The sequence below is a fragment of the Lolium rigidum genome, chromosome 2 (genome assembly GCF_022539505.1).
Source record: "Lolium rigidum isolate FL_2022 chromosome 2, APGP_CSIRO_Lrig_0.1, whole genome shotgun sequence".
NCBI lineage: Eukaryota > Viridiplantae > Streptophyta > Magnoliopsida > Poales > Poaceae > Lolium > Lolium rigidum.
In genome coordinates, this window is record NC_061509.1 from 292,216,264 (window position 1) to 292,288,352 (window position 72,089).

Sequence of the window (72,089 nt, forward strand, 5' to 3'; positions counted from 1 at the left end):
GCTTGACTTGCCACCATTGAAGAATTGTTATTTGGATGTTAATCTTGCCGATAATGTTAAAAAGAAACCTTTGGGGAGGATTGATAATGTGCATATTACGGTTAACAATAACCTTTTCCCCGTTGATTTTGTTGTCTTGGATATCGAATGCAATGCATCTTGTCCTATTGTGTTGGGAAGACCTTTTCTTCGAACTGTTGGTGCTGTTATTGATATGAGGGAAGGTAATATTAAATATCAATTTCCTCTCAAGAAAGGTATGGAACACTTCCCTAGAAAGAGAATGAAGTTGCCTTTTGATTCTATTATTAGAACAAGTTATGATGTTGATGCTTCTACTCTCGATGTTACTTGATTTGCACTTTCTCGCGCCTAGCCGAAAGGCGTTAAAGAAAAGCGCTTATGGGAGACAACCCATGTTTTTACCTACAGCAATTTTTTGTTTTGTTGAGTCTTGGAAGTTGTTTACTACTGTAGCAACCTCTCCTTATCATGTTTTTGTGCCAAGTAAAGTTTCTATGTCAAAGTTGATGTTATATTTGGGATTGCTGCGCAGAAACAGCATTGCTGTCTGTCACGAATCTGGGCACAGTTCTCTGTAGAAAATTCTAAAAAATCTGCCAATTTACGAGCGTGATCCTCAGATATGTACGCAACTTTCATTAGTTTTGAGTTTTTCCATTTTAGCAAGTCTGGTGCCAGCTTTAAATTCGTCTTTACGTACTGTTCTGTTTTTGACAGAATCTGCCTTTTATTTCGCATTGCCTCTTTTGCTATGTTGGATTTATTTCTTTGATCCATTAATGTCCAGTAGCTTTATGCAATGTCCAGAAGTGTAAAGAATGATTGTGCCACCTCTGAACATGTGAATTATTAATTGTGCACTAACCCTCTAATGAGTTTGCTTGAAGTTTGGTGTGAAGGAAGTTTTCAAGGATCAAGAGAGGAGAATGATATACTATGATCAAGAGGAGTGAAAGCTCTAAGCTTGGGGATGCCCCCGTGGTTCACCCCTGCATATTTTAAGAAGACTCAAGCGTCTAAGTTTGGGGATGCCCAAGGCATCCCCTTCTTCATCGACAACATCATCAGGTTCCTCCCCAGAAACTATATTTTTATTCAGTCACATCTTGTGTTCTTTACTTGGAGCGTCGGTTTGTTTTTGTTTTTGTTTTTGTTTGAATAAAATGGATCCTAGCATTCACCTTGTGGGAGAGAGACACGCTCCGCTGTTGCATATGGACACATGTGTCCTTAGGCTTTACTCATAATGTTCAAGGCAAAGTTTCTTCTTCGTTAAATTGTTATATGGTTGGAATTGGAAAATGCTACATGTAGTAATTCTAAAATGTCTTGGATAATGTGATACTTGGAAATTGTTGTGCTCATGTTTAAGCTCTTGCATCATATGCTTTGCACCCATTAATGAAGAAATACATAGAGCTTGCTAAAATTTGATTTGCATATTTGGTCTCTCTAAGGTCTAGATAATATCTAGTATTGAGTTTTGAACAACAAGGAAGACGGTGTACAGTCTTATAATGTTTACAATGTGTCTTTTATGTGAGTTTTGCTGCACTTGTTCATCCTTGAGTTTGCTTCAAATAACCTTGCTAGCCTAAACCTTGTATCGAGAGGGAATACTTCTCATGCATCCAAAATCCTTGAGCCAACTACTATGCCATTTGTGTCCACCATACCTACCTACTACATGGTATTTCTCCGCCATTCCAAAGTAAATTGCTTGAGTGCTACCTTTAAAATTCCATCATTCACCTTTGCAATATATAGCTCATGGGACAAAATAGCCTTAAAAACTATCGTAGTATTGAATATGTACTTATGCACTTTATATTTTATTAAGTTGCTTGTTGTGCGATAACCATGCTTCTGGGGAACGCCATCAACTATTGTTGAATATCATGTGAGTTGCTATGCATGTCCGTCTTGTCCGAAGGATCTATCATTTTAGTGGTTGGAGCATGCAAAATTGTTAGAGAAGAACATTGGGCCGCTAACTAAAGCCATGAATCATGGTGGAAGTTTCAGTTTGGACATATATCCTCAATCTCATATGAGAATAATAATCATTGCTACATGCTTATGCATTTAAGAGGAGTCCATTATCTCGTTGTCCATGTTGTCCCGGTATGGATGTCTAAGTTGAGAATAATCAAAAGCGAGAAATCCAAAATGCGAGCATTCTCCTTAGACCTTTGTACAGAGCGGCATGGAGGTACCCCTTTGTGACACTTGGTTGAAACATGGCATGCAAAGATCCGGTAGTCCAAGCTAAGTAGGACGAGGTGCGGGCACTATTAGTATACTATGCATGAGGCTTGCAACTTGTAAGATATAATTTACATAACTCATATGCTTTATTACTACCGTTGACAAAATTGTTTCATGTTTTCAAAATAAAAGCTCTAGCACAAATACAGCAATCGATGCTTTCCTCTTTGAAGGACCGTTCTTTTACTTTTATTGTTGAGTCAGTTTACCTATCTCCTTTCACCTTAAGAAGCAAACACTTGTGTGAACTGTGCATTGATTCCTACATACTTGCATATTGCACTTGTTATACTACTTTATGTCGACAATATCCATGAGATATACATGTTATAAGTTGAAAGCAACCGCTGAAACTTAATCTTCCTATGTGTTGCTTCAACACCTTTACTTTGATTTATTGCTTTATGAGTTAACTCTTATGCAAGACTTATTGATGCTTGTCTTGAAGTACTATTCATGAAAAGTCTTTGCTATATGATTCACTTGTTTACTCATGTCACTACATTTGTTTTGATCGCTGCATTCATTACATATGTTTACAAATAGTATGATCAAGATTATGATGGCATGTCACTTCAGAAATTATCTTTGTTATCGTTTTACCTGCTCGGGACGAGCATAACTAAGCTTGGGGATGCTGATACGTCTCCAACGTATCGATAATTTCTTATGTTCCATGCTACTTTATTGATGATACCTACATGTTTTATGCACATTATATGTCATATTTATGCATTTTCTGGAACTAACCTATTAACAAGATGCCGAAGAGCCGCTTGTCGTTCTGCTGTTTTTGGTTTCGTAAATCCTAGTAAGGAAATATTCTCGGAATTGGACGAAACTTTCGCCTGTGGTCCTATTTTTGCACGAAGCTTCCGAAGACCGAAGAGATAACGAAGTGGGGCCACGAGGCAGCCGGGGACAGGGCGGCGCGGCCCGTGCCCCGGCCGCGCGGCCCTACCCCCGGGCACCTCGTGTGGCCCCCCGCGTTGCCCTTCCGCCTACTTAAAGTCTCCGTCGCGAAACCCCCAGCACCGAGAGCCACGATACGGAAAACCTTCCGGAGACGCCGCCGCCGCGAATCCCATCTCGGGGATTCAGGAGATCGCCTCCGGCACCCCGCCGGAGAGGGGATTCATCTCCCGGAGGACTCTACACCGCCATGGTCGCCTCCGGAGTGATGAGTGAGTAGTTCACCCCTGGACCATGGGTCCATAGCAGTAGCTAGATGGTCGTCTTCTCCTTGTTGTGCTTCATTGTTGGATCTTGTGAGCTGCCTAACATGATCAAGATCATCTATCCGTAATACTATATGTTGTGTTTGTCGGGATCCGATGGATAGAGAGTACTATGATTATGGTGATTATCAATCTATTGTTTATGTGTTGTTTATGATCTTGCATGCTCTCCGTTATTAGTAGAGGCTCTGGCCAAGTTTTTGCTCTTAACTCCAAGAGGGAGTATTTATGCTCGATAGTGGGTTCATGCCTTCATTGACACTCGGGATCGTGACGAGTAGGTTCTAAGGTTGTGATGTGCTCGTTGCCACTAGGGATAAAACATTGATGCTATGTCTAAGGATGTAGTTGTCGATTACATTACGCACCATACTTAATGCAATTGTCTGTTGCTTAGCAACTTAATACTGAATGGGGTTCGGATGATAACCTGAAGGTGGACTTTTTAGGCATAGATGCAGTTGGATGGCGGTCTATGTACTTTGTCGTAATGCCCAATTAAATATCACTATATTTATCATATCATGTATATGCATTGTTATGCCTTTCTCTATTTGTCAATTGCCCGACTGTAATTTGTTCACCCAACATGCTTTTATCTTATGGGAGAGACACCTCTAGTGAACTGTGGACCCCGGTCCTATTCTTTACATAGCATACAATCTACTGCAATTGTGTTTCACTGTTTTCTTTGCAAACATCTTCCACTCGATACGCTTAATCCTTTGTTACAGCAAGCTGGTGAGATTGACAACCTCACTGTTTCGTTGGGGCAAAGTACTTGGGTTGTGTTGTGCAGGTTCCACGTTGGTGCCGGAATCCCTGTTGTTGCGCCGCATCACATTTCGCCACCATCAACCTTCAACGTGCTTCTTGGCTCCTCCTGGTTCTATTCAACCTTGGTTTCTTTCTGAGAGAAAACTTGCCACTGTGCGCATCATACCTTCCTCTTGGGGTTCCCAACGGACGTGTACATCTACGCGCATCAATAATCACCATAACATAGTATTCTCTATCCATCGGATCCCGACAAACACAACATATAGTATTACAGATAGATGATCTTGATCATGTTAGGCAGCTCACAAGATCCAACAATGAAGCACAATTAGGAGAAGACGACCATCTAGCTACCGCTATGGACCCATAGTCCAGGGGTGAACTACTCACTCATCACTCCGGAGGCGACCATGGCGGTGTAGAGTCCTCCGGGAGATGAATCCCCTCTCCGGCGAGGTGCCGGAGGCGATCTCCCGAATCCCCCGAGATGGGATTCGCGGCGGCGGCGTCTCCGGAAGGTTTTCCGTATCGTGGCTCTCGGCATCGGGGTTTTCGCGATGGAGGCTTTAAGTAGGCGAAAGGGCAAGTCAAGAGGCGGCACGAGGGCCCGGATGACAGGGCCGCGCGGCCGTGGCCTCGGGCCGCGCCGCCCTGTCGTCCGGCCACCTCGTGGCCCCACTTCGACTCCTCTTCGGTCTTCCGGAAGCTTCGTGCAAAAATAGGACCCCGGGCGTTGATTTCGTCCAATTCCGAGAATATTTCCTTACTAGGATTTCTGAAACCAAAAACAGCAGAAAACAAGAATCGGCTCTTCGGCATCTTGTTAATAGGTTAGTTCCAGAAAATGCGTAAATACGACATATAATGTGCATAAAACATGTAGATATCATCAATAATGTAGCATGGAACATAAGAAATTATCGATACGTTGGAGACGTATCAGCGAAATGTAGTGCGGCGCAACACCAGGGATTCCGGCGCCAACGTGGAACCTGCACAACACAACCAAAGTACTTTGCCCCAACGAAATAGTGAGGTTGTCAATCTCACCGGCTTGCTGTAACAAAGGATTAACCGTATTGTGTGGAAGATGATTGTTTGCAAGAAAACAATAAAACAAGTATTGCAAGTAGATTGTATGCGATGTAAAGAATAGGACCGGGGTCCACAGTTCACTAGAGGTGTCTCTCCCATAAGATAAAAGCATGTTGGGTGAACAAATTACAGTCGGGCAATTGACAAAATAGAGAAGGGCATAACAATGCATATACATGATATGATAAATATAGTGAGATTTAATTGGGCATTACGACAAAGTACATAGACCGCCATCCAACTGCATCTATGCTTAAAAAGTCCACCTTCAGGTTATCATCCGAACCCCTTTCAGTATTAAGTTGCAAAGCAACACACAATTGCATTAAGTATGGTGCGTAATGTAATCGACAACTACATCCTTAGACATAGAATCAATGTTTTATCCCTAGTGGCAACAACACATCACAACCTTAGAACTTTCCGTCACTCGTCCCGGTGTCAATGAAGGCATGAACCCACTATCGAGCATAAATACTCCCTCTTGGAGTTAAGAGCAAAAACTTGGTCGAGCCTCTACTAATAACGGAGAGCATGCAAGATCATAAACAACACATAAGTAATAGATTGATAATCACCATAACATAGTATTCTCTATCCATCGGATCCCGACAAACACAACATATAGAATTACAGATAGATGATCTTGATCATGTTAGGCAGCTCACAAGATCCAACTATGAAGCACAATTAGGAGAAGACGACCATCTAGCTACTGCTATGGACCCATAGTCCAGGGGTGAACTACTCACTCATCACTCCGGAGGCGATCATGGCGATGAAGAGTCCTCCGGGAGATGAATCCCCTCTCCGGCAGGGTGCCGAGGCGATCTCCCGAATCCCCCGAGATGGGATTCGCGGCGGCGGCGTCTCCGGGAAGGTTTTCCGTATCGTGGCTCTCGGCATTGGGGGTTTCGCGACGGAGGCTTTAAGTAGGCGAAAGGGCAGCCTCGGAGGGGGTCTGGTGGGGCCAGACACTAGGGCGGCGCGGCCAGGGCCTGGGCCGCGCCGCCACCATGTGTGGGCCCCACGTGGCCCCTCTCTGACGGCTCTCGGGTGTTCTGGATGCTTCCGGGCAAAATAGGAACCTGGGCGTTGATTTCGTCCAATTCCGAGAATATTTCCTTACTAGGATTTCCGAAACCAAAAACAGCAGAAAACAAAGAATCGGCTCTTCGGCATCTTGTTAATAGGTTAGTTCCAGAAAATGCGTAAATACGACATATAATGTGCATAAAACATGTAGATATCATCAATAATGTAGCATGGAACATAAGAAATTATCGATACGTTGGAGACGTATCAATGGTCACACATTAAATATGTGGCAAGTTACATCAAATGCAAGAATAGACCTATTTATACAGCTTAAGGGTGTCAAAGTAATGGCTATAGGATTTTAGCATTTGCTTAAAGTAACCATTTACATTAGTAAACCAATATGTTAACATTTTGAATGTTCTAGCTAGTCATGTGTTTAATGGAAAAGAGCAAGTAATATAGAGCTAGTGGTCACATGGTCTAGCTAGCCAAGATGAAAGTTACCCATGAACGATACACGAATATAAAGCTTTTACCAAAATCCCACACATGAGGGACACATGGACGTAGGGTTTGAAATTAATTTTATGTTCAGAAACACAAATCTGAGAAGAGAAACCTTAAAGTCAAGTTTACTCAACTTCGCCCTTAACCGTGGGCAGGACTAACGAATAGTTTTACACCCTCCATATGTTGCACACTTTTCCCATATGGCATAAACCGAAGTTCACGCGGAGGTCTTTCCAAAATGGCTAACTACTTCTTTCTAGGCACGCCTGACGTGGGCATACCCTATTGGGTGAGATCCAACTGGAGGCCCACGTAATGATTACAAATCCCAGGAAGCATTGACGGTAACTAAGGAGCCGAAGCCTAGGAACCTAGCGTGCGGGGCAAGATCAAGCCCAAGACAGGAAACCCTAACTTGTATTCGACTCGATCATGTGGTACCTAGGACCCAACCTCCCATATCAAGGTTGGGAGGGGCCTCTGAGCGATCTATCTAAACCCTAGCCGCGCTACACCACAAACCGAACTACATCGACATGGCCATCAAGGCACCCCTGTAACTCATCGACCAATCAAGAACAAACAAGCAATTGTAGGGGTTTCCCTCCGAGGGCCTAAACCTGGGTAATTGTGTCCCTCTGTTGTTTATACGGCGACGAAACCACTAGTACGCTCTTTCCTTAAAATCTAAGTCCACCATCCATGGGCATTGCCGTGGTACCCCCACGTCAATTGGCGTTGTCCTTGGAAAACCTACGCGCTAGAGTCGTCTCTTATGTGGCTCCAACCTTTGCGATATACGGCTCGTTGATTCCAGAGGAATCGATTGCTTCGGATCTCTCACCTTCAGGACGCACTCGCCGACCCAACGCTCGGCCTTCAGCTCTTTCCACGAAGGAAATGATCTGACACTTGGATACATGTGTTTACACGTCAGCACGATGGGCGCTCTTCGCTTCCCAGATCCGATCTGTTCATCTCCAGGGGAATCGACATCATCATCAACCATCCTGGCACCTCCCGCGTCCTCTTCTGGTCGAGTGAGCATACTTGACATGTACCTAGTTTCCAAAGTTTTCCTCATCCGTGTTTCGGTTTGGTCGACGCCTCTCCGCCCATGCTATACCGAGGGGAGATAGAATAGGTCGGCTGCGCCCGACCACTCTCTCTCTCTCTCTCTCTCTCTCTCTCTCTCTCTCTCTCAAGTTCATTTTGATGCGGAACCCTATAGTCCCCATTCCCGTGACTGTGTGCACAACTGTTTGGTAGACCTCCGAAATCTCGTCCGTTGAGGTCATGCACAGGGAGACGACCGATAAGAATTTTAGGGAGTGTCTCAAAGCGACTGCTTGCGTCTCTTTGACTGCTTCATCGCCTACCGTGGGTATTCTTCCTCTGCGGATCGAGTGACCACAATAAAATCATGGCTGACAACGGCAAAAAAAAAATCGCAAAAAAATGACAATGGCAATGAAGCGGTGGCGACCTTCCCAAATGCGATGTATGCGCTTCTCCTCTCTTTGCTTGCAAGTACCTACTCCATATTCAGATATGCTAGATGTGCCACGCGTGTTATATGTGATTAAATATTTATGTGTTCATGTCATGTGAATTTAGATACATCTCACGATTTTTTTTGTTAATTTAGATACTGTAATTAAATTCACTCGAAAATTGCTTAATAACTTAGCCACTTCTTAGATGGCACAATAAAAAAAACTGAATTGACCTTCTGTGTGAGACTTGTTCTGTTTAATAATTTAAGTTATTGCCCGATACAGTAGTTCCTTTGGTATCGTGCGTAAACAAATGGGCCTAGATTCCCCGCCGTATAGTCAGAAAATTAAACAAGTCGCAAGCTTCCCAGGAGCTAGTGCGTACCGTCTATCCCCATTTCTTAATCTAGGTTGTCCCAATTCTCAGACTTCAGTGCCGTGTCAGTCTAGTGGAGTACTAGCGGTGTTTATTAATCCCTCCATCATTGCCTAATCCCTCCTGTCATCAGCAGCATTTCCTGATCGCGATGGCCCATGTCTGTAGTACATATCCTCACTTGCACCGTTTTGCTACTTAGTAGGAGTATTACTTTTGGGCAAACATATGATGATAGGCAAGCCGCAAGGCACCCATCCATGTTGTACTTTGGCAAATATGGCATTTCCCGACCACGGGAATCACAGGGGCTCGAGTAGCGATGAAGCTCTCTTTTCAGGTTCGAGATGTTGATGACTGTACGGGCTACACTTTAAAAAAAGTTTTTTTTTTGAGAGCAACCACATATTTCATTAATCGAACACCAAGTTACATGAAGCAACACATGTGGAAACTAAAAGACAAATCAGGATAAAATGATTATCCTGAATTTGCAGATAAAAACCTAAAAGATCGAGAAATACAAAACGATCTCTAGAGTTTCCTGCAACCACCGTAGCCAGCTCTGAAGACATAAAAGCCACAGTTTATGGTTTCCACGTTGTGGGTGGATGGCATTATTGGATATGGATGGGCTTAGGTTGCAAACCTGGTCTAATTCCATCCTATCCCTGCACTACACAAATAGGCCTTGCTGGGCCTGAATGTCCTTTCGGCTAGCTGTGGACTCTGCAATTCCTGCTACACGAATATGAATTGGTTTCGTCGATCAGTGTTCCAACTTCCAAGAGTCGGCAATGCAGCAAAGCTTTCAGAATTCAGGCACGGAACAGAAGACAAAGAACGTGTACCGTTCCAAAGAAGTTGAGCCTACAGTGCATAGTTTGTGTTGGAATCCACTGTTGGTCAGACAGGAGGTATAATAAGTAATCCATGTCGTTTGAGCAAAGCGGAATGCAGCATATCTATATTCCTATTTTAACATGCCATTTTTCGGTATTACCTCAAACTATGCACTGGCGATCGATACTGGTACTGACGTAAGTTACATGCACATATATTCTTACATTTGCGGGCTTGCAGCAAAGCACGGATCTGCGACGGTGACGGTGCAGTGCAGGGTGGGCCGGCCTGCATGCAGAGGAGAGGAGCAACGGCGGCAGCTCTCCTGATATAATTGGCAACAACAATGCCGTTGAGGTTACCATGCTTACACGAACGTAGCCGTTGCTGTTGCCATTTCCAGCTCCCCATCATGCACCCGTGCGTATATAAGCATGCGCCCACAAGATCTCACCCCGAAATCTTCCAAAGATCCACGAAATCCCAGAAACTCACACGAAGATCTAACGCTAGATCGTCATCGATCATGTCGACGATGACCGGCAACGACGTGGACATGCAGCCGGAGGAAGACCAGCTGGAAGGCGGTGGCAACAGTCCGAAGCGGTGCGCGGCGTGCAAGTACCTGCGGCGGCGGTGCGCCCACGACTGCGTGCTCGCCCCCTACTTCCCGGCGTCGCACCCCCACCGCTACGCTTGCGTGCACCGGGTCTTCGGCGCCAGCAACGTCGCCAGGCTGCTCCAGGTACGTGCTAATCCGCCATAATATTGACAAACCATCAGCAGCTAGTTTAGAGCTCGCGCGTGCCTGCATGGTCGAAGATTTACATCGGCGAGCTGTCATTTTGCAGAGCTTGCCAGTGGAGGAGAGAGGGCAGGCGGCGGAGTCGTTGGCCATGGAGGCGCAGTGGCGGGTGGGTGACCCGGTGTACGGATGCACCGGGATCATCAACCGGCTGCAGGAGGAGATCCTCGTCGCGCAGTGCGAGCTGGCCAGGACGCGGGCGCAGCTCGACATGGCCGCCGCGCGGCTACAGCTCCAGCAGCAGGCTCCCGTTCCTCCTCCCCCGCCGCCGCGTTGGCCGCAGCCAGCCGGCGACCACCACCACGTCGCCGTCGCGCAGAGGCAGGACGAGGCGCCGTTTCTTGACCCGGACGAGTTCCTCGATCTTGACGCATTTTGAACTTTGATCGATCGAGGAGTGCGTACGAACTACGAAGGCGCATGCATGCATGCTTGCTCTGATCGATGGTGGCATTGGGCGGTTTTTACCACAGAATTTAGTTAATGGCTGATGAACAAAATGAATAATGAAATGTTGCAATTTGTTTTCATATCTTTAATGTTGCTTAGTTTAGTCTCTTGTAGTTTTAGAATGTGGGGTGCGTACTGGTGCCTCAACATTTCATAGTACCATTTAACACGGATGTCATTTTTTAAATATACTTCCTCCATCTATTAAAAGATATCAAAGATTTATCTAAATTTTAATATATGCATGTATGAACTAAAGTGTGTCTTTAAAATTTAGACAAACTTACATTATCTTTTTATGAACATAGATAGTACTAAATCTCTCCATACCCAAACAAAAGTTCAGTTAAAGTTGTATTTCGAGATCAGGACCATGTCCGAGGTGTCGTCACTCCATACCAAAATTATCGTACCTAGCACTCCTTGTGGTATGAGATGTAGTAGGTATTTCCTTTTCTGAACATGGAAGATGTAGAGGTCTGGTATGTCAACTATACCCTCGCTTAAAAGTTATGGAAAAGTTTGAAAATTTGTATAGGCATATGTACAATACACAGTTATCGCGTAAAGAAAACTTTTAAATCTAAAATGATCAACGGCTTGAGAAATAGAGTAAGAATTCCTTAAAATAGAAAAAAATATTAAAATTATAATTAACTAGACCCTCTTTGTGCCTCCCACATACATTGGGACGCGTTGCACCTCAATACAAAACGCCGGGTGGGCTGTTCGTGAGGAACTCTTGGTCAATTTGATTTGTGCAACTTTTCTAGTGGTTCAAGTTCAAATCATCCGTGAGGAACTTTTATGGTCCATGCAACTTTTATGGCTGCAACCGCAACAAATCAGTTGGCCCAAAAGTTCAAGTTCAAAACCGCTCGAGAGGCTCTAAAATGCTAGGAAGGCTAGCACTCTTTATGGGCGAGATTTGAGTTTATCAGATTGGGGCTGCATACGCCTATATCGTTGCCATGCCAATATTTTCACAAAGTTGTATTTGGCATCGGTGTGAAATATGGTGAGAGATTTACATAGTTGACCGTTACAAATATCAGCATTTGCTATTTATAGTTGAACAAATAATATTATTCTATTCATTGCTAGAATTTAGCATCGAAGCAAGAGGATGCTCCGATTCCCCCTTTTTTTTCCTTTATTTGAAAATACCCTCACATATTTGTGGCTGGCTTTATACATCTCATTTGTAAGAAAGATGTCTGCTCAAGTTGCTGTATGGTCGACGCTTTCATTCTTTTTATGAATTTCAACAAAAATGCCATACTTTTTTTTGGATAGCCGCATACTTCCTCCATCCATGAAAGAGTGTACTTTCAATTTTTTTTAAAGAGTTAAACTATTTCGAACTTTGACGAAGCTGACACAAAAAATATAGTACTTCCTCCGTCCCATGAAAATTATCTGATTTTTTTTTAAATTTAGATGTATCTAGATGATATTTAGTGTCTAGATACATTCAATTTTTAACAAATCTAAGATAACATTGGTGGAACCGAGAGAGTAATATTATGATGCATATATGATGAACAAATATTTTTATCGTGAATTTGATGATACTAATTTGGTGGCATAGATGTTGATGCATTTTCGTAAAAGTTTAGCTTTGAAAAAACTTGGAAATACTCTTTGTTGGAAATACTCTTTCCTCGTAGAACACGGAGAAAAAACTGAAGCCGTCGCGTTTGGTCCGGGCGGGAGCTGGCACCTGGCAGCAAGAGGAAAACTTCAGAAGAAAGGCAACACAAACGAACGCGTGCGGAGAAGAAGCACCAAAGTCTGTGCAATTTACACGAAACCCCTCGGAACTCTTCACCCACCAAACATACCCCACAGTCAGGTCGTTCCCCTCTCCGTGCTCCTCCCCACTTCGATCCCCAATCTCGCGCGGCACGGCACGGCGAAACCCTAGCCCCGAGATCCGGCCGCCGGCGACGATGGAGGAGGTGAAGCTGTGGAACGACAAGCGGGAGCGGGAGCTGCTGGAGAGCCTGGCGGACCTGTACGCGATCATCCGGGCCACGGAGAAGCTGGAGCGCGCGTACGTGCGCGACCTCGTCTCCGCCGCCGACTACGAGGCCGACTGCCTCAAGCTCATCTCGCAGTTCAACTCCCTCTCCTCCTCCCTCGCCGGGGTCGTCACCATCCCGCGCTTCGTGCAGGCCTACCGCCTCGACTGCCCCGCCGCGCTCAACCGCCTCGTCCAGTCCGGCGTGCCCGCCACCGTCGAGCTCCGCGCCGCCACCGCCTCCTCCTCCGCGCCGGCCTCCACCGCGGCCTCCGCATCCGCCATCGCGCAGTGCGTCCAGAGCTTCATCACCGCCATGGACGCCGTCAAGCTCAACATGCTCGCCAACGACCAGGTCCGCCCCCTGCTCCACGACCTCTCCACCTCCATGGGGAAGCTCGGCACTGTCCTGCCGCCCGACTTCGAGGGGAAGGTCAAGGTCAACGAGTGGCTCGCGAAGCTGCACAAGATGGGGGCCGGGGACGAGCTCACCGAGCAGCAGGCCAGGCAGCTCAACTTCGACCTGGATTCCGCGTACAGCGCCTTCATGGCCTCGCTGCCCACTGCTGGCTTGTGAGCGAGGTGCGGCTTGGTTCTGATCTGGTCCTCTGTTTCTACTACTGTGTTGTGTTGTCTTTTGATCACTACTGTGAGTGCTATAGATGTGTAATTTGGATCGGGTTCTATTCTTTGTCAATAACAGAACCAGTTTTATGAAGAAAAAGAAATCCTGAATGGGTTCTGTTGCATAATCAGTATATATGGTGCCATGTTCCTCTGTGTTGTCCGTTAATTCTAGAGGCCTATGTTCTCTTCATTGGATATGTTTCTTTGCCAGTAACATAGCCAGTTTCATGAAAAATTACTGAATGCATTCTGTTGCACAATTGGTATATGTGGTGTAATGTTCCTTTGATGTTCATGGGAAGCTCGGTACTGTTCTTCCGCTGGACTTTGAGGTGAAGCCAATCTTCGGTATTTCATTTGCGTGCTAGGAAGAGACTAACTTATAACTTTCTTAGCAAATGATCACCGGATATGCTTTCACAATTCAAATAGCTGCTACACAATCTTACTCCCTCTGTCCCATAGTATAAGCCTCATACTTTTTGTTCTTACTTGTCACTTCAGATAAAAATTTATGAAACCTCGACTTGGTTTTGAGTTGTCCTCTGGGATGAGCTCACTGATCAGCAGGCTAGGCAGCTCAACCTGGATTCAGCGTACAGTGTGTTCTTGGCCTCCCTTCCCACAGCTGGTCTGTGAGCAAGGATTCGCTTGGTTCTGATTTGATCCGTTGTTTCTACTTTGTTATGGTGTTGTATTTCGATCACTGCCGCGGGTGCTATAAATGTATACTCTGGATTGGTTTCTATTCTTTGTCAATAATAACTGAGCCAATTTTACGAAATCTCCCCGGATGGATTATGTTCATAATCAGTATATACGGTGTAATCTTCCTATTTGACGTCCATTAATGGTAGAATGATTGCATATGTTCTGTTCGTTGGATATGTTTCTTGATTGTCAATAGTACAGAGTAATAAGCAGCTATTTATATTTCTATGTCTAATGATCTTTCAGTTTGGAAGGTTAATCCTGTTTTAATCAAGGGCAAGTGGAGCTGATTGCATTGATTTACTAGCTTTATGCACTAGCTTATCTTGGACTGGTGCATAAATACATGGAGGTTCAGTTATGAAAATTGAAGTCATGATATGTCTACCCTTAGTTGTTAACAACCAGGTCCGCCCCCTGCTCCATGACCTCTCCACCTCCATGGGGAAGCTCGGCACTATCCTGCCGCTGGACTTTGAGGGGAAGGTCAAGGTGAACGAGTGGCTAGCAAAGCTGCACAAGATGTGGGCCGGGGATGAACTCGCGGAGCAGCAGGCCAGGCAGCTCAACTTTGACCTCGATTTCGCTTACAGTGCCTTCATGGCCTCGCTTCCCGCTGCTGGCCTGTGAGCATTGCTCGCCTTTGTTCTGAGTTATTTCTACTTTGTTATGGTGTGGTATTTCGATCACTGCTGCGGGTGTTATAAATGTATACTATGGATTTGGTTCTATTCTTTGTCAATAACAGAGCTGATTTTACGAAAAATGCCCTAATGAATTCTGTTGCATAATTGGTATATAAGGTGCAGTGTTCCTCTGTGTTTTAATGGTAGAATGCTTGCTCATGTCTGTCAATCAGATATGTTTGTTTTGCTGTCGATATGTGAAGCAGTATGTGGCACTTTATATTTCCCTGTTCTGATGGATCCTATAATCTTTCAGTTTGCAAGAACAATCCTGTTCTAATCTAGGTCAGTTGGAACTGATTATGTTGATGTGTTAGCTCTGTGCACTATCTTGCATGGAGGTTCAGTTATGGAAATCCAAGTCGTGATATGTTGACACTAGGTGTTAATCAAATAGCACAATTGATTTGATAGTTTTGTAAGGATATTGTCTTTAAACAGGATAGGATCATACTCCCTCCATTTTAATGAATGAGGCGCCCTTGTTTTCCGTGTTTTTTCTTTGATCAAGAATTACTCCAATAAATATTGTTATTATAAAATTAGCATCATTAGAAAGTGTTCTTCAATATGAATCCAATGATGCTAATTACCTACAATATAATCAAGATATTGTTGCTCAATTTTCTGGTCAAATTTCGTCTTGGAATAGGTGTGATTCATCGAAAAGGAGGTAGTACTATATACCACCCTGCGAAATGTTGTATTTACTGATTCTGCGGAGAAAAAAAAGTCAGGTTTTGTATATAAATATTATTTATTTGAAAGCATCAGTTAATTATCCTGAAAATCTTTGGTATTTCATTTGCGTGCTGGGAAGAGACTAACTTATAGCTTACTAAGAAAATTATCACAGCATGCGTTTTCACCAGGCAAATAGAGTTTTTGTGGTGGTCTTATCTTTGAATCACTCAAAGAACTAATAATTGAAGTGTAATTTTGGGAAATCTGACTTCTATCAACGGATTCTTTTGCATATTGGGTATAAACAGTACGAATGTGCAGTTTCCTCAATGTGGAATGCTTGCATATGCCTGTTCATTTGGATAAGTATCTTCTCATCAGTAGATGTTTCGTCCTTCAATTTGCAAGAGTGATCCAATTGGACTGCTGGGCAGGTGGAACGGTTTCTACCAATTCTTCCTTACAAACCAAAAGAAAGGAAATGAGAAATAATAGAACATATGCCCAACAGTGCAGGTTATTTCTCTGAAATGGGTATTCTGTAAAGTAGCTTAGTAATGTGTTTTTTTTTTTAAATTAGCTTAGTAATGTGTTTGTTACTATTTTTGCCGAGTAAATACCTGCAGGCCACAAACACTAAGGACAGTTATGTCTTATGAATATAAATGCTATTTTCTGATCCTTAGTATCTTTTTTTTTGCATTGTTTCTGAAATTTGGTATATGTATGGTTTTTAGATTTTTGTAACATGCTAAATTTTGTTCTGATAAAAAAATAGTTAATTCAAGTTCAGTTTCCCGATATGAACATGAGATCATCTACTGAATTAGTATATATGTAATTTTCAAATATCGTTTGAATTTGATAGTACAAAAAATACTAATTGTAGCTTGGACATGATGCTTGGCAGGACATTGTTCTGACCAGGCCACGTCTCATCTTCCCTTTCTCCATGCCTTGCGTAGTCTATTCATTGTTCTTTGGTCATATTACATTCTTACTCTCCAAGATCAGTGCGATACATTATGTGCCACCAACTTTACCATGTACTATACTGGAGATCGTATGATCCCAGTTTGTTGCAAATCATTTTACCCGTTTGCAAATTATACTCTGTAATGGATTTCCTTTAGATCGAACACCAAGGAATCATTTTTTTTCTGCTCGTAGCTTTCAGAATCGAAATGATGGCATTTGGAAAGCATGAAAGGTCAGTGATGGTGATGGCGAATAAAATGAAAGAAGCAGGTAACCTAACCCACCAGTTCGTGGACTTTATTGCTTTTTATGCGCTAACACCAGGTCCATCTACATCAGAAAATAGTTCTTTGACTCTTACATTGTATGCAAACTAATGAGATTCCACTGGGGAAGCATCTGTCTATTTAGTGGCTGGTGAGTTGCGGAGCCCAATACTACTAACTGCCCAGAGCTATATTTGTCCCGGTTAAAGCCTTGGTTACGGCACTCCCTCATGTAAATAGGTGCTCTTTGCATAAAGTACTTAACTAGTAACATAGTTTCATATCATGAATTAACTGTCACTTGTTTTTATTTTGTCGGGTGTAACTCAGGCTACTTATATTTTATTGATAGTGAGCTATCCACAGTGGATACTGTTTAGTATTTCAGCGTGTCCAGCTCAGCTGAATTTAAGAAAAGGCAACTGGCTGGATGACAGAGGCCTCGCGTATCAATTGTTGCCTTCTTGACCTGCTCCTTGGAGAGTTCTGCATCTCATTTCTCTTGCAATACAACACTAGCTCCAATCTGCCTCTCTGGCAACCTTGCATCCGCCTTCGTCGCCGTGCTGCTCCAGTAACTCTGATCGTAAGGTCCATCATCTGTCTAAAGCTACCAGTCCTGTACTATTTTAACTTGCTAGGATCCCCCCTCAGTTTTTCTCTACAAATAGTTATGTTGCCACAAAGAAGAAAGAGAAACCTTCCCAGCTGTATTGCATTTCTCTTTTGCAGTTCACTAATTTATCTCCTTGTTTCCCTGACAGATTGTTCATCCATTGCTGGCTTCACCACTTGTCTTCCATTTCATCAGTTCATATACTCTCCTCTGGCACTTTTGGTGCTCTTCTTCCATTTCATCTCCTCTGGCAGTTCTGTTGCACTTGCTCGTCTTTCATTTCATCAGTTCGTGTCATCCCCTCCCCCACACAGCATGATAACAGAAAGCCAAAAGAAAGAGGGAAAACTGTAGGTTTTGCTCTTGTTTGCTGTAATTTACCAGTAGTAATAGCTCCTCCATTGACCCCTCAATGAACGCACACAAAAAAAGAAAAGCAAATTTCTGCCTTTGGAGTTCTTTTACTTGTTTTCCATCATTTGCCTGTTAAATTCTTTCGAAGTTCCCTCCATTTCTTGTCTTTACACTACACGTTAGTCCGTGATTCCCAAAATACGAAGAAAACACACACACACACACACACAAAAAAAAGCCGCAGTTCCATGGCAGAGGTGGTGTTAGCTGGCTTATGGTTGGCGGCATCGCCGATTCTGAAGAAGCTCCTTGCTGACGCTTCATACCTTGGGGTGGACATGGAGAGTGAGCTCCGGGAACTAAAGACCACCATCATGCCGCAGTTTGAGATGATGATTGAAGCAGCTGACAAGGGCAACCACAGGGTCAAGTTGGACAAATGGGTCCAGGAACTCAAAGAAGCCTTCTACAAAGCTGAAGACTTGCTTGACATGCGTGAGTACAACCTCCTCAAGCGCCAAGCAAAAAGCGGGATGGATCCTTCACCACCGCATACCTCCTCGACCAGCACTTCCAGTCCTGCGACCAACTGGTTTTCCAATGTGCGCTCCAAGAATAGGAAGCTACTTGGCCAGCTGAAGGAACTGAAGGCAGTTCTGGCAAAAGGCAAGGAGTTGCATCAACTTCTTTGCTTACCAGCTGGTAACAGTGCAGAGGGCTCCGTTCTACAGACAACCGTTGTTCCTCAGACCACATCATTACCACCTCCGGAAGTAATCGGTCGCGACAAGGATCGCGATCATATAATAAACCTTCTTACCAAGCCGGTTGCTGTTGAGGCTAATTCAGCTATACATTCGGGTTTGGCCATTGTTGGAGCAGGAGGCATGGGAAAATCCACCTTGGCGCAGTATGTTTACAGTGACAGGACGGTTCAACAATATTTTGATGTCCGGATGTGGGTGTGCATCTCACGCAGACTTGATGTCCATCGTCATACGCGGGAGCTAATTGAATCGGCAGCTAAGAAGGAGTGCCCGCGTTTTGATAATCTGGACACTCTCCAGTGCCGATTGAGGGACATACTGCAAAAATCAGAGAAATTCCTGCTTGTGTTGGATGATGTATGGTTTGATGATTCGAGTAGTCAGAGGGAATGGGACCAACTGTTAGCGCCTCTAGTTTCTCAGCACAAGGGAAGCAAAGTCTTGGTAACTTCTCGACGGGATACATTTCCTGCTGCTCTTTGCTGTAAAAAGGTGCTCCGTTTGGGAAGCATGGAAGATACTCAGTTCTTGGCACTCTTCAAATATTATGCCTTCACTGGAGCAGAAATCGGAGACCCTTCATTGCTTGGAAGGCTAGAAGAGATTGCAGAGAAGATAGCTAAAAAACTTGGACAATCTCCTTTGGCTGCAAAAGTTGTGGGTTCCCAGCTGAAAGGGGGAATGGATATCTCTGCCTGGAAACATGCTCTAACTTTAAAGATTGACAACTTAGATGAGCCCAGAACAGCCCTGTTGTGGAGTTATCAAAGGTTAGATCCACGTCTGCAGAGGTGCTTTCTATATTGCAGCTTGTTTCCAAAAGGGCACAAGTATAACATTGATGAGTTGGTTCACCTGCTGATAGCGGAGGGACTTGTTGATCCTGATCCGTGGAACCACAACAGGAGAATGGTAGATGTTGGAAAGGATTACCTCAATGAGATGGTTTCTGGATCTTTTTTGCAACCATTTTCTGAAAGATTTATGGACATACGCTACATTATGCATGATCTTCTTCATGATTTGGCTGAGTCGCTCTCTAAAGAAGACATCTTTAGATTAGAAGATGATAAGGTGACAGAAATACCATGTACCGTTCGACATCTATCTGTTCGTGTTGAAAGTATGAAACAGCATAAGGACATTATCTGCAAGCTACATAATTTGCGCACCGTTATCTGCATTGATCCACTTACAGATGATGTGAGTGATATTTTTCATCACGTTTTGGAAAATTTGAAGAAGCTGCGAGTACTTTATTTGTGCTTTTACAATAGTAGCAAGCTACCTGAATCTGTTGGTGAATTGAAGCACCTTCGGTACTTAAACCTCATCAGAACTTCCATTGCCGAATTGCCTGGATCATTATGTGATCTTTACCACTTACAGTTACTTCAGCTCAGTGATAAAGTTAAGAGTTTGCCTGCCAAACTCTGCAATTTAAGCAGGTTACAACATCTTGAGGGGTATCGTGAGTCATATAAGTTGTTTGAAGAACCTCTGCCTCAAATCCCTTATATAGGCAAAATAACTTTGCTCCAACATGTTAAACAATTTTGTGTGCAAAAGCAGAAGGGATGTGAGTTGCGTCAGCTCAGAGACATGAAAGAGCTTGGTGGCAATTTAAGCATCAGCAGTCTCGAGAATGTCACTGGAAAGGATGAAGCCTTAGAATCGAAGCTATATCAGAAAAGTCATCTTGGAAGCTTGTGCCTTGTTTGGAGTTGCAATGATGGCATGAATGCAGCGGATCTTTTACAGTTGGAGATTCTAGAAGGATTGAGGCCACCGCCTCAGCTGAAGGGCCTCAAAATCAAGGGTTACAAATCTTCCATGTATCCCAGTTGGTTACTTGAGGGTTCTTATTTTGAGAATTTGGAATCTTTTAAGCTTGTTAATTGCAGTGATGTAGAAAGCCTACCACTCAATACGGAGCTATTTAGGCATTGCTCTGAACTTGTGCTAAAGAATGTCCCAATTCTGAAAGAATTATCTTGCCTTCCAGCAACCCTTACACTCTTATCGATTCACAGTTGCCCAATGCTCATGTTTATTATGAATGATGAACTAGAACAGCATGATCAGAGGGAGAACATCATGAGAACAGACTACTTGGCATCACAACTTGCTTCAATATGGGAGGTGGATTCTGGAAAGGAAATTAGGCAAGTAATATCGTCAGAACACTCTTCTATGAAGCATTTGATTACATTGATGGGTGCTGATATTTCACATCTTCAAACCCTTGAAAGTGTTCTAGAAATAGATGAAGTATTTGTGAAAGAATATATCATCAATGCATGGATATGTTGCCACGAGAAGAGGACAAGACTCGTTTATGGAAGGAGCATCGGGCTGCCTCTAGTTCCACCTTCAGGCCTTTGTAAACTTCATCTTTCTTCCTGCAATATTACAGATGGGGCATTAGCTGTATGCCTTAGTGGTCTTACTTCACTGAGATATTTGTCCTTAGAGGAGATCATGACTTTAACTGCACTTCCGTCTCAAGATGTCATCCAACATTTGACAAAGCTTGACTTGTTTATCAAACATTGCTGGTGTCTTAGGTCATTAGGGGGCTTACGAGTTGCTACCTCTCTTTCAAAGCTTAGATTGATTTCCTGCCCTTCTTTAGACTTGGCACGTGGATCAGATTTAATTCCATTATCCCTTGAGGATCTCTGTATACATGGGTGCGTGGTTGCTGCTTATTTCTTCAGTAGTGACTTGCCGCACCTGACAAGTCTTTCCATGTATCACTGCAGAAGCTCTGTATCCTTGTCGATTGGTCATCTGACCTGCCTTGAATCATTATCTCTACAAGGTATCCCTGATATGTGCTTTCTTGAAGGCTTGTCTTCTCTGCAACTTCAGGACGTATATTTAATAGATCTTCCAAAGCTAACTGCAGAGTGCATCACACAGTTTCGAGTCCAGAAGTTACTCTATGTTAGCAGCCCTGTGATGCTCAATCACATGCTCTCGTCTGAAGGTTTTACAGTTCCACAATCTCTCTCTCTTGAAGGATTCAAGGAGCCATTTGTGTCATTTGAAGAATCTGCAAATTTCACATCTGTCAAGCGCCTGCAATTATTCAACTGCGAAATGAGGTCCCTGCCAGGAAATCTGAAGTGCTTCTCTAGTCTGACGGCACTCGAAATCCATGATTGCCCCAACATATCATCTTTACCAGATCTGCCATCCTCCCTCCAACATATATGTGTTTGGAATTGTGAGCGCTTGCAGGAGAGCTGCCGAGCACCTGATGGAGAAAGCTGGCCAAAGATTGCACATATCCGCTGGAAGGAATTCAGATGAACTGTGATTCACATTCACAGCTACAAAGAAATGGGAAGGTAAAGTTTCCACCAATGCCTTTGCAAAGAAACTTTTACAATATTCATTTCATTTCTTTGATTTTTCAAATACTTCATTATTTCAAAATTTTCATTCACTCCCAGGAGCATGCTCTTACAGCCCGGGACCTTGTCTCCACTGCCTGTCAAGAGTTGGGAGTGCCTCAAGCTCACTTTTACTTCAACTGTCTGCATGCATCGCTCTTCTACACTCAACCGCTCAACCAAATGTGTTGAGACGCGTGTGTCTAAATTTGAATCTTTTATATAGATGTTATTATTTTGTTATCATGTGTGGAATATATGCTTTGATTGGTGCCGGTTGTAATTGTTATCTGTTGTGTGCTGAAATAGTGAGATGTACTTTGAGATCCCATGTGCGGAGTACTCCTGAATGGCTAAGGTCCATAATTGCATATAATATGTACTAGCTGATCTTCTGCAGTTCATGTTTGGAGTTTCCTTGAGGTCCCATATGAAGCAATCTGAATCACCTGTAGAGGTTCAGCCGTTCACGATAGCCACCGATCACTTGCTCCGTTCAGGACGACATCAGATTGGATTGGCTCGGTTTGGATTGCCGTGCAGCTAGGATTAGAGCATTTCTCTTTGGTTTCGTCACCAACTCACCATATATGTATATCCTTGGCCCGATTTATTCCTTCCACATGTACCAGATAAAATACGAGTGCCTCGGATCAGTGATGTCATAGCACGTAGTTGTTGAATCCCATGGATCAACTAGCTCAAGATTATGGATCAACTAGCTCAAGATTTGAACCACATAAAAGAGATGAAATTAGTGGAAACTTATCTTAGCATGTGGAAACGTCATCTAGGGCTTCAAAGATGAAGCCCCTTGATTCTTCTTCTTCGGGACAGCTCTTAGAACATCTAAGAGCTGCTGGTGAGGCCTTCCCATGGTTTCTGTGCTGGCTGGATTGGGCAGCGTGGAGAGGCTCTAGATGTGTGTTCATCCTTCCTTATTCTTTTTAGATAGCCTCTCCACATATATATATATATATGAGCACAGCACCATGGGGGGACCCACCTGTCATTGGATAATATATGTGCCTCCAATCAAGGCACTGAAGCACCGCCCTACTGTAGCACCGGCTTACTATAGCAGTGTACTGTAGCGGCCGTAATTGTTGACCTAGATATTTAGCCTAGATCAAAATATCCAACATTCTCCCCCTTGATCGTAAGGCTAAACTTATAAGTCCATTTATCGACAAAATGGCATACGAGACAAAAGCATTGCTGCGGTCAGTTATACAGTACCGCAGAACTCAGTTGCTACAATATACCATCTTATCTCAAAATGGAACTTCTTTAACTTATGAGCTCAATAAACTTTATACTTAAGTGAAAAACTTATGAGCCCATCCCTTTGTTGAAGCTTATACAAAGACAATAAATTACAACGGTCAATTAAGTACCGTTGAATTGATTGACTACAGTACATCACTTCATCGAAGGAATGAACTCTCCTTAGGTAAATGGGGAGATGGTGTTGCAATGGTCCCAAGAGTGCAGTTTGTTCTCATATGTATGAATATACTCATGCTTATGCGCGCGCTTAATTAGAGAACACAAATATGCCTTATTTCCAGAGTCATAGTTTGTCCCTTTAACAATAGGCTGCCATATAATCTTAATGCCGGCAACTTTAGAAGGCAAGCCTCTTAAATATGGTGCTTAGTACTTAATACCTTAGTATAATGCTTATATACTAAGCATCCAAAAGTTACTTTATATGTGTTCAACCCTTATGTTATAATTTTAATACTTATTTGTTGAACACCAAAACTTAATTCATCAAGGCCTTGAATGTTTTGACTCTGGAATTATTCTTTCACAATGTCTTAGGTCTGGCAGGAACCTCTTGACATGCTACTTGAATTGACTGCACTCTTATATAATATGTCCCGGGATAAAAAATATCTTAAGAAAATTCCTTATTCTTGAATTAATATGGATCAGGGACGCAAATCCATATCTTAAAGTATGGGGATTAAAACATGCCACAATTTATTTGCATCTTAACGATGTCTTTAAGATTTTGGGTGAAGCCATTCCACAATATGGCTCCCCCTGCAAGAGTGAAACTTTTGTGGATAGAACTTAAGTGAATTTTTCACTTCTTGCATAAATACTTTAAAGACCCACAACATGGTGGTCATTATATTTTCTGAACATGAGCATGTAATCCCTTAGCGTGATATGTAACACGCATCATTACTTTAATGCTTATGCCATCAAGGCAAAAGCTTCTCTTAATACATTTTCCAGGGGTCCATACCTGGACTTATGTCTGCCACATATCCCGGTCACAAAATTCAAGGGCACATAATAATTCAATTATTAGTGGTAACATGAGGAAAAACTTAAAATTTATTGCCCTTGAGGGAGTAAACATAAAACTTTAGGATGAACTTAATACGTAATACTCCCCTTTTATGGACCCATCTTAGTGAGTTTGAATAACATAAAGAACATCACTAAGGTGAACTTATCGGCCCTGAGGAAAAACCTCGGGTCTCATGTAATATCCCTATTACTCATAATCAAACATAATATTGATTAAACGGAAAAAAAAATTCTTATTAAACTTTTGAGCCTTGTACCACTGTCAGTTGCTGATTGTATTAAAAACAATCAGTCATTATAACAGATTCCTTATTTCATAGAAGGAGAACCTTATGAAATTTTCATCTCCAAGAACTCTTTCTTTCAAACTCCCAGTCACATTATGTATATCAACATGTCTTTTAAAGAGACATGCTGCTTAAACATTAGAGAGACCTTTTAAAATTGGTCCTTAACATCATCAAAGTAATCCTTGACGACCTGGAAGTTAGAAATAGCTCTTCTCATGATATCCATGATAGAGTTCTTAATTGCCATGCAACATTAACCAATTGACTGCTCCCTTTTAGTTTTTTCAACATCATACTCCATTTCAGAGTACCAAACCTTTTATTATCCTCCTTAGAGGGGAATCATGATAGGGAGCCAAGTCAATAGGCTTTTATCTAATTTAGGAAACATGGCACAAACACTTTAAGAATTGTCACTAGGAATAAATAGCTAGTCTTATGCCATTAACATTCTTAATGACAATGATGTCCTTTGGAGATGAAAACTTAAGAAATCTGACTTAAGTGGTACTTAGTAATGATCAACTTAAGCTCAACTTAAATTACTTAGGAGTGAAATATAAACACACCTTAAATATAAACACACCTTAGTAGTGGAATATAAACATACTTGATAAAATACATCTTTCTTAATGCGAAGTTCATATGGGAAGTTCAATTTCTCCCCCTCGAAATGTGAACCGAGCTGTGGCTCAACATTTCGATGAACTTCCATAACAAATATTCCACCTTTAGTAGAGAAGTCAATAACAAATCACATCATCGGAATGGAGGATTAGAAACTTGTTTTATGCTAGTGGAAATCTTCCAGTAGCTTTAAACATTAGCCTCCAATTCATTTTAAAGACTTCTCGTTAAAACTTCCTTATTCATGAGGCCATAATGACATTATATATTTTATCGAAAATGTTTACACACTTTCCTTAAGGACGCAAAAATCTTGGAACTTAATCCTAGTTCACCTTGTGTACTTTATTGTAAATGACATAATAAAGTGAACTCATAAGCTTCATGATTTCATTATATCGCAGGCCTTAAATCATGATTTTTCATGATCAACATGATCTCATAATAATTTTGAGAAGCTCTTGAAATTGCTTCTCCATTAATGCCAGGAAAAACTTTATTATAAATGAACTAGGAAATTGCTTCCCTAGATCCTTACTGGCACGCTCCCAGCATCCGTACTGGGTTTTGCTCCCAACAGCCATTAATAGACAAGAAATCCATTGAATTCTCATCAATACCTTAATAATCAAAGTTTCTTTAATGGGAGCTTATTGAACTTATATATATTCATTACTTATGGCCTCATGAAACTAAAATCAGCCAGAAACATATGGCTGAATTAGTAAATAATAGCAATAGGGATATGATCACAAACTTTGAAAGTGATCATACATAACATAATTCCTCATGAGAACATTAAATCTTAGGATATGACATATGTATCCAATCAACTTTGGTCAGAATGAATTCATGTGTCACATCTTGTCCCAAAATAATCATTAAATCTCCAATCAAAACTTCTCTTTGGTTCCATTTTAATTGGAGATGACTTAGTTAGGGACAACTTAATGATCATGATAATGATCATAGATGTTCAAAACTTCATAAGTTGATTGATCTGGGAATTAATCAGAGGCACTTAATTGCAAAAACATATGCAAGTTAATTGTAAGCATAAAAACTTACAAGAACTTAATATCCAAACGATTAATTTATATCCTTAGCTTAATCTCCTGGAGGAGCTTTAAATATTTGTGGCCTATTTTGCATGTCCATAAGCCTTATGCATGAAAAACTTTCCCAGATCATAAACTTCTTTTGTTGGTCTGATTTACATCAGCTTTAGCCAGAAGTAGAACAAAATTTTGTGAGCAAGTATCTATTAATCAGCTTTGGCCAGAATAATAAATACATGTCACACTTTATAGCCTCTTTAACTTCTTTCACCGATCTAGCCCACATCAGCTTTGGCCAGAAATGGACAAGACCAGCAAAATTTTGTGATCAGATATTCGTCAATCAGCTTTGGCCAGAATGACAAATATCAGTCACACTTAAATAAAATCATGTCTTGATGCACTTCTTTTATTGAACTAGTCCCATAAGTGGACAAGAACAATAAAATTTTGTGGTCATGTGTTCATCAATCAGCTTTGGCCAAAATGATAAACACAAACCACACTTTATTTATTTAGAGACATTTGATAGAAACAACCTTATAAAACATGCATAGCTTAGGGACATAAATTTTATTGGTGGGCAATTGAATATGACAGTCCATGGTTTAATAGCCATGAAGTGTCATCTTTAGGTATATTTATGCCCAAAACTTAAGTATAGCTCAAAACAAAAGCTACTTAATTTTGAATCCTTTCACTCATCATTATAATCCCTTTTAAGGGCATCATAATTTTTCAACACCTTTAGGTGCTTTAGGAGAATCATGAAATTGCTATCATTTCATTACTTTATGCCGTTAATTATTCCGGCAATAAGAAAAGCATTAGGTGCTGCAAAAGGAATTAGATGCTTTAAGAAGCATCAATATTATGAACTTCTTTTATTGATCAGACCCAAAACAGCTTTAGCCAGGGATGGGTAAGAATCAATAAAATTTTGTGGACAAAATGGCCACACTTAATTAAATCCTCACATACATAAACTTCTTTCATTAATCCAGTTCACATCAGCTTTGGCCAGAAGTGAACCAGATCAATAAAATTTCATGGTCAAAATGCCCGCCAATCAGCTTTGGCCAGAATGACAGACACAAGCCATGCTTAATTCGAGGACTGTGAACTTAATTTTGCAGCGAAATTTTTTTATGACATAATGATATCAATAATCATCATAATAATGTCAAGACATAAAAATGCCTTGAAACAATTAATCACGGCACAAAATTATTTCAGAAACACTTAAGCATCAAATAATAATGCCATGATAATCATAATAATAAAATGCCTTAAGGGGAAAAGAAGGCATTATTCATAATTGAGCATGACATCTAATTGCATGATTAAGAATAAAACATTAAGGAATTACCTTAACATTAATTAAGCATAATGTGCCATGCCAAATTTTGGCCCTTTTAATACTTATTTACTTTAGCCCAATCTTTATTATGCAGCCCACTATTACTTAATAAAAGAGAGGCAAAACCCTTTAAATAGGCTGCATTTATCCCTGTCTTTAAAGCTGGCCCATCATAACACAGCCTATACCCCCTTCCGGACTGGACCGAAAATAGCCCAGCCCATCTCCCCTGCGCAGCCTGCTCGGCCCATTAAGCAGCTAACGCTGCGAGCCGTTGGATCACATCCAATGGCCAAGAGAGGAGGACGCGGCCGGTATATAACCGGCGCGCGACGGCCACTCCCCCCGAACCCTAGCTTCATTCTTCCTCTCCTCTTCTCTCCTTTGCGTCTGCTGCGACGACGAGCGACCAGAGAGAGACGACGGTGGCGAGTACCGCGCGACCACGGGAGAAGGCGTCGGCGTCCTCCAGGTCCTCTCGCCGGGGTTGCGTGCGACTTTGGCCTGCGCGCACCTCCGTCGAGCGGCTCTGGGCGGCGCCCCTGTGCGAGGCGAGCGTGCGCGTGCGGACATACCGCGACGGCGACGACGACCTCCCTCGCCATTTCCCGGCGTCGTGGTGAGCTCCTATGGCGACCAGCGCGCGAGGAGACGACACCACAGACCGATGTGGTGGACAGCAAGACCGCACGGGGATGAGCCCGAGCGCCTCTGCCAGCTTAGAAGGGTGGCTCCAGCGCCGCCGTGGCCAACGGCAGCGATGAGACCCATCAGGTACACTTCCACCACCACTTAGTCATTAGATTAGGGTTAGGGTTCCCGAATTTGGGGATTTCTTGATTTTAGGGTTTCGGTGATTTGGGAATTCTTCCCACTTTAGGGTTAGGAATAGGATGAGATTAACTCGTCCCCATCCTCTTAATTGCATAATTCCGAAACCATAACCTTATTTCAGAGGAGAAACATTAGAAAGTTGGTATCTAGGGTTTCCAGAAAATGGGGAAAACATTAGGGTTTGCATAATTGTCCTTAATCCCCTTATAATAATTGCATAAATTGAAACCCTAGAACATCATATGATCTATTAGGGCCAGAAGATTCAGAAATTTAGGGCTTAGATCAAATCTTGCTTGATCAGTAGCAAGAACAACATGAACTTAACATAAACAGAACAGATCAAGCATAGTCTTTAGCATGAAAGAGCTCAAGCTCATGTTTATCTTAAGGACAGAGGAAGGAATTCAATAAATAACTTAATCTTAGGCATGATCTGAAAATTATCTTATCATAAACATGATAAGATATTAAGCATAAACCTGATTTTATCATCAAAACTTGCATAAAAACATTTTGGGCATGTACTTTAGGCTTAGCAACATCTTAAGCACATAAATATGTGCATATGCCCCTTTAGACAGCAACATATAGATGCATAAGGAGAACATAATCATGCATAAGCATGGACTTAAGCTTGCTTAAATAGCATCTAGGGCATAGGCTCAGACATAAGCACAAGCATAAGAACTTAGAGCATATACCCTTAGATCAGATGCATATAAGCAAGAAAAGAAACTTAAAAATGGGCTCAATCTTGAGCAAGACTTGCTCTGATACCATTGTTGAATCCCATGGATCAACTAGCTCAAGATTTGAACCACATAAAAGAGATGAAATTAGTGGAAACTTATCTTAGCATGTGGAAACGTCATCTAGGGCTTCAAAGATGAAGCCCCTTGATTCTTCTTCTTCGGGACAGCTCTTAGAACATCTAAGAGCTGCTGGTGAGGCCTTCCCATGGTTTCTGTGCTGGCTGGATTGGGCAGCGTGGAGAGGCTCTAGATGTGTGTTCATCCTTCCTTATTCTTTTTAGATAGCCTCTCCACATATATATATATGAGCACAGCACCATGGGGGGACCCACCTGTCATTGGATAATATATGTGCCTCCAATCAAGGCACTGTAGCACCGCCCTACTGTAGCACCGGCTTACTGTAGCAGTGTACTGTAGCGGCCGTAATTGTTGACCTAGATATTTAGCCTAGATCAAAATATCCAACAGTAGTAAGCCATTGCATTCCGTATAGCAAACAGGCTGCCCGCCGGGTCGTGTTTTGGTTCGGGCCGGACAGTGATACAGATATTCATTGCTTAAGTTGATTTTTAATTTGGGCTCACTGTATAATCAACTTTGTAGATAATTTAGCGTACGTGGACAAATGTGACAACTTGCTTTTTCAATTTTAACATATATATATAAGGGGCTTACCTTTTTTTCCTCTTTGAAATGTCCAATGCAATTTTAATCTATTCCGTCACTACAAAAACAAATCGGCGTTTTCAATCCTTGCAACCCAAAGACTGGTGAAGTATGCAAGTAAGAAACCAAGTTCTATTCATTGTAGATTTGTAGTCTTCATGTATCAAATAAAAACTGCGTGCTCCATGCCATACTGCGGTTGCGTGGAAGAAGCGGAGGCAAGATCTTGGAGGGACTTTATCAACTCATTTCGCTCCATGCCACCACGGACTCTATCGAAAGTTCGAAACTGATTGCCTAAAGGTGGTTCAAGCTGCCGCAAGGATGGGATTGGAGCGCTCCCCTTCCTAGAGCATTTACATGGAGATAAAACACATCCTGCGAACAAACCCTTTGCTGAAGCTGAAGAATGTAGATAGGAGTAGTAATCAGGTTGCTCATATTCTAGCGCAACTTGGGAAGCGCGGGTATAATGGAGTGTTAAGCTAATCGCAAATGATTGTAAACGTTTTGTGTTATAATCAATAAAGCTCACGGTTTCTCTAAAAAAAAAACTGGGTGCAGTAACCTTGATCTGTTACAACAGAATCAATCAAATGACGTCCCTCTTCGTCAGCAAATACGAAGTGGAGCAGACAGCATACATTTTATTGATTGCTGACATGAGCAATGATGTTGTCGCATGTAGTATGCCATTGCAATTTATATAGGAAACGGAAAATGCTCGCCGTGTCGTGTTTTAGCTATGGCGGTAGTCGTGATGGCTTGATTTTCTATTGAAAGATGAGATAGATCCATATGGAAGTTGCGCTTTCCATATAGCCGCCGCTAGTCTCCACTTGACCACGTCAAATTTTAGATTGAAAAAGCCATGCCGCCCTAATGCATATATTATGTGTAGCCACTCGCCATGGTCGAATTCGGTCACTCAGATAAATACGAATCCAAGGGGAAGGGGGTAGCTTAAAACTTGGAACGCGGGAGCTCAGAAGAAGCAATAGAATAGTTCACGCAATGGCAGCATCCATGGAGGCAGCTCGTGGCAGCGGAGCCAAGCACATCATTCTCGTCCATGGCGCGTGCCACGGAGGCTGGAGCTGGTACAAGGTGGCGTCTCGGCTGCGATCAGGGGCGGCAGAGCTCAGCTACCACGTCGCAACCCCGGACCTCGCTGCGTCGGGGATCGATGACCGCCGGCTGTTGGAGGTGCCGACGTTCCGCGACTACACGGGCCCGCTGCTCGACGTGCTACGGTCGCTACCGGAGGGTGAGAAGGCAGTGCTCGTCGGCCACAGCCTCGGGGGCCTGAGCGTCGCGCTCGCAGCGGAGCTGTTCCCGGAGAAGGTCGCCGCCGCGGTGTTCCTCGCCGCTTTCATGCCGGACTGCGTGTCGCCGCCATCGGAGGTGGTTCTTAAGGTAAATTCTTGGATATACAGTGGTAATCCTACTTCGTAGTATGTTAAAACAGGCATTTCGTAAGCACTAACCAAGCGACTCCGTAAACGCTAATATCTCCACTTGTACATTGTGGCTTATTACATGTTTTTCTTTTTCTTACTTACCTTTCATCTAGAATGGTGCGCGCAGCAAGTATACCCCGTTGGACAATGAGATGCAACCCCAAGATGCAGAGGGAAAACTCCCATCTTCCTTCATGTTCGGGCAACAGTTTACAGAACAAATGTTGTATCAGTTGTGCTCGCCTGAGGTATGTGCACGAGCTGGGCTAATTTTGGCTGACGGTTCCAAGTTGGTCATCAGAAAGCCATAAATGTAGTCGAATTTTGGTATACAGAAGAATCTGGTTTAATGCAGGTCTCATAATTATGAAGTTTGCTAACTTGGCAGGACCTCACACTTGGGAAATCTCTCATGCGAATCGGCTCCCTCTTCCTGGAAGACCTGCAAATCCAGCCGCCATTCACCAAGGATCACTATGGATCAGTGCGTAAGGTCTATGTTGTCTGCAAGCAAGATGAGACCATTCCTGAGGAGCACCAGAGGTGGATGGTGGCGAACAATCCGGTGGATGAGGTCATGGAGATCGACGGTGCGGATCACATGGCAATGCTCTCTACGCCCGACCAGGTTGTGAGGTGCATCATTGATGTTGCTAAAAGATACAATTGAATCGAATGGTGTCAATGGCTATGTACTGAGTATATCCACCGTTAATATACTCGATAATGATTATGGGTAGTACATCTTATCCAATCTAACAGTTGGTGGGGTTTTCTTCAGTACCCGCGTCAAATAAACTTTGAAAAGGGTACTTTTGTACTTTTAAGCAGTCTTTGTAGCACCACTTAAATCAGAAGTGTATGTCGGAGCCCAATCTACCACGAAGACGCCACACCTCCTACTTACCATGGCTCTCTTCCCTTCGCTGGAATCTTCATGAATGATCTGGTCACTGTTGAAATATTGGGCCCGCATTTAGTGGCCCATGCTAGATTTCAGATTTTTTCTATAAATCTCAAAACCCACTTAGTGGCAGCCTTGTGAGTTTGAGCCCAAGTTGATGACAGCTCACTAGGAAGTGGCAAGAGGTGGGAAGTTTAGTCCACATGAAAAGTTGGGAGGAAGTTAGACCATCTTATAAGGTGGGTTGTTCCACCATTAGTAAGTGAGTAAGAATAGGAGTGGTACACGCGCGCTCCTCCTCCTCCTCGCTCGTCTCGACACGACGCACGCTGTGAGTGGATTGAGCCTCGAGCCGAGACTTTCTTTTCTTTTTGCAGTTCAGAAAAATGAATAGAGTCCTAGACGGACGCGTCGCAGTTAGTCGGTTCGGGTCGCTCCCGGACTGTGGGCTATCTGTAACCAACTCGAACGTGCGCGCGACGTGGACGTGCCCCACGTTGCCTAGGGTTTCCTGAGCCTATATAATCTCTTGCCTGGCTAACGTAGAATTACATGATATACACGAGTTAGGGTTTCTGATGACCCACAAGTATAGGGGGTGTATCGTAGTACTTTCGATAAATAAGAATGTCGAACCCAACGAGGAGCAGAAGGTGTTGACAAGCAGTTTCGATGAAGGATTCACTGTAAATGCTCACAGACAAGTATTCAGGGGGTTTTGATGTAGTAGATAAATAAAGTACGAGTAAGTAAAATGCGAGAGAAATAATTGCAGCGAGTGGCCCAATCCTTTTTAGCACAAAGGACAAGCCGGTTTGTTTACTTATAATGACCAAACGTTCTTGAGGACACACGGGGATTTTAGTCTAGTGCTTTCGCTTCATACGAGCTGATTAATCTTCATTGTTTTGATAAGTGTTGTGTGGGTGAACCTATGCTAATGCACTGCCCTTCCTAGGACTAATACATACTTGTGATTATACCCCTTGCAAGCATCCGCAAATACAAGAAAGTAATTAAGATAAATCTAACCACAGCCTTAAACTCTGAGATCCTGCTATCCCTCCTGCACCGATATACTAACGGGGGTTTAGGTTTCTGTCGCTCCGGCAACCCCACAATTAGCAAACGAATACAAGATATACTCCCCTAGGCCCATAAAGGTGAAGTATCATGTAGTCGACGTTCACATGACACCACTAGAAGAGTAACACCACAACTTAAATATCATAATATTGAATACTACTCAACAATAATTCACTACTAACATTTAGACTTCACCCATGTCCTCAAGAACTAAACGAACTACTCACGAGACATCATATGGAACATGATCAGAGGTGATATGATGATGAATAAAAATCTGAACATAAACCTTGGTTCAATGGTTTCACTCAATAGCATCAATAACAAGTAGAAATCAATACCGGGAGAGTTTCCCCTATCAAACAATCAAGATCCAACCCTAATTGTTACAGCGGTGACAAGATGCAGCGGTGGAGATGGCGGTGATGATGATGGTGATGATGGTGATGATGATGGAGATGATGTCCATCTCGATGACGATGGCGATGGCGTCGATTTCCCCCTCCGGGAGGGAATTTCCCCGGCGGATTCCTGCAAAATGGACGTATCAACTCCCCCCAAGCTTAGACCTCGCTTGTCCCCAAGCGAAACTGAGCTCAATAAACAAGACCACATGTTTATGGAGTGAAGAGTCGATAAATAAAATACGGACAAGAAGCATCATATTGATTCGCACAAGACATTCTAGTAAACATTCTCTTCATATAACTCAACTTGAAATAAGTAAAGAGAAATCACAAATAGAGGTGCATAGGAAATCATGATTGGTTATGGCAAACTTTGTTCTTGGTCAGAGAACTATTAACGGATTGCACTTATCTTCTAAGCAAAGCTTTCATAACAGAATTATATGGCAGAGCTTTCATCCTTAATCATAGCAATCTTCTCATAAACATTGATAACTTTCAGAGTCATATTCATTCAGATAAAATTTGTACTGAACAAGAAAGCATAAAAGACATGATTAACTAGATCATAGCATAAATGGTTGGTTCACAACAACTCAATTGCTTGCTTAAGATAGAGGGAAATAGGTTTACTGACTCAACATAAAAGTAAAAGATAGGCCCTTCGCAGAGGGAAGCAGAGATTAAATCATGTGCTAGAGCTTTTCAAGTTTTGAAATCATATAAAGAGCATAAAAGTAAGATTTTGAGTGGTGTTTGTTGTTGTCAACGAATGGTAGTGGGCACTCTAACTCCCTTGCCAAACAGACCTTCCAAGAGCGGCTCCCATGGAGGACGTCATCTCTACCAGCAAGGTAGATCATCCCCCTTCTCTTTTGTTTACACATGTATTTTAGTTTTATTATGGATGACACTCCCCCCAACCTTTGCTTTCACAAGCCATGGCTAACCGAATCCTCGGGTGCCTTCCAACATTCACATACCATTGAGGAGTGTCTATTGCAAAATTAAGTTGCTTACTGATAAATCAGGGTAAAACATGTGAAGAGAATTATTAATGAAGGTTATTAATTGGGGCTGGGAACCCCGTTGCCAGCTCTTATTGCAAAATTATTGGATAAGCGGACCACTAGTCCATTGGTGAAAGTCCGCCCAACAAGATTGAAAGATAAAACACCACATACTTCCTCATGAGCTATAAAACATTGACACAAATAAGGAGTAATATAGTTTGAATTATTTAAAGGTAGCACATGAAGTATTTACTTGGAGTGGCGCAAAATACCACATAGTAGGTAGTTATGGTGGACACAAATGGCATGGGTTTGGTCTACGGTTATGGATGTATGAGAAGCATTCCCTCTCAATATAGGTTTTTGGCTAGCAAGGTTGGGTAGCAAGCATAAAGGTTGAGGGAAACAAGCAAATATACATGTGATAGAAACAATCATGCATCTTTCTCATAAGCACAAGCAATTTTAACCTCAGAATACTAAACTCATTAGCATACAGATAATAGAGTAATATATCTACATGTATTTCCCTTTTCTATTTAAACATCAAGGTGTTGTTGCTATTGACCAATGCTAAGTTTGCCAAAACCAAATAGATTTACTTGATGCTCCCAAAGTGATATCAATACTAATGTCAAGAGTAATCATATAAAAGAAATTGCAAACTAAAATAAGGTGTGCAAAAAGTAAATGATAAGACTTCTCATTAATATTCCATAACGATAACTCACACCAACGGATACATAGATAACCAACCAAGAGAGAGATACTTCCACACTGCAAACTATTCTATATGATAACTTCCCTACTCATGATATGACACTACTTGATAGTAAAGGATAAAGATAGTGATGATGTGATACCGCGACACTCCCCCAAGCTTGGAACAAACCAAGGGGATGCCAATACCGATGATGAATTACTCCTTCGATAGCGATGGTGGTGGATTCTTCTCGTCATCAGACTTCCAGGGAAGAGGCTCTCCATCAACAAACGACGTCCTGGTCTCGGGAATCCTGAAACTAGCAGCATCGCTAATGCGTTTAAACCTATTTTCATACTCACAGTTTTGATTCCAAGCATCATAAAGTTGCGCCTGAAGTTGGTTGGTAGTGTTGTGAAGTGAGAGGATATCGCTCCACAGCTTCGCAGTCTCCTTCTCGTGTTCACCAATGAGCTCGGACACAATTCTGTGGAAGATGTCCACTTCACGCTCAGCCATCTTCTTGTAGGTGAAGACCTCTTGTTCTAGTTTCTCCATCCTGTCCTCCAAGCTTCCTTCTCCCTTAGGTCCACGAACATCTTCTATCTGCAACTCTCCATCTACGAGCAGCAATTCCTTGGGATGCATCTTCAACTCGCTTATGTACGGGTTGATGACGTTCTCAAAGAAGTTGTCCTTCGGAGGCTCCGACGAAGACATGGTGGCTCTAGATCTGAAAACAATATCTGGCGGAAAACAGCTCGAAACAAAACACGACGAGAAAACGATATACGGACCTCTGGAGATCCGGGGGATTATATAGCAAATATTTTTACGACAAAAGGAAGTTTCCAGGCCGAAAACGAGTGGAAACGGGACGCCGAGGGGCTGTCCCCATAGGGCGGCGCGGCCAGGGTGGGGCCCGCGCCAGCCTATGGTGACGGGCCCTCGCGCGTCTCCTCCACTCCGTTTCGATCCCGTAATTTTTCATATTTTCCATAAACAACAGAAATATTGTTCGGAAAGTTAAACGCAGACTTTTTATTATTAAAACTGTTACCTATTCAAAGTTGGACTCTGCAGCACTGTGTTATCACCGGATTTTGGCCAAATCAGGAGATGGGCCGTAAGTGAAGATGGGCTTGAAGGACGTACACATGGAGCATCTTCGAAGCGGCCTTGAGCTAAGAGTTTGGGCTAAATTGCCCATGTATCTGTAATATAGTAGATCGTATCGTGTTTAGAATTAACAGATAGAGTCTGGCCCGTGCACGGTTAGGTGCACGCCTACATTAGAAAGTCCCTTGGACTATAAATATGTATCTAGGGTTATCGGAAAAGGAGGACAATCACGTTCACAACAAACACAAATCAGGCGCATCGCCACCCCTTCCTTCGAGGGTTTCTTCCGGGTAAGCATCATGCTGCCTAGATCGCATCTCGCGATCTAGGCAGTACACGTTTATTCGTCTACCTTGTGCTGCTCGTGCTGAAGCGTTGTTGATGGCGAGCAGCACTACTTATCTTTAGGTGTTTAGGGGCTTGCATTGATGCTTTCTTGTGGTGACCCTGCATACCACTGCATGTTGTAGTATGCTAGTCGTTGATATAACATTCGCGAAGTACCAATCCGCAAATATTACATCCCTCAGAGTAGTACAACAGAACATAGCAGGTCCATAACTCATTCATTCATTATTACAAACCAAATATACATATCATCCTGGAGCTCCTCTTGGGTCCTGAGAGGGTTACTCCTGGGTTCGAGGCGAACCCAACTTAGCTTACAATATAGAAGTCTTACTAGGTTATACATTTATTCCCGCGAGCAGTTAAATACTAGAAGTTCGGACTGCTCGGTACTACTACTACTATGCCTGGATCTAAGATTGTTCTCCTCCGGATCCCTCTCCGTTTCCGTAGACTATCAGATAGTCTACTCCTTCAACACCTCCTGAGAGGTCTGGTTCTTCGTAGCCGATGATGTCGGCTCCTTCAGGGTTGTAGTTGTCCTCCTCCAGATGATTCAGACAGTCTAAGCAGGGGATTTAAGAGTGGTATGAGTACGAGCGTACTCAACAAGTTCATATTAGGAAAGAGGTGTTTAATGCACTATCTACGGTACTAGACCAGAAAGTCTGATACCATGCAAGTTTTGATAACCGTTTCTTCAAAAGGTTGTTTTTATTCAGAAGAACTATGTCCGTCAGCCTTCACCGGTTGACTAGAACTTCATGGAGTTCCTTTCCGGCAGCGTTCGCAGTTCCAAAACCCGGAACAAGGAGTGACTGGTCACGATTCGTTACACTCTGCATAGGTGTGTTGCTTTACCCATAAGAGATCTTAACCTTGGTGCCAACCGGGCAATTTCCCCGTCCACACTTCCTTTGGTGTGAGGCCCGGTATAAGGTCCTAGTCAATCATGTTCCTCCGCTACCTCGAACACCCACCCTTTGTTGCATGCCCCGACCCTGGGTCCACGCCGGTTCACTTACGCCAATTAAGGCTGGGCCCCGACCACGACAACAGTGCTGGGCTCTACCATACACTCCTACGCCGGTAGCTGCAACCCATCATAGACCGCATTACCGTGGGGAATTAGAATGGGATCCCCACCCTCCGGTTGTTCCGCAAGATACAACTGCTACGGTAAGCACTGCATTACCGTGGGGAATTAGAATGGGCTCCCCACCCTCCGGTTGTTCCGCCAGATACAACTGCTACGGTAAGCGCATCCGTTGATGAACGAGAGGTGGAAACACTTTTGACTACTCCGTCCCACTCCAGATCTTATGGTTAACACGGGTATTACGGCACAAGAATCACTGGACGACATTGGTTGTTTAATCCTAGATGGATATAAACCCTTGCAATGGAACCTCCACCATATCAACACAATCCATGGTTCCATTGCCCACCACATAGTCATATTCATAGTTATGAAAATAGTGGTTTTGCTTTTTATGCAGAAGTGATAAACATAGTACTTTGCAAGTAATTTGGTAAAAATACTCAAATGACATGAGCAAGCGATGAACTTGCCTGAATACTGCAAAGTGTTGCAGTTGGATGGTGTGGACTGACCCTTGTCCTCTGACTCTGAAAAATAGTATCATTGTCCAATAAGGGCAATGGTTAAAGAAGCAATTATGCATGATTCCAGTTTTAGGGTTTGTTCCCCCCTTTCCCGGTGTTTATGGTTTTAGGTAGAAGGTTAATACTAAGAATAATTTAGGGGTACTCAAGTTAGGGTAAAATACAACCTTGAAATGTTGTCAAGGTGTTTTTATAGTCCAAGAGCATTATTGGACTTATTTTTATTATTGAAAATAATGTGTGATTTAAATGATTATTTAAATCATCAGATTAAGACTTATTCTTGATTATCTCCAAAAATTCTCTTTCATATTTTATTTAGATAGGGAATTTTATGCTGATCAATTTTCATATTTTTAATTATTTTTTTAGAGCTATATTTTATTTTATAAAATTCTTTGAAATTCTCATTTAAATGGGTATTTTGGAATGTCCAAAATACCCCTCGGACCCACCTGTCAGGCGGACGAGCTGGTTAGGTTGGACCAGCCCAGTGGGCTCGGTCCAACCGACCCAGTCGCTCCATCGCCCCCCTCACTCTCGAACCCTAATCCTCTACTCGCTCTGGCGACGCGAGCGTCGCCGCCCCCTTTGCCGAATTGTTCCGGCCGATTCCGGCCATCGCCGCCGGCGAGATGCGGTGCATCTGATCCGCCGTTCGACGGCGCTTCAGATCCACCGCGCCGATCTGTGCTTTGCCGTTTCCTCGACGCGTCCCCCTCGCCTCTGCTCGCCGGTCGTGGAGTGCTGTGGCGAGTTCGTCGCCGCCGACGCTCCTGGTGCCGAGGCCGTGTGCCTCGCCGTGCCTGCGCTGGAGCCTCTGTGCCTCGGCGACCGCCTGGCTTGGCCATGGCTTGGCGCTGCCGTGGCCAGGCTGTGCCGCCGTACCGCCATGGTGACGCCATGGTGCTCCGCTCCAGGTAGGTGCGCCGCCATCCTTTTCCTTCCTCCCTCTCTACTGCTAGTTCATCTTCCTCTCCTGTTCTCTTCCCCCTTGTGTCTGGCTCGACTGCTGGCCTCATTCCCCATGTGGAGATGTTGGCCGTGCCGATGCACCGCTGCGGCTTGCTAGCTTGTGCGCTCGCTGCTATGCTATATGACTATGCTGCTGCTGAGCATCTGCCATGGTTCTAGCTTGATGTGCTGTACGATTCTTGCTCAATTGCTTACTGTTGCAACTCATGAACAATTGCTTATGAGCATGCTGTGGTGCTCTGTGTAATTTTAGTGACTCCTGCTGCTGCTCTGTATAATATTCCTTTCCTGTATATGCCATGAATTGCCCTGGGCTTGATCATTCTGTGATGATCCTTGCCTTTGGCAAGTGCCAGTGCTCCAGATGTGCTATTGTATGTGCCCTAATCCCTGGACATGCTCAATTGAGCCTAACTGTTGCATTAATAACTCCATCACTTGATGGAGTGCTTCTGGATACAATTATAGAATGGTTTATGTGCTAGCCTATGATCTAATTGTTGGTAATCTGTGGTTGTTTCATTTATATGATTTATGAATTGATGCCAGTGATGCCCTAGCATGCCCCCTACCTGGCATGCTCTAGCAAGCTCCTGATGATCATATGGTCATCAGTTGCTTGTAAAGACTACTGTGTGGTATCTGTGCCTCATGCTACTCAACCTGTGATGTGTGTGTGTCACACAGGTTTGCCCTGGGGTGTGCTGGTGCTGGTTTAAGAAACTGCTGTTGCTTGCAGTGGTCCATTGGATCACTGCAAGGCCCTGGTACTTTGATTTGTCTGTTTAGTTCACTTATCTGTATTGGCCTGAATTATACTGAAGTGGATAAGTGATGTGAACTGCTTTGCAGTTGTGATCATCCAATTGATTATGACAGGGCTAGATGGATGCCAACACTCAGTTGTGTACCCTAGCCCTCTACTGAATCCAAATGGATAATGATGTGTGGGTTCTTGTGCTGGCTATAGGTTGAGGTAGTCCTGGCAGCACTGTGATGCTGTCAAGGATAGCTCCCTTCTTCTGTGGCTTGCTCTAGTTGGTAATAGCTTGCTGGATTTAAACAACTGCTCACTGGCTTGCTCCAATACTGGACTTCCAGTGGCTTTTGATGTTGAGAAATTATATAGACAAGGATTTGTCTACTGTCTGATGGTTAGTGGACCACTTAGTGCTAGGTGAGTTGGGCTAGGCTAGCTGTGGATCATTCCTTGCTGGATTCTCTGGTTTGCCTCAGTGATGATACACTTGGCTTGACCATTTCTTCCCTAGGATGATTTTCTTCTGGCTTATTCCCCTTTTTTCCAGCATCAAATGGTTTAACACCAAATGATGATGCAGACAGGGTAATCATACCCTCTGGCTTGTGTATGTGTTATGTACATGCTTATTTATGAGCAAAACAGATGTTTGCCCATGATTTCTGGTGTATACCTCACTCCAGCTCCTAGATTTATTTGTTGGTGTAGAGGATTGCTTCAGTGTTAAGCTTGTGCTTGCCCTGCTCCTCCTTGCAACCTTGTGGTGCTTGATTCAGTGTTGTGGTGAGTTGGGCAGATTGAACAGCAGTGGCTGTTCTTGTGTTCTTGTGTTCTTGGTGACTTACCCAGTGAAGCCTGTCGATGGATATGGCTTAGGGTTTGCTTCTGAAAAGCTTATATTTGGTGCTCCCCTTGCATCCCTGGTCGACAGCTCCAGCTTGTCACTTTGGTGACTCACAGAGTATGTGTGCTGCATGCACACCACCCTGTGAGCAGGCTGTGTGTGTGTGTAGTCCTGTGCTATGCACCTGGACCTGGATCTTGGCTGTGGCATGGATCAGCTCGGCCACCTTGATCCTATCTGCTCATTCCTAATTTCATTTGATTTCTAACCTGCCAAGTGGCTATGCCACTTGGCATAACTTCTTGTCTTGCTTTGTTTTGTGCAGGGAATCAACAATTGATCAACATGGACATGAAGATCACCAAGTGAAAGATCACATTGTAGTTTAGGATTCCTTTTCATTACTTGTAATTTTCTTTATCTTTTATTATTCAAGCAATTCTTGTATTGTGTTGTAATATTCATTTATTTTCTTGTGAATATTGTAAAGACAATGTAATTTGTGTGATGATCAATAAAGCTCAAGGTTTCTCTAATGAGCTTTATTTATTATTTAATATTTGTATTTTAATTATTTACTTAGTGACTTTCCTTTCAATTAAATAATGAGGTATTTGTTTGATGTTTGTATTTGAAATTCAAATTCAACTTTGAGTTGAATTCAATTATGCAACATAACTTTGTGATGCAATCTCTCCCCTCTCTTCGCAAAACCCTAATCTAGTTAGGTGAGATACAAGTTTGTCGCACTCTCGAAACCCTAACCCTGTAAGGTGTCGAGAGAGAAACTTGTCCCCCTTTGATGCAGTTTTTGTTTAAAAGCGCGAAATTTCCCCAGAATTTACAATGCAATGCACATCCCTTTCTAAAATCTACCCCTCGATCGTCACTAAACCTGGGACATTACATTTCTCGTGCATATATGCGTGGCAATGCCGTCCCTCGACACCTAGCTGCCCTTACACCTATCTGGGTGTAAGGGCAGCATCTTGCTTGTTCGTTACTTAGTAGATCCGATCTGTTATAGTTGCTCCTTGCTCCGCAGGGATTAGTTTAATATCCGCATAGTTAGGCCTTATGCTCGGGGTCGGATGATCCGGTAGTGCGTTAGGTGTTGTTTACCGTTCCTACAAGGGATGTTCCGGGAATTAACGTTATGTTGGTTTTTAGGCCTCTTGTAGGGGTAGTTTGCATCATCTTCCGTATCTGCTAGGCCCGACTACGCGTAGGACGTTCCGGTTATGCGGTGAAAACCCTAAACTGTTGTAGATCGGTTTAGCTTTGTTTTGATCAAGCAGGATCCCCATGTCATTGCAAATCCAACGTGAACCATGGGGCGATCGGCTCTTTGAGCCGATCCACAGGGCAACCTGAGAGCCGATAGGGCTCGTATTTAATGTTTACGTGTCTACCATGCAGGAACAATCGAAGCAATCTAACACCTTCCCGATCGGGTCTAGGTCGGGTGGCACGCCCTAGCAACCGCCGGGACGTGGCTGGAAGACTTGCGGGACGACGCGAGGTGCCGGGGTCCACTAAGCGGCCTTGGGAGCCTCCCGGCTCTTCGTGTTGCTTAACCATTGCCCGCCGGTGGGTTTTGGCAGGTAACACATTTCGGCACGCCCGGTGGGACATCTTCCGCAACATCCACGTCAACACCGACATCCGAGATGGCAGAGGAACAGATCACATACGAGGATCTCCCGCGGAACACAAGAAGAGGTACGATGAGCTGAAGGCCATCGTTGAAGCCGAACTCATCGGCTCCTTTGAGAAGACCCGTTCGCACGGCATCAGGTTCAAAGGATTCACGCCACAAGGCGTCCTCGAAGGGTTGGATCTGTCTCTCCCTTCAGAGGAACGTACCAGAGCCCTGCGATAGGAAATCAACTACGTGGTAGCTCATTCGCTGCATCGGCATTCTGAGAGCCTGGTAAATACTTTGGAGCGCGTTGCGCTCCAGGTGGTGCAAGAGATCATGAAGCATCAGTACTCCCCTTCAGGACCTGCTCTAGGGACTCACCAGGGAGAGGTGCAACTCCACACCAGGCCACCATTGCCGTACGCGATGGCAGCTCCACAGCAACAAGGTTCACCGGCATACGTTGTCTACAAGGTTGGAGGTGATCCGGGCGACTATCAGTTCTTATGAGCCGCCCAAGGAGATCCCGCACGGATACGTGTGCACGTTTGTGCCGGACTGCAACAACTGGACGCAGGTGATCCAGGCTCCGACAGGAGGGATTGCCGGAGCAGGAGCAATTGTTCCGGCAGGAGGAACGGCTGCAAGCAACGGGGAGTTTGGGGGCGGACGGCGAGAAACGAGCGTGGCTAGCCAAGTATGCCACTGCACCAATTCATGAAAGCTCAGCTGCTACTTCCTCCACCGCGGATCAGATCGGTGCGGTCTCGAGAGACCAGTTCGGCATCCTGCCGAAGAAGAAGATAATCGGCTATTCCAAGCCGTACCCCAATGAGTTTGACCTGATCCCACTACCACCTAAGTACCGGCTCACGGACTTCACCAAATTCAGTGGGTCAGAAGGATCTAGCTCAATCAAGCACGTGAGCCGATACTTGGCCCAGTTGGGCATGGTTTCAGCATCGGATCAGCTATGGGTGAGGTTCTTTTCGCAATCCCTCTCCGGTCCAGCTTTTGGATGGTACACCTCGTTGCAGCCAAATTCAGTGCGATCATGGAAGCAGCTAGAGGAACAGTTTCATACACAATATCATTCAGAAGCTACTGAAGCTGGCATTGCCGAACTAGCACAGGTTCGGCAAAGGCGAGGAGAGACAGTGTCTGAATACATTCAGCGTTTCAGAACGGTCAAGAACCGATGTTATTCGGTTCATTTATCTGAGAAAGAAGCAGTCGAGCTGGCCGTGGCAGGCCTTGCGGCGTCATTCAAGGATCTGACGTTCCAAGTGGAGTACAACTCGCTGGCGCACATGGTCCAGAGACTGACCTTATATGAACAGCGCCATCCAGAACTGTACCAAGACAAGTTCAAGCGCGCGATAAGCCTGGTCAATGCTGATGAGGATGAAGATTCTGCGGAAGATCAGGAAGTCGCAGTAGCTGAATGGACTCGGACGGCAGTACCTGTGTCCTGCAAATGGGTGAACCCACCAGGGCCTCCAAGAGGGTTTGACTTTGATGTGAGCAAAGCTGAACAGATCTTCGATCTGCTACTGAAAGAGAAACAGTTGAAGCTACCTGAAGGCCACATGACAAAGGATTAACTTGTCAATGCCTACAGATTGTAGACTAGGGTTTTGCTAGAAGTAGAGGGCAAGTAGATCTCGAAGGTTTAGGCGAAAAGTACTCGACGATTATGAAAACTAGGGTTATCTTGACAGTAGATTCGATCCTTTCTTTGTCCCTCGACTCCCCTTATATAGGAGGTGGAGCCGAGGGTTTCGTTTCGCACAAGTTACGCAGTCCGGGACGGTTTCTAACTCATCCCGCCGGATTACAAATAACACTTCCTATTACAACTCTAACTTTCCTTAATATATCTTGGGCTCCCGAATCTTCTTATTCTTCGGATAGTGGGCCTTCAGTAAACCCCGGGTACTATCTTCGGCAGGCCCATTTGGGATGCCTATGTCAGTAGCCCCCGAGATTTTGCTTGAATCGTAGAGTCAGGGAAAATCTCGACTGTTTATTTTTATTCGAGAACTTTTATTTATACTTCTTCACATAAAATTCTATATTGTACAGGGATAATGGTAGTTGGGGCTAGTTCATCTGACGGATCAGGTACTAGTTAACTGCTCTAGTGGCAATCCGCAAAAACCTACTTCAAGATCACGTCCCCGGACATGATCTCGGGATACTCGGTGTAAACTTCGACGAGTGCCGCTTAAGGTCTTACCATTCTGTCGAGTCCCAATCAATTTTATCGAGTACCTAACGCGTCCGTTAGGATTTTTCTTCGTATCTGTTGATACGGATAAAAGTAGCAGAGCGCAGTCTTTGGCGATGCCACGCCCAGCAGAACGGATCTGGGGTCTTACCTTCGCAAATTTGCGGCATTCAGAAATTGATCGCAACTTTGGCGTTCTGAGAATATATTGTCGAGTGCTTTTCGCCTTTGGAATAGCACATTTTATCGAGTCATATCTGATGACTTATTTTGTCTTCCCGATGGGAGTATATGTAGAGTTATCTGTGTAACTCGAAATATACTTACTTCTGTTTCTTTATTTTGATAAAAATTCATCGGGCACGCGAACAGCGTTCCCGATGGGAGTAGCCCCCGAGGCTACATCCAAGGACTTGTGCTTGGGTGTAGGCTCCACGGATTAGTATCCATTGCCGCTATATTTATAATCTTTCTCGACAGTTTTATATTTATCGGGTGCGCGACCAGCGCTCCCGATGGGAGTAGCCCCCGAGGCTATGAACAAATGTTTGCATTTGGTCATAGGCTCTCGCCATTTCTATCTTATCATACTCGAAGTTTTCTATTTTTCCAAAGTAGCCCCCGAGCGTTTGGGCAAAAACTTGTATTTGATCAAAGGCTCCCGAGATAACCTTGTGTTGTCGATAAACTTCTGAAACCTCATAGTCGAATTTTTCTTTATCTTGACGACGTCATTGCTGATGATAGCCACGATTTCTATTTTGGAAACTGACCATTACCGCTTGTTTCGCTGCCTTGTGGGTCCCAATTCCTTATCTGACGGACACGTCGTGCAAGTGGGGGACACATGTTCTCCCCTTTTTCTGGCACACGTTCTGTAACCTCGTCAATGTTAAAATACCATTGTACCCTTGTATCTACGTGGCGATCATCTGCTGCATTCTTTTCTCATCCAACGGTTCCGCCACTTCACCGCACCTATATATAAGGTTCCCTTCTTCTTCCTCGAACACTTCCGCTCGCGCCGTTCCCCTGCTTTCCTCTGCACAATTTCCCCTGCGCCCAACTCTCTTTGATCGTCCGTAAGCACGGACATTGCTTCTCCAGTGCCATTGATGCCACCGCGCACGCGACTCACGCGCCACAGTACTCCAGAGTCCAAGATGGCCGCTGAAGATCTTGAATGGGAGAGATCTAAAATCTCCAACCAAGACCTCAACACGCTGAAGAGGCTTGGCCTGATGAAGAAGGAGGACGCCATCCGCTTTCCCAGCGAAGAAAGCTACCCCAACCCTCCAATGGAGTACCGGGTTAGTTTTGTTGATCACCTCATCCGCGGCCTTTCTGCCCCAATTCACGATTTCCTCCGCGGCCTTGTTTTTGTTTATGGGATTCAACTGCACCAGTTGACCCCCAATTCCATCCTCCATATTTCCATTTTCATCACGCTGTGCGAATGCTTCCTTGGAGTCCCTCCTAATTGGGCTCTTTGGAAACGCATTTTCTGCCTCCGCCGGAATGGCTCCCACAACGCCACCTATAACATAGGCGGCGTTGTTATCTGTGTTCGAACTGACGTTGATTACTTCGACGTCAAATTTCCTGATTCTGTCCAAGGGTGGCGCAAAAAGTGGCTCTACATACACGAAGAAAGTGCCAATTCTGTGGAACACAACATAATCCCTTTCGACGGAAATGCCAAAATTCAGCGCCGCCGCTCCTGGGATGTTGAAGCTTCCGAAGAAGAGAAAAAGGCGACAGAAGCACTTATGTCTCGTATTCATCAGCTTCAAAATACTCGAGGCAAAGAGCTGTCTGGTATTCAAATCACTGCCTACTTTCTTAGAATTAGAGTGCAGCCTCTTCAGGCTCGCAAAAATCCCCTTTGGACGTATGCTGGTGGAAATGACGCCAATAGGCTCTCCAATGATCTTTCTGCAAAGGACTTGGAGAAGCTGATTCGAAGAATTTCCCGTTTGAATAAGAAGGATCCTGTTCCTTCCTCTTGTCGCGTGGAACCATACAGCTCCGCCAATCCTCTTCCCGAGGTATTTTGTCTTCTCGAATTTTTATCTTGTTCCGAACGTTCCCTGCATCTCAATGTATTGATATCTCTCTAATTTTTCTTTTGTCGCTATTTTCCTGCAGAATCATCCTACTATGACTTCCCTTCCTCCCCTTCCTGAGGATGGAGAGGTCGAAGAACAAGCTATCGTTGCCGAAGACAACCAAGGTTCTTCTCTCCATGAAAGTGAAGTCGCAGGTTCTCACAAATCTGCGGCTTCCCATGAAAAAGAAGTTGAATCTGAAGCCAGCGAGTCGACGCAATCCCTTCCTCCTGCTGTTTCCCCAAAGAACAAAAGGAAAAGGGATGATGCCGAAGCTTCCGGCACCTCCAAACCCGAAGAAGCTGTTCCTTCTCGTCCGAAGGCAGCTTATGATCCATACCTCGAGACTCTCATCAGTTCGTAAGTACCCTCTCCCTGTTTATTTGCACTTTGAAGATTTTTGTCTATCTTGTCTTTTATGTTGTCGACATTTACTCGTAGTGATGATGAAGAAGTAGTACCAAATGTTGATGTGGCTGCTCGAACGAGTACGTCACATACATTAGTCGCCTCGGAGACGCCAGTCGAAGGAGAAGAAACGTCGCCTCCTCGACAGAATGTCGGCGCTGCGACTCCTCCGTCAAGCCCCCTTGTCCCTTCACCAAAAAGGGCAAGGGTTGAAACAATTCCGGAGCCTACTCGTCAGTCGAGTAGCTCTTCTAACCCTCTCTTGGATGATGTAAGTTTGTCGATATCTATATTTCCTCTATTTTGCTTTTTCACGCCTTCACTTTTTTTATGCCGATGTTTCTCTTGCTTTGTTCTTTTTTGACAGCCTATGATCAAAGATCTTATCCGCATCGGATCTCAATTCATTGGGTACCGAGAATATGCCAGCAAAACTGAAGGTAGCAACCTTTATACTTGCCGTTCTTTCTGACTTTTTGCTCCTGTTGTTTGTCGCAACTTTTGATCTTTCCTCTTTTTTTTATCTCGACAGAGAAACTTGCAGAGGCCAATAATCGTGCCGACGCACTTATTCAAAAGCTGGAGCAAAGTGAGGCGGCCCGCCAGAAGTCCGAACTTGTTGCTAGCGAAGCCAAGGCCGAGGCTGATGAAGCCAAAGCAAAAGTCGCTAGTGTCGAGGAACTGCAGAAAAGACTTGAGGATGCTGAATCTGCTTTAAACGAGCATAAAACTGCCCAAGCTGCTCGTGAAGAGGGGATCCTCAAGCGTCTGAAGTCACAAATTCGACGTACTGAAAGTAATATTATCGATCCCTTCTATTTTTAGTGGACTTCCTGTTTCTTGTTTGTTGATTGATGTTTTGTTTCCTGCGGCAGCCCAAACAAACCAAGGTTTTGATCTGGAGAATCCCGTCGATGATCCTCTCCTTGACACACTTTCTTATCTGGAGCTTCATGGGTCCGAAATTCGTGAAGGCGTGTCAAATGCTAATGCGGGATTATCGACGCTGTTCCCCTACTTCTTCCCGAAGAAAGAGGAGCCCCCGACTTTCCTTGCTCTCGCCAAAAGCTTCAATTCATCGGAAGACCTTGGTCTGAAGATGCGCCAGGAAAACATGAAGGTTGCTGTCGAAAGCACTGTTGCCCTGGTTGCTGACAGCCAACAGACTGTTGATTGGGTGAAAGTTGGCGACACCGATCAAATAGAGCAGTCGAGGTGGAGGTCGCTGATTAAGGCAGCCAAACCCAACACGAAGAAAATCTTGGCATATCTCGGGATCAAGCCATCTTCGACTCCCAGCTCATCAAGGCCGGAGGTCTAGTTCCATATTCTTTTGCTTTGTTTTTAGTTTACCTCATCCTTTTGGTATTGTCGCCATTGTGCTCCTGGCGATGATTAGGTCTTCTAGAGGTCCTTATTTTGTAATAGACATGTATATATTTATGAGAATGAATGGAAGTCGAACTTTGTCTCAATGATTGATATCGACGTTTTTCTATTTTTCAGTTGATTTTTGACAACTATACGTCAATTCCTGGTCCTTCCGAAGTTTTTCCTTCGTCTCTTTCGAAGAAGTCTTCTATCCCTGTTAACCTTGTTGATGATTCTTCGAGTAAGGATCTGACAGAGGAATTGAAGGAACTTCGAATACAACTCCAGTCCGTGAAGAAGCAGTCGCTTATGCTTATGGAGCAATCTCGAGAATCTTCTCAAAGGGAGAAGATTGCACTCCAACAAGCTCAGGATGCCATGACTGAAAAGGACGCCGCTGTTGCTGAGGCTGCTGCAGCTATGTCTCGAGAAAATTCTATGCTCCAGCTGCTAATAGATGCTAGCTTGGATATGGCGGGTAAGTTTCATTGTCTTTGTCTTGCTTCTTCTTTTCCTTTGCTGCTTGCCTCCTTATTACCCACTGACTTGTTTTAAGAAACAATAGGTGCTTTTTTGGATACTGCAACTGAAGATGAACGTGTCGAGGCTCGTTCCAATGTTCTTCTTCGGCTTGCACGTGAACATGGGTCGACTTTTTGGGGCACACCTGAACGGACTCGCCAAATCGTGAGATTTCAAGATCGCGCGCTTCAGGTTCGCGAGTATCTTGACTTCTGTACAAGGACTTTGTCTCTGGTTTATGGTACCATGTTTCCTCGCAATAAGATGCCAGAGACCCTTCCTGCGTTGATGGACAAATTTCGAGATGCTCCTCGCATCCACGGCTTTGTACGAGCCCAACTAGCTGCTGGCGCAAGGTTTGCGATGATCATGATAAAAATTTGCTACCCGAAGTTAGACGTAGGGCAAGTTGTCCCAAAGTGCTTGGAGAAGATGTCGAAGAAGAAAAGAAACTTCGGCAAATATGATGACATTGTTACTCCTGTTGCCGAAGATATGATGGATGAACTTCTCCGGATGGATTCCGAATTCTTCGTGAAGGGTAGCTATGCTGAGCATAGTACTCGCGCTGTAAATAATGAGCGCTTAACCATAGACAATATATTGGGAAATCCTTGAAGACGAACTTATTCCAAAATTCGTATCCTGTGTATACGAGCTATATTGTAAAGTCATTATATTTTATTTTTGTCGCCAAGCCCCCGGGCGTTTTGATTGCAATATTTTTTGTTTATTATAATGCGAGGTTGTCCCAAGGCAAGATAATATATACTGTACTATTTTGTGCGGGTGCAAGCCCCCGAGCTTTTTGTTGATCACTATTTTGTCGATATCTCTTTTTATTTTGGCGAGGTATTTTTACCAAGGCAAGATGCTTCTTTTGCGTTCATCGACACTGTGTGTATATATATATTGTATCATTTAGGGGGAAGCCCCTGATCCTGTCGAGAAAAAGATATATAATTCCACTATCTTTATTATATTGCAGCACCGCGAGCCCGCCTCATTAAAAACCTTTCCCGGCCCCACTCGGTGCCCCGAAAAAGGAAAAGAGTGCGTCTGAAAACTCGCGGGCGTTTCAAGTACATTGTATGTTTACGAGAGGAGACTATATTTCGGCATCTAAGCGTAAAAACGCCCGAGCCGTGCCACGTTCCAGGGATTTGGCTCGGCAATCCCTGTCTTCTTGTCTTTGATTCTGTATGCTCCTCCTTCGATTACTTCTGTGACGATGTAGGGTCCAAGCCATGGTGATTCGAGTTTTTCGTGACTTTTTTGGTTGAGTCGCAGAACTAAGTCACCAACTTGAAAAGTCCTTGGGCGCAATCGTCGACTGTGGTAATTCTTCAGGTCCTGTTGATATTTGGCGACTCGTGACAGGACTTCATCTCGAGCTTCGTCAAGTGCATCGACGTCGTCTTCCAAGGCTTCTCTCGAGGTTTCTTCATCATATTCTGTGACTCGTGGAGAATCGTGCTCTATTTCTATCGGCAGGACTGCTTCGGCGCCATGGACCAGAAAAAACGGCGTTTCCTGTGTCGCCGTATTTGGTGTTGTTCGGATACTCCACAATACACTTGGCAGCTCCTCCGGCCAAGTATGCCGAGCTTTTTCCAATGGTCCTAACAGGCGTTTCTTGATGCCATTGCAAATAATGCCATTGGCTTTCTCGACTTGTCCATTGGTCTGTGGATGTGCGACAGACGCAAAACTCAATTTGATGCCCACTTCTGCGCAGTATGCTTTGAACTCCTTGGACGTGAAGTTACTGCCGTTGTCTGTGACAATGCTATGAGGAACTCCAAATCTGAAGACGATGCTTTTTACGAACTTAATCGCCGATGCGCCGTCCGGTGAATTTATCGGCTTTGCTTCTATCCACTTTGTAAATTTGTCGACAGCAACCAGCATATACTCATAACCTCCTGGCGAAGCTTTGTGTAGTTTTCCCACCATGTCGAGACCCCATTGAGCAAAAGGCCAAGATAATGGGATTGGCATAAGTTCTGCTGCAGGAGAGTGAGGTCTGGCGGCGAATCTTTGGCACGCGTCGCAAGTTCTTACTATTTCCTTTGCGTCCTCGATTGCCGTTAACCAATAGAATCCTGCTCTGAAAACCTTAGCCGCGATAGCCCGGCTGCTCGCGTGGTGCCCGCATATCCCTTCGTGCACATCCTTCAGGATAATTCGTCCTTCTTCGGGTGTAACGCATCTTTGTAGCACGCCCGAAATACTTCGTTTGTACAACTCCCCTTTTACCACAGTGAAAGCTTTTGATCTCCTAATTATTCGCCTTGCTTCAACTGGATCGTTGGGTATCATTTTCCTTAGGATATATGATATATAAGCCTGCATCCATGGAATTTGCACCATCATGACTAGCTCTTGCTCTTCTTCTTCTTCTTCTGTGTCTTTGGTGATACTCGAGGTTTTCTCTTTCTTCTCCTTCTTTGTTTTTGCTGGCTTTGTTGACCTCTCGCTTATCTCTTCCCAAAACACGCCTGGAGGTATCGCGAGACACTGTGACCCGATGTTTGCGAGAACGTCGGCTTCATCATTGCTCATCCTGCTAATGTGGTTTACCTCACAACCATCGAATAACTTCTCCAGCTCATTGTACACCTCTTTGTATGCTATCATACTTTCGTTGACTGCATCGCATTGGTTCATGACTTGCTGTGCCACCAATTGTGAGTCGCCGAAAATTTTCAGTCGGGTTGCACCACAAGCTTTCGCCATCTTCATCCCGTGTATAAGAGCTTCATATTCTGCTTCATTGTTAGATGCGTTTGGGAACGTCATCCGCAGAACATATTTCAACTTATCGCCTTCAGGTGATACCAATATCACGCCTGCTCCAGCACCTTCTAACCTTTTGGACCCGTCGAAGTTCATGGTCCAAGTTCTCGATAAATCTGGGGGTCCCGTGTTTTGTAGCTCCATCCACTCTGCAATGAAATCTGGTAAGACCTGCGATTTTATTGCTTTTCTTTTTTCATACGTGATGTCCCGAGGGGAAAGTTCTATTCCCCAAAGGGAGACACGACCCGTAGCTTCCGGGTTGTTCGAGTATATTTGACAAGGGAGCCTCGTTGACCACTATTATCGGGTGCGCCGAAAAATAGTGTCGCAATTTTCTTGCTGTCGTGAATACTCCATATGCAAGTTTCTGATATTGCGGGTACCGCTGTTTTGAAGGCGACAGTACTTCACTGATGAAATATACCGGCCTCTGAACTCCATGAAGCTTGCCCTCTTCTTCTCTCTCGACTACTAGAGCTGTGCTGACCACCTGAGGTGTGGCTGCAATGTACAAGAGGAGAGGTTCCTTCTCTTTCGGTGCCACCAATATCGGTGGTGTCGAAATTGCTCGCTTGAGGTTTTCGAAGGCTCTATCTGCTTCCTCGTTCCATTGAAATTTTTCCCCCTGTTTGATCAATGCATAGAACGGCAGCGCCCTTTCTCCTAGCCTGGCGACGAATCTGCTTAAAGCTGCGACTCGCCCCGTTAACTGTTGTATTTCTTTCAGCTTTGTTGGCTTTCGCATAGTAACGATGGCCTGTATTTTTTCGGGGTTGGCTTCAATCCCCCTTGCTGATACTAAGAACCCGAGAAGTTCTCCTGCAGGAACTCCAAAAGAGCACTTTGTCGGGTTTAGCTTGAGGCGGAACTTGTCGAGGTTGTCGAAGGTTTCCTTCAAGTCTTCGATCAGAGTCGACCCTTTCTTTGATGTTATTACGACATCGTCAATGTAGACTTGTACATTTTTTCCAATCTGTGTTGCTAGGCACTTCGCATCATCCGTCGATATGTTGCTCCCGCGTTTTTCAGACCAAAGGGCATTGTTTTATAACAAAACACGCCGTAAGGTGTGATGAACGCTGTCTTGGCTTCATCTTCTTCTTTTAATCTTATCTGGTTATAACCAGAATATGCGTCCAGGAAGGAAAGACGTTCGCATCCTGCCGTGGAGTCGATGATTTGATCGATCCTTGGGAGGGGAAAGTGATCCTTGGGACAATGTTTGTTGAGACACGTGAAGTCGACGCACATGCGAAGGACTATTGTGTGTTTTTTCGGCACCATCACTGGGTTAGCTACCCACGTGGCTTCGGTAGATATTTCCCTGATGAAACCAGCATCTTTGAGTCGATCTATTTCAGATAACATGGCTTTGCGGCTAGGCTCCGAGAAACGCCGCAAAGGTTTGCTTTACTGGTCTTGCGAGAGGATCCAAATTGAGGTGGTGCTCGGCAAGTTCCCTGGGTACTCCTGGCATGTCAGCTGGACACCATGCGAAGATTTTCCAGTGCTCACGGAGGAACTCGACGAGCGCGCTTTCCTATGCGACATCCATGTTTGCGGCAATAGACGTCGTTTTCTTTGGATCTGTCGGGTGGATCTGTACTTCTTTTGAATCCTTGGTTGTATTGAAAGTTGGCTCCTTAGAAGATCTTCCTACCTCTGGCAACACATCATAATCAGTGAACCTTGGCGCTGCATACTCTGCTTGCATCCCGAAAGTTTCTGATAGTCGATGAAAATCCTTGTCGCATTTATCAGATAACGCGAAACTTCCTTTGATTGTGATAGGTCCCTTGGGCCCAGGCAACCTCCACAACAAGTATGTATAATGCGGCACTGCCATGAACCTGGCATATGCTGGTCGTCCCAACAAAGCGTGATATTGCGACGGGAAATCCACAACTTCGAACTCTAAATTCTCTATCCTGTAATTTTCTCGGGTTCCGAACTGAACGTCGAGGTTGATTTTGCCCAATGGGTAACTTGGCTTCTCTGGTGTGATCCCGTGGAAACGTGTGTCAGTTGGTTTCAAATTTGCTAGGGATATATTCATCTTCCTCAATGTATCTGCATACATGAGGTTTAAGCTGCTGCCGCCATCTATGAAAACTCTCGACACATCAAAACCGGCGATTACTGCGGGTAAGATGAGTGCTAATTGTCCTGGTCGAGGAACTTGCTGCGGATGGTCTGCGATTGTGAAGCCGATGTCTTGCCCCGACCAATTTAAGTACTCGACTGTTGGTGGAGGCATCTTCTCTGCCATGAACACTTGTCGCGAGATTACCTTCTGCGCCCTGTTTGATGGCCTGGCTTTCTGAATCATCGAGACCGCACCGTTAGAATTAGGATCAACATATGGAGGTGGGTGTGGTGCTGCCGCTATTCTGAGCTGGTGTCGATTTTCTTCGGTAATTGCGGGAGGGGGTGGAAGGTGGATCTCGCTCCTTGGCTCCCGAGGGTTTCTGTTATTTGCTTGGGCATTTGCAATTCCTGCGGCTCGCAGCATTGCCTGAAAATTACGGCAGTCTTTCTGGAGATGTCCTGACTGCCTCTTTCCATTGTTGTCGAGGTAAAAGTGCATTTGACACGGACCGTTCATCATCTCCTCGGGAGACACATAAGGTCTTTGAATCCTTGGTCCACTATTTTGCCTGTTGCCACGAAAATCACCTCTATTGTCGCCTTGTTGCTCATTACTCCTTTGGTAGTCGTCTCGACTGTTTCCTCCAGGATTTCCTCGAAAACCAGCTGATATATGGCCAGGAGCATCGTTGTTGTAGAACTGGCGAGAAAATCGCCTTCTATTTTGATAATTTCGACCACGATCCTCTTCTGGCGACCTGTGTCGCTTGTTGTATATTGCGTCTTCTCCATCTGCCCATTTATTGGCTATCTCCATGAGTGCTGATATGGTCTTAGGGTTGGTTCTCCCTAAGTCCTCGACAAAATCACCTCGGCGAATTCCTGCCACGAACGCATCTATTGCCCTCTCGTCAGATATATCTTCCGCCGAGTTCTTTATGATGTTCCACCGCTGTATATACTTTCTCATCGACTCGTCGTGTTTTTGTCGACACGCCCTTAGCTCTTCCAACGACGCAGGTTTCTTGCAGGTGGATCGGAAGTTTTTCACGAAGATGTCCTCAAAGTTATCCCAGCTGTCGATGGAATTTAGGGGGAGTTTCTTTATCCAAGATCTCGCGGCACCGCTCAGGTGAACTTGGATACTTTGCATAGCTGTTGCTCTGGTTCCTCCTACCAGCTTTACCATCTCGAGATAATCCACGAGCCAATCCTCGGGATCTTGCAAGCCGTCGAACTTCTTGAAATTCTCGGGTAACTTGAACCCTTTCGGTACTCGAGTTTTTCGAACTCTTCTCGTAAAGCACGGGAGCCCACACATATCTTCGTCGGCAAGCTCTGGTGAGTGCTGACGCTCCCTTCTTTCTTGTCGCGCTCTATCTACCCTTACTTGGACCGCTGTGTCTCTTGCTCCACTTGTTCTTGGGGGGTCTTGAACTGCTGCGGTGGGTCGTGGACTATTTTGCCTGGGATTTTCTTCGGGAGGCGTTGTTGCAAACGCTGTTCCCATAACTCCTACTCCAGCCATCGCCATATTGAACAATGGTTCTCTCGGGTCCCCAGGAGGTGGTCTGGACGCAAGGATATAAGCATGTGTTGCCATGTAACCTGCTTCTGGTGTTTTTGGGATGATATTTCCCCTTTCATCGATCGTCATGAAGGACATGTCGAGATTTTGAATTAGGTTTCCCCTCTCTCCTTCGGGTATATTTTGCAGCCGAGATCTTGCTCTCCTTCAAGCCTCTCTGTGACTATCTCCCGAAGTTCCTGAAAGGCGACTTAACTCTGCTCGGCGTCTGCTTGATGCAGAAGCTGCTTCTTTCCTCCTATTCAGGGATGCTGTCTGTTTTGCCAACTCTCTGCTTACCCGAGCAAGTCTATATTGATATGCTTGTAACTCTTGTACGGTAGCAGTAGTACTCATTGGTTCTGATCCATCCATGGCTCTCGCAGCCCTATCCCACGCAGCTTGCGGGAGTTGGACTTTTGCGCGAGTTGAAGATCCGGCATATTTAGTGCCTAGGCCTGTTCTGAGATCAGCGGGATCGACGTATGGATTTCCCAGATCATCGAAAGCCTCTGACGTTTGTGGTTCTGATGTACCTGTTTCTTCTATTGCACAGATCTGGTGGTATTTTGTGTATTGATTTTTGTCAAGATTGGTGACACCATCATATAGAGTGGTGAAGACCTTTCCGATGGCGACAGATTTGTCGATGAAGTTGAAGCTGTCGACGCTTTCGGAGTCGCTGCTTATAAAGGAGTCCGCAGACGACTCGAAGGATGTGTTGCTGAAGATCTTGGCGAGCTTTCCGCTTGCCTTGCTGTCGACGAAGCGTGGCGACGAAAACTCCTCGTCACTCGACGAAAAGTTAGAATCGACTGCTGAAAATTCCGACGAGATCGGAACTTCGAGACGATAGGATCCTTCCTTGTTGACGCCAAATCGGAATTCTCCGAACGTCATGATGATGGGCTCCTCCAGATAGGCACATGCATCCATACGGGAGGGAGGGTGAGGAATAAAATTGAATAGATCAGTTTTTTCCTTGTTACCTCGATCCATCGCGTTGCTTGCTGTCGACGAAGTCGAAGATCTTGAACGTGCCATCGAGATCAGCTCGTTGCAACCTCTAATTCCCACAGACGGCGCCAATTGACAAAGGATTAACTTGTCAATGCCTACAGATTGTAGACTAGGGTTTTGCTAGAAGTAGAGGGCAAGTAGATCTCGAAGGTTTAGGCGAAAAGTACTCGACGATTATGAAAACTAGGGTTATCTTGACAGTAGATTCGATCCTTTCTTTGTCCCTCGACTCCCCCTTATATAGGAGGTGGAGCCGAGGGTTTCGTTTCGCACAAGTTACAGAGTCCGGGACGGTTTCTAACTCATCCCGCCAGATTACAAATAACACTTCCTATTACAACTCTAACTTTCCTTAATATATCTTGGGCTCCCGAATCTTCTTATTCTTCGGATAGTGGGCCTTCAGTAAACCCCGGGTACTATCTTCGGCAGGCCCATTTGGGATGCCTATGTCACCACAAGATCCCTACGGCACAAGAGATGAACAAAAGGCCATACTGCAAATGGCATCATACGTTCACGCACGCCACCAACGACTGCAAAGTATTGCGCGCACAAATTCAGATGGCGATAGAATCAGGCCGATTAACTTTCGGACAGTTTGCCATGAAGGTAGACATGCGTCCGTTTCCGGACGTCAACATGGTGGACCTAAGCCACTCCATAAGGGAGCCAGGGTTCTCTTTTGATGTCAATGTGGCAGGGCTTGTGGCCCGCCATGGCAAAGATAAAGCAGAGAGCAACCACTCCCGTGGCAAAGATAAATCAGAGAGCAGCCACTCTCGTGGCAAAGATAAAGAGGAGGCCGTTCCACGCGACCGGCCCCAAGATGATGATAGACGGTACCTAACCGAGGAGGAGGTGAGAAGCATACGGTATCAACGCCCACTCTCCGTGCATCTCCTCAACAAATATGAGCAGCAGTATGACCGACGTCGGCGCTACGACGAAGACGATGAAAGATATCGTCGGTCTGATGCAGAAGACAGGAGGTATCGTCAGCATGATAGAAACAACGACGGGTACGAGCGTCATGCTAGAGGGAGGTCAAGGGAGCAAGACAACATGGATAAGCACTGGAGCTGTCCTTTCTTCAAACATTGCTGGGACTCAGGAATGAGCCGATTGCCAACAATCGAGAACTGCCCAGAATGCAAACAGCAAAGGAGGAGGACAAATGAGGTCTCAGTGTTCGAGCGTCTAGGGCCTCTCCCACCTCAGAATAAACAAGCTGAGTCATCTCAAGAAGAAGACTTTGAGGAGTCAGATGGAGAAGAAGATAGGTATCACCGACCAAGGTGGTGCCCTGATGGACTCAGCCATTCTCAGAAGCGTAGGGTGCAGCGGCTGCGAAACCTGGAAGAAGCCGAGGCACAGTACCTGTACACGGTGCGAAAAGCGCGGCCCGATCTGGCTGCGAAAATTCAGCAAACATTGGAGACAAAGGCGCGCCCGCCAAAGAAAGTATGGCACCCTAAACAGACGAAAGCCGATGCAGAGGCATCGGCTGATGCCGATGCAGAGGCATCGACTGATACAAACATGGTATCCGTGATCCGGACAGAGTAGCAGGTCCAAGACATTGGACGTACGTGGCAAGGCCGATCCCTGCGATCGGCCCTCAAAAAATGGAAAGCAAAGGATCTTATCTCCAGCATGCCACGTAGCTACAGTGGAAATCCAAGAAGTTGCAAACCTTCACGAAGCCTTGCAATGAAAAGGGAGGCCGATTCCCGCAATCGTCCAAAATTATCCTCGACATACGTTTTGTCTGTGTTCAGCATTGATCCGACAGATGCCTGAAGAACCGATACCATCAAATACTTGACAGAATCGGCTCGGGGGGCACATAGATGGATGAGACTCGAGGATACAAAGTTTGGAGTGGATGTCAAATGCCCAGCAGAACAGCTCAAGTATGGGGGGCCGATGCATAAATAAATCGGTCATATAAAAAATTGAAAATCCAAAAATTTTGGGCATAGCCGATGCGTAGACATCGACTTAAGAATTCAAAGCCGATGCACGGCCATCGACTCAAGGGATACGACTGTTACAAGCAGAAGCCTAATGGAGCAGTCATCGAGTTACGTAGCGAGGCTCTACTGAAGGAGCCCCTCAGTGGAATGGTTGGTGGCTCCGTTAGCAAATCTTCAAGATCAGCAGCGCCTGCGTAAGCATGCAGATCAGGTTAGGATTATGAGAACAGCCGATTACCATCCAATTGGCTGTGACGTTTCCTCCTGGGGCTTGACCAAGGTGACAACTTCATCAAATATCTTCACCAGAAGCTGCATCAGTCTGCCCGAGGTAATGAGCCAATCTGAGCAGCAAGACGCAAGAATGGAGCTAGGAAGAGTTCAAGGGCCACTACGTTTGAGGGTTCTTAGTTCAAGGGAGCTGCTGATCCTTCCAGAGCCGTCCTAGTGCATTGTCTCCTTGGGCGTAAGCTTTCCTGCCCTGTTTTGATGAAGAGCTGGAGTGGCTCGGGGGGCAGCTCACCTTGAAGGTTCTCTGCTATTGAAAGCCGATTTGGTCAGAATCGGCTGACGCTGCACTACAGTTGGGAAGCCGATGATGGCCCATTTGGCTGGTCCACTTCTGTTCTCGCCTTGACTGAGGCTCGGGGGGCAGCTGGCCCTGAAGATTCTTCGTGCTGAAGAGCCGATGGTGTTGAAATCGGCTGTCTCTGCATCGTGACCATGTCGAAAGGTGGCGAGCTCTTGCAGAAGAAGACCACCAGGGTTGATGGGAGGAGATTGAAGAGGGAGCCATCATCATTGATTAGGCTCTAGACCAGTGTGTTGCTGCAAAGAAACAGAACATCACAAGGGAAGCTGTGAGCAAATGGCACCTGTTTTACAAGAGTATCAGCTTCAACATCAAGGTTGTCAGCAACGGGCTAAGAAGCTTTCCTGGAAGCATTAACCCAGGAGTTTTGCCGTCAGGGCAAACATCACGATCGGATGATTTTGAAGTCCAAAGATCTGAGGGTCTCAAGGCTGTGGGCTGGACGTGTTCGATTGGGAGTTTGGATCTGAATTTCAAGGATTGCAAGTTACCATCTGAGGAGGTGATTAGATTGATCGGTCTTGCAATTTATTATAAGAGCTGATGCATTGCCATCGGCTCATTGGACATCGACCAAGGTGACAATCGGCAAAATCAGGATAGGGGAGAATCGGCTAGATCAGTACGGAAGAAATCGGCAGAATCAAATTGGGGAAATTCCTTCATTGATAATCAGATTTCTTACGTAGAAGGAGCTGGTTGCTCTCAAAAGGAACTGCTGGGGGATACATTGCCCCATCTACTACTCCTAGCTCTATCCTACCTAGGGGCCGCTGCTGCCCTCATCGTCGCCATCGCCGCTGTCGGCGCTGCTCCCGGCCGGCTCGTCGTCGCTGCTGTAGCGACCACCGGCGGGACCTTCATTGTCCTCGTCTTCTTCGTCAGCGTCGTCTTCGTCGCTGTCGAAATCGCTCATGTTGCCTGGCCAAGGACATAGACGCTTGGCCGGCGGCTCGTTAGAGGAGGTGTCGTCCTCCTCCTCGTCCTCCTCCTTCGCCTCCTCAGCGGAGGAGAAACCGTCCCAGGAGAAGCAATCGTCGTCGCTTTCCTCCTCCGATTCCCCAATGGCGAGGAAGCGGAGGTCGCTCTCCCCGTCCGTTAAGGACTGGTCATCTTCGGACCAGACGGAGGAGTCGTGGCTCGACTCGTCCCCGTCGGCTATGGCGCAGCGGATGTTGGCCGCGTGGGCCTCCTGCGGGTCCCACTCCAGCGTCGGCTCGCGGGAGGGGGAGGATTGGGTGGAAAGACCCGATGAGGGAGAAGAAGAGGAAGAAGACATGATGGTCGAGGAGGGCTTTTGGAAGTGCTGATGCGAGAGGATGAAGAAGGGAACTGCAAGAAGTGGCTAAATAAAAGGGGATATAGCGATTTAATGCTTAAGCAGTTTCCGAGGATGTGGTGCCAAAACCGTCAAATCGTGCAGGGAAGTTGAGAAGGCAAGACGTCATGATGAAGAATACTGCGACGGTTCTGCTCTGCCACGACATGACCCCTCGAAGGAAAAAACAGATGGTTTTGAAATTATCATTACCAAAACCAGGGGGGCATGTGTTATCACCGGATTTTGGCCAAATCAGGAGATGGGCCGTAAGTGAAGATGGGTTTGAAGGACGTACACATGGAGCATCTTCGAAGCGGCCTTGCGCTAAGAGTTTGGGCTAAATTGCCCATGTATCTGTAATATAGTAGATCGTATCGTGTTAAAATTAACAGATAGAGTCTGGCCCGTGCACGGTTAGGTGCACGCCTCAATTAGAAAGTCCCTTGGACTATAAATATGTATCTAGGGTTATCGGAAAAGGAGGACAATCACGTTCACAACAAACACAAATCAGGCGCATCGCCATCCCTTCCTTCGAGGGTTTCTTCCGGGTAAGCATCATGCTGCCTAGATCGCATCTCGCGATCTAGGCAGTACACGTTTATTCGTCTACCTTGTGCTGCTCGTGTCTGAAGCGTTGTTGATGGCGAGCAGCACTACTTATCTTTAGGTGTTTAGGGGCTTGCATTGATGCTTTCTCGTGCATATCTGCGTGGCAATGCCGTCCCTCGACACCTAGCTGCCCTTACACCTATCTGGGTGTAAGGGCAGCATCTTGCTTGTTCGTTACTTAGTAGATCCGATCTGTTATAGTTGCTCCTTGCTCCGCAGGGATTAGTTTAATATCTGCATAGTTAGGCCTTATGCTGGGGTCGGATGATCCGGTAGTGCGTTAGGTGTTGTTTACCGTTCCTACAAGGGATGTTCCAGGAATTAACGTTATGTTGGTTTTTAGGCCTCTTGTAGGGGTAGTTTGCATCATCTTCCGTATCTGCTAGGCCCGACTACGCGTAGGACGTTCCGGTTATGCGGTGAAAACCCTAAACTGTCGTAGATCGGTTTAGCTTTGTTTTGATCAAGCAGGATCCCCATGTCATTGCAAATCCAAAGTGAACCATGGGGCGATCGGCTCTTTGAGCCGATCCACAGGGCAACCTGAGAGCCGATAGGGCTCGTATTTAATGTTTACGTGTCTACCATGCTGGAACAATCGAAGCAATCTAACACCTTCCTGATCGGGTCTAGGTCAGGTGGCACGCCCTAGCAACCGCCGGGACGTGGCTCGGAAGACTTGCGGGACGACGCGAGGTGCCAGGGTCCACTAAGCGGCCTTGGGAGCCTCCCGGCTCTTCGTGTTGCTTAACCATTGCCCGCCGGTGGGTTTTGGCAGGTAACACATTCTGGCACGCCCGGTGGGACCTCTTCTGCAACATCCACGTCAACACCGACATCCGAGATGGCAGAGGAACAGATCACATACGAGGATCTCCCTGCGGAGCACAAGAAGAAATACGATGAGCTGAAGGCCATCTGTGAAGCCGAGCTCATCGGCTCCTTTGCGAAAACCCGTCTGCGCGGCATCAAGGTCAAAGGAGGCACACGTTCGTCTCCTGGCGTCAATATGGTGGATCTCAGCCACTCTATAAGGGAGCCAGGGTTCTCCTTTGGTGTCAATATGGCAGGGCTTGTGAGCCGCCATAGCACGGGCAAAGCGAGAGCAGCCACTCTCGTGGCAAAGATAAAGAGGAGGCCGTTCCACGCGACCGGCCCCAGGATGATGATAGACGATACCTAACCGAGGAGGAGGTGAGAAGCATACGGTATCAAAGCCCACTCTCCGTGCATCTCCTCAACAAATATGAGCAACAATACGACCGACGTCGGCGCTACGACGAAGACGATGAAAGATATCGTCGGTCTGATGCAGACAGGAGGTATCGTCAGCACGACGGAAACAACGACGGGTACGAGCATCACGCTAGAGGGAGGTCAAGGGAGCAAGACAACATGGATAAGCACTGGAACTGTCCTTTCTTCAAACATTGCTGGGACTCCGGAATGAGCCGATTGCCAACAATCGAGAACTGCCCAGAGTGCAAACATCAAAGGAGGAGGGCAAATGAAGTTTCAGTGTTCGAGCGTCTAGGGCCCCTCCCACCTCATAATAAACAAGCTGAGTCATCTCAAGAAGAAGACTTTGAGGAGTCAGATGGAGAAGAAGATAGGTATCACCGACCAAGGTGGTGCCCTGATGGACTCAGCCATTCTCAGAAGCGTAGGGTGCAGCGGCTGCGAAACCTAGAAGAAGAAATACGATCTACTATATTACAGATACATGGGCAATTTAGCCCAAACTCTTAGCGCAAGGCCGCTTCGAAGATGCTCCATGTGTACGTCCTTCAAGCCCATCTTCACTTACGGCCCATCTCCTGATTTGGCCAAAATCCGGTGATAACACATGCCCCCCTGGTTTTGGTAATGATAATTTCAAAACCATCTGTTTTTTCCTTCGAGGGGTCATGTCGTGGCAGAGCAGAACCGTCGCAGTATTCTTCATCATGACGTCTTGCCTTCTCAACTTCCCTGCACGATTTGACGGTTTTGGCACCACATCCTCGGAAACTGCTTAAGCATTAAATCGCTATATCCCCTTTTATTTAGCCACTTCTTGCAGTTCCCTTCTTCATCCTCTCGCATCAGCACTTCCAAAAGCCCTCCCCGACCATCATGTCTTCTTCCTCTTCTTCTCCCTCATCGGGTCTTTCCACCCAATCCTCCCCCTCCCGCGAGCCAACGCCGGAGTGGGACCCGCAGGAGGCCCACGCGGCCAACATCCGCCGCGCCATAGCCGACGGGGACGAGTCGAGCCACGACTCCTCCGTCTGGTCCGAAGATGACCAGTCCTTAACGGACGGGGAGAGCGACCTCCGCTTCCTCGCCATTGGGGAATCGGAGGAGGAAAGCGACGACGATGGCTTCTCCTGGGTCGGTTTCTCCTCCGCTGAGGAGGCGAAGGAGGAGGAAGAGGAGGAGGCCTAAATCACCAGATCGGGCCGTGCCTTCCTCAACGAGTACAGGTACTGTGCCTCGGCTTCTTCTAGGTTTCGCAGCCGCTGCACCCTACGCTTCTGAGAATGGCTGAGTCCATCAGGGCACCACCTTGGTCGGTGATACCTATCTTCTTCTCCATCTGACTCCTCAAAGTCTTCTTCTTGAGATGACTCAGCTTGTTTATTATGAGGTGGGAGGGGCCCTAGACGCTCGAACACTGAAACTTCATTTGCCCTCCTCCTTTGATGTTTGCACTCTGGGCAGTTCTCGATTGTTGGCAATCGGCTCATTCCGGAGTCCCAGCAATGTTTGAAGAAAGGACAGTTCCAGTGCTTATCCATGTTGTCTTGCTCCCTTGACCTCCCTCTAGCGTGATGCTCGTACCCGTCGTTGTTTCCGTCGTGCTGACGATACCTCCTGTCTGCATCAGACCGACGATATCTTTCATCGTCTTCGTCGTAGCGCCGACGTCGGTCGTATTGTTGCTCATATTTGTTGAGGAGATGCACGGAGAGTGGGCTTTGATACCGTATGCTTCTCACCTCCTCCTCGGTTAGGTATCGTCTATCATCATCCTGGGGCCGGTCGCGTGGAACGGCCTCCTCTTTATCTTTGCCACGAGAGTGGCTGCTCTCTGCTTTGCCCGTGCTATGGCGGCTCACAAGCCCTGCCATATTGACACCAAAGGAGAACCCTGGCTCCCTTATAGAGTGGCTGAGATCCACCATATTGACGCCAGGAGACGAACGTGTGCCTCCTTTGACCTTGATGCCGCGCGACGGGTTTTCGCAAAGGAGCCGATGAGCTCGGCTTCACAGATGGCCTTCAGCTCATCGTATTTCTTCTTGTGCTCCGCAGGGAGATCCTCGTATGTGATCTGTTCCTCTGCCATCTCGGATGTCGGTGTTGACGTGGATGTTGCGTAAGAGGTCCCACCGGGCGTGCCGAATGTGTTACCTGCCAAAACCCACCGGCGGGCAATGGTTAAGCAACACGAAGAGCCGGGAGGCTCCCAAGGCCGCTTAGTGGACCCCGGCACCTCGCGTCGTCCCGCAAGTCTTCCAGCCACGTCCCGGCGGTTGCTAGGGCGTGCCACCCGACCTAGACCCGATCGGGAAGGTGTTAGATTGCTTCGATTGTTCCTGCATGGTAGACACGTAAACATTAAATACGAGCCCTATCGGCTCTCGAGGTTGCCTCGTGGATCGGCTCAAAGAGCCGATCGCCCCATGGTTCACTTTGGATTTGCAATGACATGGGGATCCTGCTTGATCAAAACAAAGCTAAACCGATCTACGACAGTTTAGGGTTTTCACCGCATAACCGGAACGTCCTACGCGTAGTCGGGCCTAGCAGATACGGAAGATGATGCAAACTACCCCTACAAGAGGCCTAAAAACCAACATAACATTAATTCCCGGAACATCCCTTGTAGGAACGGTAAACAACACCTAACGCACTACCGGATCATCCGACCCCAGCATAAGGCCTAACTATGCAGATATTAAACTAATCCCTGCGGAGCAAGGAGCAACTATAACAGATCGGATCTACTAAGTAACGAACAAGCAAGATGCTGCCCTTACACCCAGATAGGTGTAAGGGCAGCTAGGTGTCGAGGGACGGCATTGCCACGCAGATATGCACGAGAAAGCATCAATGCAAGCCCCTAAACACCTAAAGATAAGTAGTGCTGCTCGCCATCAACAACGCTTCAAGCACGAGCAGCACAAGGTAGACGAATAAACGTGTATCGCCTAGATCGCGAGATGCGATCTAGGCAGCATGATGCTTACCCGGAAGAAACCCTCGAAGGAAGGGGTGGCGATGCGCCTGATTTGTGTTTGTTGTGAACGTGATTGTCCTCCTTTTCCGATAACCCTAGATACATATTTATAGTCCAAGGGACTTTCTAATTGAGGCGTGCACCTAACCGTGCACGGGCCAGACTCTATCTGTTAATTTTAACACGATACGATCTACTATATTACAGATACATGGGCAATTTAGCCCAAACTCTTAGCGCAAGGCCGCTTCAAAGATGCTCCATGTGTACGTCCTTCAAACCCATCTTCACTTACGGCCCATCTCCTGATTTGGCCAAAATCCGGTGTATTTGATCTTTGATGAAAGCTTCCGGAGTTATCACTTGAATAACATCAATATCTTCATTATAAGAATCTCCAGAAATATAATGCTTGAGTCTTTGTACATTCACTACTTGTGTGGCGTTACCTTCCAAAGAGCTAATTTTTATTGCCCCTGAACGATATACCTCCTCAATAACATATGGTCCTTCCCATTTTGAGAGTAATTTCCCTGCAAAAAATCTGAGACGAGACCGATACAATAGGACTTTATCTCCACCATTACATTCTCTTTTAATAATTCTTCTATCATGCCACTTCTTAACTTTCTCCTTAAAAAGTTTAGCATTTTCATAAGCTTCACTTCTCCATTCATCTAAAGAACTCAATTGTAGCAACCTCTTCTTACCGGCAAGTTTAAAATCTTTATTAAGTTCTCTTACAGCCCAATAAGCTTTGTGCTCTAGTTCTAAAGGTAAATGACAAGCTTTTCCATAAACCATTTTATAAGGAGACATTCCCATAGGGTTTTTATAAGCAGTTCTATAAGCCCACAATGCTTCCTTTAACTTACTAGCCCAATTCTTTCTAGATTTATTAATAGTCTTTCCCAAAATAGCTTTAATTTCTCTATTCGATAATTCTACTTGCCCACTAGTTTGAGGATGATAAGCTGAAGCAATTCTATGATTAATACCATATTTGGCAAGAGTTTTTCTAAAACCACCATGAATAAAATGAGAACCCCCATCAGTCATAATATATCTAGGTACTCCAAATCTAGGAAATATAACATCTACAAGCATTTTTATAGAGGTCTCACCATCAGCACTTTTTGTTGGTATAGCTTCTACCCATTTAGCAACATAATCAACAGCGACAAGTATATGAGTGTTACCTTCTGAAGAAGGGAAAGGACCCATGAAGTCAAATCCCCAACAATCAAATGGTTCAATAACAAGAGTATAATTCATAGGCATTTCATTGCGTCTAGAGATATTACCAACTCTTTGACATTCATCACAAGATAAGATAAACTTCCTTGCATCTTTGAAAAGTGTTGGCCAATAAAAACCTGATTGTAGAACCTTTTGTGCGGTTCTATCTCCGGCGTGATGTCCTCCATAAACACTACCATGACATTTACTCAATATCTCTTGTTGTTCATATTCTGGGACACATCTTCGCATAATACCATCCACTCCTTCTTTATATAAGTGTGGGTCATCCCAAAAATAATGCCTCAAATCATAAAAGAATTTCCTCCTTTGCTGAGCTGAAAAGGTTGGAGGCAAATACTTCGAAACAATAAAGTTAGCATAATCGGCATACCAAGGACTATCTCGCGAGCTCACCTTTATTACAGCCAATTGTTCATTTGGAAAACTATCATTAACAGGAACAGGATCATAAGTAATATTTTCCAATCTAGACAAATTATCAGCAACAGGATTATCAGCACCTTTCCTATCTACAATATGTAAATCAAATTCTTGCAAAAGAAGCACCCATCTAATAAGCCTTGGCTTAGCATCTTTCTTTTCCATAAGGTACCTAATCGCAGACATGATCAGTATGAACTCGTAACTTTTGAATCAACAATATAGGGTCTAAACTTGTCACATGCAAAAACTACGGCTAATAACTCTTTCTCAGTTGTAGCATAATTTCTTTGAGCAGCGTCTAGAGTTTTACTAGCATAATGAATAACATTTAATTTTTTATCTACTCGCTGTCCAAGAACAACACCTACAGCAAAATCACTAGCATCACACATAATTTCAAAAGGCAAATTCCAATCAGGAGGTTCAACTACAGGAGCAGTTGTTAAGGCTTTCTTTAGAGTTTCAAAAGCTTCCTTACAATCATCATCAAAAACGAAAGGTACATCTTTTTGAAGAAGATTAGTAAGAGGCTTTGAAATTTTAGAGAAATCTTTAATAAACCTCCTATAAAAACCAGCATGACCAAGAATACTATGAATACCTTTAACATCCCTAGGATAGGGCTGATGTCTACGGGTGCTTCTATTCTTGTAGACAGTGTTGGGCCTCCAAGAGCAGAGGTTTGTAGAACAGCAGCAAGTTTCCCTTAAGTGGATCACCCAAGGTTTATCGAACTCAGGGAGGAAGAGGTCAAAGATATCCCTCTCAAGCAACCCCGCAACCACAAAGCAAGAAGTCTCTTGTGTCCCCAACACACCTAATAGGTGCACTAGTTCGGCGAAGAGATAGTGAAATACAAGTGGTATGAATGAATATGAGCAAGTAGTACGGCGCCGGAAAATAGCTTATCGGCGTGCGGTTGATGGTAGTAATATTGTAGGAAGTAAACAAGCAGTAGTAACGCAGCAGTAGTAACGCAGAGAAAACAAGTAAACAAGCAGCGATAGCGATATTTAGGAACAAGGCCTAGGGATTAGACTTTCACTAGTGGACACTCTCAACTTTGATCACATAACAGAATAGATAAATGCATACTCTACACTCTCTTGTTGGATGATGAACACATTGCGTAGGATTACACGAACCCTCAATGCCGGAGTTAACAAGCTCCACAATTCAATGTTCATATTTAAATAACCTCAGAGTGCATGAAAGATCGACACAACTAAACCAAGTACTAACATAGCATGCACACTGTCACCTTCACATCATGTAGGAGGAATAGATCACATCAATACCATCATAGCAATAGTTAACTTCATAATCTACAAGAGATCATAATCATAGCCTACGCCAAGTACTAACATGGATGCACACACTGTCACCATTACACCGTGCAGGAGGAATAAAACTACTTTAATAACATCACTAGAGTAGCACATAGATAAATTGTGATACAAAACACATTGCAATCATAAAGAGATATAAATAAGCACTTCACTACGCCATTCATAACAGTGAATAAGTATTCTGTGAAATATAGCCTAAGAGACCCACACGGTGCACACACTCGTCACCTTTACACACGTGGGACAAGGAGTCTCCGGAGATCACATAAGTAAAACCCACTTGACTAGCATAATGACATCTAGATTACAAGCATCATCATATGAATCTCAATCATGTAAGGCAGCTCATGAGATTATTGTATTGAAGTACATAGGAGAGAGATGAACCACATAGCTACCGGTACAGCCCCGAGCCTCAATGGAGAACTACTCCCTCCTCATGGGAGCAGCAGCGGTGATGAAGATGGCGATGGAGATGGCAGCGGTGTCGATGGAGAAGCCTTCCGGGGGCACTTCCCCGTCCCGGCGGCGTGCCGGAATAGAGACTCCTGTCCCCCAGATCTTGGCTTCGCGATGGCGGCGGCTCTGGAACTTTTCTCGTACCGTGGCTTATTCCTCTCGGAGTTTTAGGTCAGGGACCTTATATAGGCGAAAGGGCAAGGTCAGAGGGGGTCTGGGGCCACCAGACACTAGGGCGGCGCGGCCCAGGCCCTGGCCGCGCCGCCACCATGTGTGGCCCCCCTGTGGCCCCTCTCTGACGGTTCTCGGGTGTTCTGGAAGCTCCCGAGGATTCTAAGATCTTCGGTGTTGATTTCGTCCGATTCCGAGAATATTTCCTTACTAGGATTTCTGAAACCAAAAACAGCAGAAAACAGGAACTGGCACTTCGGCATCTCGTCAATAGGTTAGTTCCGTAAAACGCATAAATATGACATAAAGTATGCATAAAACATGTAGATATCATCAATAAAGTAGCATGGAACATAAGAAATTATAGATACGTTGGAGACGTATCAACATCCCCAAGCTTAGTTCCTACTCGTCCTCGAGTAGGTAAACGATAACAATGATAATTTCTTAAGTGACATGCCATCATAACCTTGATCATACTATTGTAAGCATATGTAATGAATGCAGCGATCAAAACAATGGTAATGACATGAGTAAACAAATGAATCATAAAGCAAAGACTTTTCATGAATAGTACTTTCAAGACAAGCATCAATAAGTCTTGCATAAGAGTTAGCTTGTAAAGTAATAATTCAAAGTAGAGGTATTGAAACAACACAATGGAAGATTAAGTTTCAGCGGTTGCTTTCAAATTGTAACATGTATATCTCATGGATAGTTGTCAATGCAAAGTAATATAATAAGTGCAATATGCAAGTATGTAGGAATCAATGCACAGTTCACACAAGTGTTTGCTTCTTGAGGTGGAGAGAGATAGGTGAACTGACTCAACATAAAAGTACAAGAAAGGTCCTTCAAAGAGGAAAGCATCGATTGCTATATTTGTGCTAGAGCTTTTATTTTCAAACCATAAAGAGAGCATAAAAATAAAGTTTTGAGAGATGTTTGTTGTTGTCAACGAATGGTAGCGGGTACTCTAACCCCCTTGCCAGACAAACCTTCAAAGAGCGGCTCCCATTTTATTTTATTTTTGGGTGGCACTCCTTCCAACCTTTCTTTCACAAACCATGGCTAACCGAATCCTCGGGTGCCTGCCAACAATCTCATACCATGAAGGAGTGCCTTTTTATTTTAGTTTTATTATGATGACACTCCTCCCCACCTTTGCTTTCTCAAGCCATGGCTAACCGAATCCTTCGGGTGCCGTCCAACAATCACATACCATGGAGGAGTGTCTATTTTTGTTAATTAATTTGGGACTGGGAATCCCATTGCTAGCTCTTTTTGCAAAATTATTGGATAAGCGGATGAAGCCACTAGTCCATTGGTGAAAGTTGCCCAACAAGATTGAAAGATAAACACCACATACTTCCTCATGAGCTATAAAACATTGACAAAAATAAGAGGTAATAACTTTTGAATTGTTTAAAGGTAGCACTCAAGCAATTTACTTTGGAATGGCGGAGAAATACCATGTAGTAGGTAGGTATGGTGGACACAAATGGCATAGTGGTTGGCTCAAGGATTTTGGATGCATGAGAAGTATTTCCTCTCGATACAAGGCTTAGGCTAGCAAGGTTATTCGAAACAAACACAAGGATGAACCGGTGCAGCAAAACTCACATAAAAGACATATTGTAAACATTATAAGACTTTACACCGTCTTCCTTGTTGTTCAACCCAATACTAGAAATTATCTAGACCTTAGAGAGACCAATTATGCAAACCAAATTTTAGCAAGCTCTATGTATTTCTTCATTAATAGGTGCAAAGTATATGATGCAAGAGCTTAAACATGAGCACAACAATTGCCAAGTATCACATTATCCAGGACATTTTACCAATTACCACATGTAGCATTTCCCGTTTCCAACCATATAACCATTAACGAAGCAGTTTCAACCTTCGCCATGAAAATTAAAAGCTAAGAACACATGTGTTCATACGAACCAGCGGAGCGTGTCTCTCTCCCACACAAGTATTTATTCAAACAAAAACAAAAACAAAAACATACAGACGCTCCAAGTAAAGTACATAAGATGTGGCCGAATAAAAATATAGTTTTAAGAGAAGGAACCTGATAATTTGTCGATGAAGAAGGGGATGCCTTGGGCATCCCCAAGCTTAGATGCTTGAGTCTTCTTGAAATATGCAGGGATGAACCACCGGGGCATCCCCAAGCTTAGACTTTTCATTCTTCTTGATCGTAGTATATCATACTTCTCTCTTGACCCTTGAAAACTTCCTTCACACCAAACTTCAAGCAAACTCATTAGAGGGTTAGTGCACAATAAAAATTTACATGTTCAGAGGTGACACAATCATTCTTTACACTTCTGGACATTGCATAAAGCTACTCGGACATTAATGGATCAAAGAAATTCATCCAACATAGCAAAAGAGGCAATGCGAAATAAAAGGCAGAATCTGTCAAAACAGAACAGTTCGTAAAGACGAATTTTAAAATGGCACCAGACTTGCTCAAATGGAAAAACTCAAAACTAATGAAAGTTGCGTACATATCTGAGGATCACGCTCGTAAATTGGCAGATTTTTTAGAATTTTCTACAGAGACTTGTGCCAGAATTCGTGACAGACAGCAATGCTGTTTCTGCGCAGCGATCCCAAATATAACATCAACTTTAACATAGAAACTTTACTTGGCACAAAAACATGATAAGGAGAGGTTGCTACAGTAGTAAACAACTTCCAAGACTCAAATATAAAAC

The 72,089-nt window shown here is 44.7% G+C and overlaps 2 protein-coding genes and 1 pseudogene across 2 annotated transcripts; all 3 read left to right on the forward strand.

Moving 5' to 3' along the window:
- Positions 1-10,206: 10,206 nt before the first annotated feature.
- On the forward strand, positions 10,207-10,855 carry LOC124691138 (LOB domain-containing protein 24-like). The gene is made up of 2 exons (XM_047224414.1): positions 10,207-10,416; positions 10,523-10,855. Exons 1-2 carry the CDS (start codon positions 10,207-10,209, stop codon positions 10,853-10,855), a joined length of 543 nt encoding a protein of 180 aa, XP_047080370.1.
- A 1,938-nt stretch (positions 10,856-12,793) lies between these two features.
- LOC124691139 lies at positions 12,794-21,985 on the forward strand (annotated as a pseudogene).
- Positions 21,986-30,986: 9,001 nt separating this feature from the next.
- Positions 30,987-32,106, forward strand: LOC124689079 (salicylic acid-binding protein 2-like). The gene is made up of 3 exons (XM_047222677.1): positions 30,987-31,376; positions 31,534-31,668; positions 31,809-32,106. The coding sequence occupies exons 1-3, from the start codon at positions 30,987-30,989 to the stop codon at positions 32,088-32,090; spliced, it is 807 nt and encodes a 268-aa protein (XP_047078633.1). The 3' UTR covers positions 32,091-32,106.
- Positions 32,107-72,089: the final 39,983 nt, after the last annotated feature.

Bases quoted from the DNA above. Each gene is read 5' to 3' on its own strand.
- LOC124691138 (XM_047224414.1), top strand. From the start codon at position 10,207: ATGACCGGCAACGACGTGGACATGCAGCCGGAGGAAGACCAGCTGGAA. The intron at 10,417-10,522 runs GTACGTGCTAAT...GTCATTTTGCAG, and splicing joins ACGTCGCCAGGCTGCTCCAG to AGCTTGCCAGTGGAGGAGAG.
- LOC124689079 (XM_047222677.1), top strand. From the start codon at position 30,987: ATGGAGGCAGCTCGTGGCAGCGGAGCCAAGCACATCATTCTCGTCCAT. The intron at 31,377-31,533 runs GTAAATTCTTGG...CCTTTCATCTAG, and splicing joins CATCGGAGGTGGTTCTTAAG to AATGGTGCGCGCAGCAAGTA. The intron at 31,669-31,808 runs GTATGTGCACGA...CTAACTTGGCAG, and splicing joins ATCAGTTGTGCTCGCCTGAG to GACCTCACACTTGGGAAATC.